We start from the raw sequence: 72,089 nt of genomic DNA on the forward strand, positions 1-72,089 counted from the left end.
GGATCGGGACGCCATCTCCACCTTCATCGCCGACCTCCACTCGATGGCCGTCCGCCTATCGCCGCCGCTTCCTCCGCCACCCCCAGAGCCTGATTAGACGCCGTCGTGTCCGTCGTCGCCGGCTGCGGCCGCCTTTGTTTTGTTGTTTTGGGGCTTGTTGAGCTGTGCCCTCAGCAGAACCTTTGTACTTCGTGTTGTGTGAACTGGGTGTGTGTGTTCTAAACTAGTCTTTGTATGCGTGCTCTTGGCGGTTTGCTTTATTTATGAAGCGGGGCGAAAGCCTTTTTCGGTAATCATCAAGATAACTTTCTTGGTCCGTTGGAAGAAGCACAGGGCACAAAGCTAATTTTGGACGTAGACAATGGTACAAAGAAGATCAATAGGAGTAACCTTTATTAGTATCATAGGTACTAGAAAGGTCAGAATGACCTATTTTATTCTCCATGGCATACTTATTGCGTATTCCAGTTGCTCCAATTGCACAATCGGAGTGGAAACAAATACGTACTACTAAAATACCACAAGAAGAGATTATTTTTTCCCCAACAGAGCCTTAAAGGTAACTGGAAATGTAAACTGGGGTGGACCATAGTAGAACGCAGCGGCTGTCAGCTTGGCGGCCCTATCCGTCATGAACTCCGGATCCCAGAACCAGTAACCGTCTGGGTTGTAGCAGTACGTCCAGTCTGGGTAGCCCCGCTGGCTGCACGAGTCCTTGGTATTCACTAGCCCTGCATGCCATACAACAAAACAATTATACTCCCTTCGTCACGGTTTAGAAGACGCGCTTGAAAATTCTCTGCGACCTAGGCGGTTATCTATTGGTTGTGGGATGGACTAAAAAATAGCATTCACACTATGCATGAATATAGAAATAGTATATCGAAGTACTAATTAGCTACTAGAAATAAATGCAATGCGCCTTAAACCTTGTCTATTGTGGAAACGCACGCAAATTTAACTGTGCCTTCTAAACTGTGACGGAGGAAGTACAATGAAACAAACCACAATTAAATGAGCATTGGACACACATGTGCTTTATGGTAAATAGAGCATCGGTGCTTGGTTAATTTTCAACAAAAAAGAGTTTTTTTTTATGTGCTATGTACCATAATTTGCTGGGTGGGCGAAGACGGCCGTGGTGAAGCCATAGAAGTCGCCGATAGAGTAGGAGAGCCCCGGTTTCTTGGACGAGAGGCTGGCCATGAGGGGCTTGAGGGCAGAGTCAAACGCGGTGGCGTTTTCGTTCAAGCTCTTGTCGCAGACATAGTTGTAGTTGTAGGGCTGCGGCTTGCAGCCGATGAGTCCAACATTGACCATGGCCATCTTCCTGGCGCCCATGTCATAGAGGGACGATATGGCTCCCCCGTAAAGGGTGATGAGCTCCTGGAGCTCGGTCTGTGACCTTGGATATCCAGACTCAACGTTCCATCTTGGATCAAGGTCCTGGCCACCGGTGCCAAGGAGGAAGAAGGACTTGAAGAGGAGCTCGCGCACTTTGGCGTCGCCACCCAGCTTGGCCTCCATCTGGGACCGCGTCGCCTTGAAGTGCTCAAGCTGCTTCGGCAACGAGATGGACCGTTCTCCATTCTGCATGTATCTCTCATTTCAAATGTTGGTAATTTCCCACAAGTGCAAATTTAGTGCAATGGGTTTACTTACAGTGGAGATTTTGATACCGGAACCCGCTGAGGCGTAGTTGGCGCCCCACATGTTGAGCCCACCGTTCAACGACATGTAAGCTGGAGGGCTCTGTTGGAAGCCGATGGATGTTGCTGGACACCATAAAACCAACCAGCCAATCAATGATCCATGAGTAGGCGTATGATGTGTTAATGCAGAGGCCGGGGATATCCTCTTTTTTCTGAAAAAAAAGGATGTATCATGGGTTTGGCGTGCACATACCGACGGTGTCAGCCAAGTTGGCTCCGTTGCTGAACCTGCCGCTGCTAGATTGGGAGACTTGAGGGGGGTACCCCTCCTCCGTTTCGGTCTTGGGCAAATATGCATTGTTGCCGACGTCCAACACCCCGTCTCCAAACACGAACATGGCCGGTGGAGGCACCGGCTTCGCCGGCTTTACCTCGTCATCTATTCTCACCAGAACATGCATTATACTCCGTATATCATACTATTTCAGAGCAAAAGCAAACCCAACACCCAACCAACAAATTCAAAATTAAAGATTACGTGTACTCTCGAAAAATTAAAGAGTACGTACGGCAGAATGTCTTGCAGTCGGGGCAAAGGACGATGCATTGCTGGGGGCAGCGGCCGGGGCAGGTGCTCGTGCACCCCGGCCGCTTCCCATCGGTGTCCTTGCAGGTGACGTTCCTGGGAGGGACGACCTCCCCCTCCCCCTCGTAGCCGCCCGGGGAGCCCGGAGATGGGTATGAGCCCGGGGACGGATACGAGTCCGGGGAGCTTGGGGACGGCCGGTATTGCATCGACGCCGACGCAGGGGACGGATACATCGCCAGCAAGCAGAAGAGGCCCACCCTGAGCACACTGACGCGCGCCGCCATTGCTGCTGCCAACTGATCCAAGCTAATCGATGGAAAGACAACGTAAGCTGCTGCTGCTGGCCGTTGAGATTGACGGCCTCAAGGATATCTATATATACTATGGTTAGCCAGCAAGCTGGGTGAATGGCGAGCGTTGACCCAGATTGCCGGAGTAGCAATGTGAGTAGTCGATCTGTCTTACGAACGACGACAAGTATGGAGCAAGATTTAATCAAGATACTCTTCGAATACAAGTATAGAACAGATCAAGTCGGCAACTCATAAGATTCTCCGGTGCAGTCGAGGCCAGTGCCTCGGGGTGAGGATATATATATACTAGCAAGATGCCTGTGCTACGCTACGGAGGGAGTCACAAAAGATCGGGTGGACAATGTTTACTCAATAAGTGGAGCCTACTGAACAATAAAAGATGCACCAAGATATCAATCAAAGTGATGCCATATTGTACTAACCACCCCGTCACCAAAGTCCCCTGGCGGCGTACGTCTAGGTTTTTAGTTTTCCTCCGGTGGCGACACCGTGAGGCCGATCGGGACTCTACCACCAAGCCCAATCCTTCCCGTCGTGGTTCTCGGGCTGACTAAGGGGATAGCCTCGCTATCTACCCGGCCTTGGTTCCTGCTTCGGGTTGTTAGGACGTGGCGGCGGAAGCACGAAGCTTGTTAGGGTTTGGCCATGGCGGCAAGTGGATCGCAATCATCAGCGGGGAGTGCGACGCCGGGAGGAAAACCGATCGGAGTCAAGGAGATGATCGGGAAACTGAATCTGCAGGAGAGAGAGGAGGATGATCTGGATTTCGACGAGGAGTTTGCGGATGAGATTGAGGAGGCGGAGTTCATGGCGCTGGCAACGGTGCATACAGATAAGCCCTTCAGTAGGAGTTCTTTCTATGAGACGATGAGACTTGCATGGAGCTTAGCACAGGGAGTTAACTTTAAACCTCTGGGCGAAAACCTATTCTCCTTAACAGCTAATTGCATGGGAGATTGGAAGAGGGTCACAGAGGAGGGGCCTTGGTTGTTTCGTGACCATGGTGTGCTCATTGAGAAGTACGACGGATATTCTCGATATGATGAGTGGTGTTGGATAAACTTGCAGTATGGATACAGATCATGGATCTTCCTCCACTCTACAGGAGGGAAAACGTTGTGTGATCACTGGCAAAGAAAGTAGGGATTGTGGAGAAGGTAATGTTAAACCCTAGATGGGGCGAGGGAAGGATTGTGAGGATAAAAGTGAAGCTTGACATCCATGAGCCTCTGATGCGTTATGTCTCTATCACAAAAGATAAGAAGAAGGTTTACTACTCAGTCCTCTATGAGAAGATGCCGGTATTCTGCTATGCGTGCGGTCATATGGGCCACACCTATCTTGAGCATGGTAATGGGAAGCATGATCCGAGGACTATGGAGTGGGGCGAGTTCATACTTGCACCACGACCAGGAGAGAGAAGGCAAACATGCCAAGGGTCGCAGGGATGGAAGAAGGACAGGGGATCTATGGGTGGTAGGGGGAGAACCAATGTCTCGGATGATGATGATCTGCACGACACCGGTACCAGCCCTATAAAACCTATTAGCGGGGGGAGGGGTGCTGAGGTCAAACCTCCTGGCAGGAAAAGGCTTGCTTTCGATGACAAGAGCACAGATCCGGCTGCAGCAAAGGAGGGGCTTTCAGCACAGCAGCCCCCGGTTGATATGTTAACTGCTATGGTAGTTCACTCGCAGGCGGGGTTGATCACAGGGAAAGTAGATGAGGAGGAGGGGGACACGTCCTCGCACGATTCGAAGAGGTCGAAGAAGGAGAACTCGGCTGTGATGGATACCAGCCACAACTTATCGGCAAGCTCCGAGAAGGGGCTCGACCGGTCACAATGAAACTCCTCGTGTGGAACTGCCGCGGGATGCGTAAACCTGCGGCAGTTCGAGCGCTCTTGGGGGTCCAAGAGCGAATAAAACCGGATGTGTTGTTCCTGTCTGAAACACATCTAGATAAGGCTAAGGCAGGAAAACTGAAGAGGAGATTAGGGTTCGATGGGATGGAAGTTTCGGAAAGCGATGGTAGAAGTGGAGGTCTGATCATGTTTTGGCACACCAACCTGGGAGTCTCTTCCTGGGAAACTCATGCAAATTCCATTGATATTCGAATAAAGGAGACAACACCGGAGGGCTGGCGGTTCACAGGGTTCTACGGTGAACCAAGCAGCGACCGGAAACACATGTCCTGGGAGTACATGCGTGCTCTTCGCACAATGGCAGATCTGCCATGGCTAGTAGCAGGTGACTTCAATGAAATACTACATGCTCATGAGAAAGAAGGAGGGGCTGCACGCCCCCAACGCTGTATGCAGGCCTTTAGCAGTGCATTAAGTGATTGCGGGCTTGATGATCTTGGTTACTCTGGGGATATTTTCACTTGGCGAAGAGGACGCATAAGAGAACGCTTGGACAGGGCTGTCTCAAGTGGTACATGGGCAGACTTGTTTCCATCTTATGGTGTGTCCAACGAGCTTTTTAACAAGTCGGATCACCGACCAATTTTGATTGACACTGAGTTCCAGCAAGGCCTGCAACCAAGGGGTCCGACAGGGCCAAGAAAATTCGAAGCAAGATGGCTTGCCGAGGAGGACGTTGAGGTTATTGTTCAAACTGCTTGGGACCGAGCCAAAGCGAGTGGAGCTGGGCCATACTCGCAGGTTACAGATGACATACATGCTGCGTTGCATACATGGGATAAAGAAACACTCAAGGGTCCCATGACTAGGTTGAGGAAACTACAGAAAGAGCTAAATGATGTTCTGACGGGACCGTTAACGGATGATGCAGTTGCGCGACAGCATGAGTTACACTTGCAGATTGAAAACCTACTCGAGCAGGAGGAGATATATTGGATGCAGAGAGGCCACGCTGATTGGCTATGCCGTGGTGATCAAAACACGGATTTCTTCCATAGAGCTGCTACTGGAAGACGTAAGAAAAACTTTATTAAGAAGCTGAAGGGAGAGTCAGGAGATTGGATCGAGGAGGAGGACCTCCTAATTAAAGAGTCATGTGGCAAGTTATTTTGAGGGACTTTTTTCTTCGGAAGTACATGACCCAGACCAAGCTGTATTGGACAAGGTCAAGGCGAGAGTCTCGCCAGAGATGAATGTTGAGTTGATGAAACCCTACACTAGAGAGGAAGTGAAAAGGGCTATGAATAATATAAGGGACTTGAAGGCACCGGGACCTGATGGTCTTCATGCGGTTTTTTATAAGAGATTCTGGCATATCATTGGTGAGGACTTAATCGATGAGGTGTTGATGGCAGTGAACAATAGAAAGATACCAGAGGGATGGAATAATACCACAATCGTTCTTATTCCAAAGGTGGAAAATCCGGAAGTCATTACACAATTCCGTCCAATTAGTCTGTGTAATGTGGTCTATAAGGTGATCTCAAAACTGCTTTCTAATAGACTCAAATATATGCTACCAGAGATTATTTCACTAAATCAAAGTGCCTTTGTCCCCGGGCGCTTGATTACTGACAACTTCTTAGTTGCTTTTGAGTCTTACCATGCTATTAAGAGGAAGAGGACGGGGAAGTTTGGAACATGTGCGGTGAAGCTAGACATGCACAAGGCCTATGATAGGGTCGAGTGGGTGTTCCTTGAGAGGATTATGCTGAAGATGGGCTTTGCATCAGACTGGGTTGCACTCATCATGGAGTGCGTTCGGTCAGTGAAGTACCAAGTCCGACTCAATAACTCTCTGACAGAATTTTTCGTTCCTTCTAGAGGCCTTCGACAAGGAGACCCGTTATCGTCTTACTTATTTTTACTCTGTGCGGAAGGCCTCTCAAGTTTGCTCATTCATGAGGAGGAGGTTGGGAACTTAATGGGGGTGCGAGTCTGTAAAGACGCCCCGGCAGTCTCGCATCTCTTTTTCGCAGATGACCCCCTTATTCTGATGCGTGCAGATGCCACTAATGCTACAAGCCTTCGCCGGGCTCTTGACGATTACTGTACTGCCTCTGGCCAACTTGTGAGCGAGGCAAAATCGAGTATTTTCTTCAGCCCCTGTACCCCTGCGGAGGTCCGAGCAGAGGTGTGCTCTATTCTGAATATAATGGTGGAGGCCATATCAGATAAGTACTTGGGACTGCCACCAATCGTTGGTTTGGACCGAACTGATTGTTTTCAACATATTGTGGATCGGATTTTGGCCAGGATGAGAGGCTGGAAGGAGAGGATGCTTTCTTTTGGGGGGAAAGAAGTGTTGTTGAAGGCTGTTATTCAAGCCATCCCATCGTATGCCATGCTTGTGTTCAAACTCCCAAAACAGATTTGCAACGCAATAACTTCTGCTATGTCTCAGTTTTGGTGGGGAGATGAGGATGTGAAGAAGCACATGCACTGGTTTGCATGGTGGAAGATGTGTGTACCTAAGAGCATGGGTGGAATGGGTTTCAGAGATGTGCATTGTTTTAACCTGGCCCTCCTAGCGAAACAATGCTGGCGACTGCTCGCAGAACCAGAATCACTATGTGCGAGAGTCTTGAGAGCAAAATATTTCCCAGATGGTGATCTACTTAACTGCACTCTTAAAAAAGGTAGTTCTTTCACTTGGCAGAGTCTATGGAGTGGTATTCAGAATTTCAAGAAGGGTCACATTTGGAGAGTTTTAGATGGTACGCAAATAAATATTTGGGATGATCCTTGGGTCCCTAGCAGCCCAAGCAGGAAAGTGATGACCCGAAGAGGTAATATTGTTCTCACAAAAGTTTCTGAACTTATTGATATGGAGAATAGATGTTGGGATGTGAAGAACTGATCCGACAGGTGTTATGGCCTATTGATGCCAATAGGATCTTTAATATTCCTCTTGCTATAGGAATGATGGAGGATTTTGTTTCATGGCACTACAACAAAACGGGGTTTTTCTCGGTTAAGACGGCATACCACATGGAGTGGGATCACCAACATGGACGAAAGTTGAGACAAACAAATACCATATTGTCTTCAAGTACTAGTCCAGTTTGGCGCACTCTTTGGAAACTTCAAATACCGGCAAAGATCAAGGTGCATGTTTGGAGAGCTTTGTATGGTGCAATCCCTTGTCGGGGAGTCCTGGCCAATCGACATATGATAACAATCTCCGACTGCCCGATATGTGCCACGGATTGTGAGAGTATTCGTCATTCTTTCTTTAGATGCAACAGAGTGCAAGAGATTTGGGCAAAATTGGGCTTGCTTCCCACCGTAAGTGAGCTGTGCGAAACTGAGATGGAGGGATCTTTGGTCCTTGGTGACCTGTTGTTAATGCCAAGCGTTGATGTTCCGTCGCTCCCGGGTGTGCCCATGAAGGAGCTGGTGGCTGTGGCGGTTTGGTATATATGGTGGGAACGACGAAGATTCACCCATGGTGAGCCCATCCAAGAACCTGGAAGATCGGCCCAAGCCATTGTTACTTTGACCAAAAATTTCTTGAGGGCAAGGAAGCATGGTGCGGGCAGGATACGAAGACATGGATGGACGAGACCAACAGAGGGATTTGTTAGCCTCAATATCGACGCCTCTTTTGATGCTGACAGTGGCACCGACGGGACCGGGGCCATCATACGGGACTCTACAGGTTCTTTCGTTGCAGCATCCACGAGCAACATCCCGTTTGTCCAAGACGCAGCGACAGCCGAGGCACGGGGCCTCAAGGATGGGCTGGTTCTGGCAAACACCATCGGCTGCAACAAGGTGGAGATCAGGGCGGATTGTATGGAGGTCATCCAGATAATGCAAGACGGAGGCAATTCCTTAGGACCAGCTGCAGCCATCTATGAGGAGTGTACTTTCTTGTGTCGTAATTTTATCTCTGTTAGTTTCTGTCATTGCCCTAGGGAAGCTAATATGGCGGCTGATCTTTTGGCTACTAAGTCGGAGCCCTCGCGAACTATTGTGTGGCAGAACGAGGCTCCAGACTTTCTGCTCGATGTAATAACAAATGATGTAGCCCTATTTTCACATGAAATATAAACCGCCATGATGGCATTTCCCTCAAAAAGTGATGCCATATTGTTGCTAAGTACATATCGAGCAAAATCAAACATATGGAAACCGACCGATGAACCCTGTCGTCCAAGCCAAATATTTTCTTCTCAATTTTCACCTTGCAGAAGACTTGTTGTTCTCCCTACCTAGCTTTACATTGCTCTCGACAGAGAACATGCGGAACATGAAAAATATGTCCACACACATTTGGCAATTGCGACGACGCCAACCAGCTTTTATTTAACACATGCTTCTGTAGTATATTTATTAGACGAAGGAAAAAAAATAGACATCACTTGCATACATTTTGTATGGAGCAATGAAACAAAATGCTAGTGAAAGATGCTCCTGAATCATATGTATATAGAAGGGGTGAGTGCGCATATACGTACGTACAAAACTATTAGTACTGGATTAATTGTAACTTTCTTACATCTGGATGTAGCTTGAAAGATTGGATGTGGAGCTACCAAGCAAAGAAAGGCGCTGATGACAAAGAGACTTGCTGTAGGCAGCCTCCGATTTTTTTTCAATCAGAGAGAGTAATAAAGACAGCTACTAAAAACAATTCAAACACACGTATGAATATTTTTACAAAAATAGTAATCATGAATGCTAAAGCAAGTGTCTAAGTTGTCTTTCTGAAAGTCCTCTCCACTGGGAGCAAACATGCTTCTCCACATATGCACAATCTGAAGTCCATACAAGCAACGGACATAGAGAACCATAACATATAACTAACGCAGAAGTAACACTTTTCTCATAAAGGAAGGAATGCAGAATTAACAAAACAAACGCTGCAACCACAACATTTTTCAGTGACAATTTACTCGCTGCATCTATCAAGGATGAAAATGATACAATAGGCATATGGTACAACTACAGTCCGGCACACAGAGGTAAATGCTAATTATTTTCTCTCTAGGGCATAAGCCAACAATAATGAACTACAATAGTGCTGCTGTACTTGGGTGCTTGCGATGAAATTACATCTATTGGCAGCAAGGACACAAATAAATAGAACTTGCCGGAGTGCATTACTTGTATTAGTAATTTAAACAGAGATCATCCACCTAAATACTGAAAGTAAAGTGGCATCTCTGAACTATTGGAAACGCTAGTTTACAGAATTTTGAAGCTCACCTTGCAGATAAAAAGAATAACCTGACGATATAATTACTCATGCATGAGCTTTTACATGGTCAAGCATGTCAAGCATACAAGCTTCCTCTAAAGGTATTTATAAATTTGTACTTTGATTATCCGGAACTTTAATTATGTGCATGAAACTTATCTCCGTGCAACAATGAGCTGCTCGTATGTGTTGGAGCACAGAACAACAACAACCAACAATTATAGAAGAGAACCTAATGATCTATTTACTACTGTGATCCAAATTCTGAGCATAGGCTAGAAAAAATATAGAAGTATAAGCAGAGATCCATGCTGTGTTCGACATATAGCTATAGACGAGTATCCGCTCATTGCATTCACTGAAGTAAGCAAGGAGGCGGAAAACATTGTCGTGCCAGAACCTAGCCATCACCTCCATTTCTCTTGCGAAATCACTATTGCATTTCCTTGTCAGCAGACTGCCTAAGCCTCTTCAACCATCGTTCTCCCTGTCTCCCATCAGCTAATTGGCCGTAGTGATTACAAGTTATTAAGCTACTTGATTAGTCTATATCTCTAAAAAGAGCTGATTAAACTATTGCAGACCCGAAGTTGATCAAATAAGCAATATTGGGGATGAAATATATGTGCGTACACACCAGCACTGACATTGGGCACGGTGCACCAATGGAGGCCAGTGCAGCTCCACGTCCTTGGCAACGACAGCCCGGACATCCTGCAGGGTGGCCGGGAGCGCAGGCCAGGACGACGCGGCCATCTTTCTTGGTGCGATAATTTGGGATATCACTGAGGAAGAAACCTATTAGATTTAAGAAAAAAAGTGTATATGACCCTATAAGTATTACATTTTGGCCACATAGCCCCCTGAGGCCCTGACCTCTAAAACCGGGATCTTAATCCCCTCTACTTTCTAATACCAAACAAATCAACCCTGATGCTCTGGTAGGTGGTTTTGCTCACGTGGTGGCAAGGTGAGATGGGAAAGCACCAATGTGATAGCCATTCCGTCGTACACTTTATGTGCCCCCATTAGCGTGCTCCCAGCGTACATGTCAACCGCATATGCTCCAAGACCTGCCACAGGATGAACCTGGTGAGCACCGACGCACGACTAACTCTACAGACTACAACCCATACACATGCCTCCACAAAGCCTACCTCAATGGAAGCCATTGGAGGACACAAGGAGCCGACGGGCAGCACACGTTCGAAACCGGCGGCACGAGCGTCTACCTCACTTTCAACCCACTGTCGCCTCGGGGCAAATAGCTCCCATGCGACGTTGTTGGTGTGAATTGTCTATCATGTGACGTTGTTGGCTGTAATAACTTTCATGCGACATCTGCGTTGGGAAAAATAGCTCCCATGCGACACTGCTGCCTAATCCAAAGACACATGTTTAAAACTCGAATCAGGTGAGCGGGACCCACAGCATGGGACCCACTAACTTATCCAACTCAGCATTGGTCAGGTGAGCAGGACCCACTGCGTGGGACCCACTAACTTATCCAGGTCAGCATTGGTACAAGAGGACACCGAGCCGTGGCCCGAGCCGTGCAGCACCCGAGCCCATCCTCCCCCCCTCCCCCCCCTCCCCGACCGTTGTTGTTCTTCTTCTCCGGCGACGACGCGCAGCAACGCCGTTCCGGGCCGCGGCCTAGCAATGTCGAGCTCCGCTTCAGCCTCCCGCCGCTCATGGCCGCGCTATGGCGCAGTGCCCATGACAAGGTGCCCTGCATGCCCATGTATCGCACCCCTGAAGCGGCTAGTCACAACGACCGACAAGAATGGCAACCTTGGGCGGGAATTCGTGAAATGCGAGAGCAAACCAGAGCAGGGAAATGTGAGATTTTACTTCTCAATATGCCAATTTTGGTTTTTGTCTCCCAATTTCATATTTGCCCAATTTTTCCCCATTTTTCATCGGATTTGGGATTTAGGGTTCATCTTTCCAATTTCAGAAATTGAAGCAATGCACCCATTTTGAGTGGCTAGATGAGTACATAGAGCGGATTCAACTGGAGGGTGCATCAGGGGAGCTCGATTTACCGTTGGAGGCGGAGAAGTTGGGCAAGTTTGGATCGGGCGCGTCTGGATCTGGGGCCCCTGGATCTGCCCATTCCATTGGGGCTACTGTGGGGGATGCAGTAGTGACGGCAGAGCTGAAGAAGCTGAACAAGCAGATGAAGAAACTCATCGAATTGCAGAAGCAGGGCAATTTGATGGGGCTGATGGCCGGACTTTTTTATGTTTGTGTAATTGCTCTCGCATTTGTTTATGTGATGATAATTAGTCATAAGTGAATAGATTGGGCGTCATTTGTAATCGTAATGATATGTATATTTGAATAAAAAGTGTTGGCTGTACGAATTCAGCATGTCCTCTCCACTCTGTTTCGGCCCCGTATTTTTAGTTCTTCAGTTCGTCATCAGTTTCAGTTTCAGTGATAGAGGGAGAAAAGGAAAAAAAAAGATTCGTCCACAGCCCGTTGCCCAAAAAGGCCAGGCCCATATCGAAGTTAGGCAGGGCCGAATAGAACATATCTAGGCCCATTGATAAAAGAAGTGTAGCCAGTGCAAAAAAAGTGCACACGGTCATTGACATCGATATATCTTTTCGGCTTTAGGTTATTTCACAAATTTTAAGTTTCCTGCAGTCACCTTTTTTGAGATAACTCATCTGATAATTATTTGAGCTATTTTTATGCATAAGCTATCGTGTCCGATGGTAGGGTCCCGTGTTGTTTCGGCTAAAACAAAAGGTTGGTTCTAGTTAGCAGTCCAACTTGCAGTCTTTGTGAACCAAAAAAGTTGCAATTGTTTGGTTCTAGTTTATTTCAACCAAGCACCATTTTTTAATATTTTTTCTGACTTGTGCTATGGTGTTTTTAAAGTTTTTACTCGTGTGTTTCAACCGAAAAAGGTTGTGCCCCTCTCAAAAAAAGAAGACATCTAGTGTGCCCCTAGTAGCATCTCCTTACAACATAGAGGGGCATCCCCTTACAACATATAGTGCATAAAACATAAAAGGAAGATAATTAACTAGACACGTGCTAACAACAACTTATATGATTGGATCATGTTTTAGTGCATTTTTTAGTACACATGGCCACATAAATAAAATGCAATGGAGAAACTTTAGGACCGAAAAAACATATAGATAGATAGAGGGGCATCGGGTACCCTAGTAGCATAGATAGATAGAACATATAGAGGGGCATCCCCCTACTACATATAGTTTATAAAACATGAAAGTAAAATAATTAAAACTAGATATATAGAAGACACGGGCACACACGCCCAAACCAACACAAACACAAACTAGATAGATAGAAGACTCGCACTTGAACAACCCCTTGAACAACTCCTTGGCCCCTCCTCCTTGCCACTCCTTGGCCCCTCCTCCTTGGGCCCCTCACTCGTCATTCTCCGGCATCTGGTAGGGGAGGGTGTGCATGCCGTTGGGGTGAGGGAAGATGTGGTGGAAGTTGGTGAAGATGTTGTAGGTCGTGAACGCGATAAACTCGCATCCACACTAGAACACCTCCCCGAGGAGGTGGTGAGCGTCGTAGGGGTTGGTGAAGGTGACGTAGAGGCCGATGACGAAGCCATTGGCGTTGCCATCGTACTGCTCGTGGAGGTGGAACATGGGCGGAGTGCCCGGAGGGAGGTGGCGGTACCCGGCTTGGAGGAAGAAGCGAGCCAACTCTCTAGGGCCCCTCTACCTAGAGATGGCCCACACCCTCAGGCTATTCTCGACGACGACTCCGGCCGGGTACTGCCTCTCCGGCACGGTGCGAGGGCGACGGTAGGTAGAGCCGTTGAACTGCATGGTGGCTTGAGTGGTGGATTTGGCTCGAAAAGAAGAAGGGGAGGAGGCTTGAGAGATGAGTGTGAGGGGATGAGGAAATAGTGCCCTTTTATAGCCGCGTTGCAGCCGTGGTCAATGTGTACACGGTGCCTTCTCGATCGTTTTCTCTTCTCCGTTCGCACTGGCATAAGTAATTGCGGGCATTAATTCAAAAAACGGCGGGCAGAGCATCCAAAGAGGCACGGGCGGCACAGGCGTGGGAAACAGGCCCGTTCATCCGCGCGTGACACTGAAAAAGGAGCTGCACCACCGACGCGTCCGTCTCGTTCAAACATGCATTTGTTAAAATAGCTTAGATGCGACGTACCTATACGCTGCGCCCCTGCCGTGCTTTACTGCGTCGATGCGTGCATGCAAGCCCGCATGCAAATGGCTAGGCGTTCACGAGCAAAGAATAGCTAGGCTGCGACGTTGCATGCATGGCATGCATGGGATAGGGATGGCCCACATGTCATTGACCCTCTCGCATGCAGCCCATCCCCCCTCTCGACGGCCGTGCACACGCACGCCAGGCTCTGCCGGGCCCGATCCGCTCGGCCCAACGGTCACTTAGATGCTCCCCCGCTCAACGTTATCTGTTCGTCAGAGAAAAAACGGTGGCCAATCAGATTGGAGCCCACGGATCGCCCCTGCGGAATCCTTCTAGAAGGCCTATCCGACGGCCGCAGTTTGGCGTTAGGGTTAGATCGACGGTGGCCGTTTGGCGCTAGGGTTACAAGGTTTTGAGGCAGTCAACGGGGTTTTGAAAGGTTTGACCGAACATTCAAATGTGTATAACTAATTCAAAAAAATCTAAAAAATGAAAAACCTGCGCATATAGCCTTTTTATGTTACATAGTTATGATATAAAATGATAAACTTGATCTAATGATCTTTGCATGAAAAAACCTTCACAAATTGGACTATCTCGACTGAGGTTGCATAGAGTTCAAAGGAGTGAGAAGAGGGTTTGAGGTTTTGAAAATGCAAAAAAATCAAAAACATCACCTTACCTTCATGTTAGAGTGACTAAGGAGGATCTGAAGTTATTTTTGCATTTAAAATTTTTAAACTTGTTTTATTGCTGACTTTGTATTAAAGGGTGTTTTTTCAAAAATAAATTAAATAATATGAATACTTATTCAAAAAAAGGTGAGACTTCGTATTGATCCTATATAGGTATAATATAAGCTAAGAAAATCTTTTTTGGGTGATTTTGAGAAGGTCGAAAAAAACTTGCTTAGAAATGGGGCAGTTTTCCCTTACTTTGGAGCCTGTTTGGACAACATTTTCAGTGACTATGAGTTGGACTTCACAAAAAGGGTTGGATTTATGAACTAAAGTGCATAGTAGTACATAAAACGATGCAACATCACAGAACAAACAAATGAACTCAAAAAATATTGGAGATAGGTTCAAATTTGAATGTCGGTTCAAATTTGAATTTTATTTCAAGTCAAATCAACATCATAGCACATAAGTTTTCACATGAAAGAACATAAGTTTTCACATCAAATGACAACAAACTTAAGTTTTCACATCAAATTTGAATGATTTCGACTCTATTTCTTTTGCTTCTTTCTACCACTCGATTTCTTCTGCTTTTTTCCACCGTTTGGTTCCACGGCGCATAGTTTGTTGATGCTGATGCTCTTGCTTTTTGGCCCCTTGCAAACTCCACTAGGCCCCCTCAACTTTTGCACCTGACCATGTCCCACTTCTTCAGTTTGCACTTCTGCAGATTGAGTAGATGGCACACATTGTTCAACTACTTCAGTTTGCAACTCAACACTTGGCAGCATAACCTCCAAACATGGCAACACAGTTGTCAAAGCAGATTCGCATGGCAGCACAACAGTTGCTTCATCTGCAACAGTTTCAGATTGCCCTAGCATCTGCAAAACAGATTCAGTATGCATAACATCGTCAAAAACAGAAACACTTAGCTCATGTTCAGTAGTAACAGTTTCAGTTAGCTCCATATCTTTGTCACCAAACATTATCTGCTTAGTGCTCTTCCGTCTATAGCCATTGAGTCTTGCTTTTTTCACTGGCCAGCATTGTTCAACAACAAGAGGTGGGGCTTTTTCTGCACGCTTCCTCCTAAAAAAATAAAGCATTTGACTTGGTTAGATACTAGAACAAGTAGCAAAATCAAAAACTTGCAAAAACAGTAACATAAACATACTTTGGCCTCTGAGGAGTGTAGATGCACTTGGATGAACCAATTCTGTGCCCAAGTACCTCACACAACTTGCACCTATTTTTGTTACCTTTTTGAGCCATTTTGGGCTTATCATTCTTTTCCTTTTCCTTTTTCCCCTTCTTACTACAACCACCTTTCTCAAACCAAGCTTTGAATCTGCTCTGTTTAGGCAACCAACCTTTCTTCTAGTGACAGGGGGACACAAGGTAAATTCTATTTCCACCTCAGGCCACTGAGATTGGCCAGTCAGTGCAGGAATTGGACTTGCATGTGCAGCTTTGAATTTTTGTACTGAATAATACTCATGAAAATATGGGTGCATATTTAACCTGGGTTTAGATGCCAAAAAAAGTATGGAATGCTCACATGGTTTTCCAGTGTGTTGCCACTCTTGGCAAGTGCACTCATGCAACTCAGTATTTACCACATGCCTCTTGCCACTCTTTGTATCTCTAACTTCAGCACCCCACAAGGAAGATTTCTCAACAGATAGATGTGAAAGATTTCTACTCCTGTTGACCACTTGTTGTACCACTGCTGGAAGCTTGTCCCCTTCCAAAATATTAGCAATTTTTCCTCTCAACTCCCACAAACGCATGATCATGATCCTTATTTGGTCCACCATGTCATGCACATGCAAGTCTTTCAAATCCTTCACTTTGTTGTTAAAACTTTCTGCCAAGTTGTTATTGATATGATCACATTTTATGGCAGTATTAAAACCTGATCTATACCACAACAGAGAATGGTGGGTGTTCAACCATGAAGCAAATTCATTATCACTACATGATGCCAATATCTTACCAAGGTGATAGGAATGTGTCTGTCTGGTGTAGGATCTTGCTGCTGGCCACATGCGCCCAAATTCATCTCCTCTGAATTTTTTTATCAGATTCATCCACATATGTCCAAAGCACTCTCTCTGCTCAGCATGGGGGAAAACATTTTTTACTGCATTTTCCAACCCTTTACATGCATCTGTGTGGATGGCTAAAGGAGAAACTGGCCCTATGCATCTTTTCAATTGCATCATGAACCATATCCATGATGCCTCTGTCTCTGATTGAAACATTCCTATTGCAATTGGGAACATCCAGTTGTGTCCATCTAGAGCATTGCATGCAGCCAACTGACCATTCCACTTTCCAGTCAAAAAAGATGAGTCTATGCTCAAATATGGACGACAACCTGCTTTGAATCCATCTATGCAAGGCTTCAAACACATAAAAAACTTGCTGAATAAAACCTTGCCATCCTCTGTTACCTCTGTATCTATCTCCACCACACTCCCAGGTGACCTCTTCTCCACCTCTGCTTTAAAACTATACAACATCCTAAATGTATTTTCCCAGTCACCATACAATGATTTCATGGCCCTGTGTTTTGCTTTCCACACTATGGTATATTGCAGCTGGATGGGGTACATCTTCTCCAAGTCAACTTTAAGCCTCTTTGCAGTAGTGTTTGGAGTCTTGGCTAAAATAGGAGTAATCTTCTCTGTAACCCAAAGCTGTGATGTCATCTTTGAAACTCTCTGTGAAGTGGTCATACATGTATGCTGGTGTGGTATTTGATTTACCCTTACTGTACTTCCATCAGGTTGTAGTCTGGCAGACAAGTACCATTTGCAAGGATTGCCACCACCATCATAACCTTTGCACCGAGCATAAAATTTCTTTCGATCAGTCCACATAGTCTTGGCATCAAACTCTTTTTTCACTACATAGGTCCTGAAAGACATCCTAAACTCCTTCATGCTTGGCCACAACTTTCCCACCTGAATAACTGGGTTCTCTTTGTCATACAAACAAACCAGCTCATTATCATCTGCATCATCCACATCATCTGCAGCCTCTCTCATCAGCTGTTCTTAATTCTCATTTGCATTTCTAGGGCCTGTGTTACCTTCAGCAGGCAAAGAACTGTCATCCTTCTCCTTATCTTTGTCATCAACTTGAATGCCAAACATTTCGGCCATATCAATGTCAGATATTGGTGTAATGACCAAATCTATTTTTTCATTCAACTCTACTACATTCCAGTCAACAACAATCTTCCTAGCACCATGGGTTCCCTCCTCTCCATCTGCATCAATCCCTGTATCTTCAGCTACTACAGTCGGTTCAGTCAACAATGCCAACATCTTCTTTTGTGAAACCCACTCATCATCTTCCATCTGTGCAGCCCTCTTTGATTGCACATAACCAACTCTGGAATGAGTTTGCAGATCAATTAGCTCTGCATAAAATGTTACTTGTTTGCTTGCCTACCCTTCTTGCTGATCAATTTCAGCAACCATGGATTCTCCATCTTCAATTCTCACATATTCACCATTATAGTTATCGAAACGTTGCAGAGATACCTCTTGTTCTGGACCCCAAACAATAGTCTCCCCAATTCTCTTCACCAAATTGCCCACGGCCTTCTCCTTCATGCTCTCCAATTCCGGGGGATCAACATCTGCAAATTCGACATCCAACCTCACGGTGGTATCTCTATCAATGTCTTGGACACTGCCATCACTGAGCTTGGCTTTACAGGGAAAAAATTCCACTATAATTGCGAATGTGGTGGCAGAACCTGAACCTCCCCTGTTTTGTCAATGGCAGGCAGCGGCGACAGTCACTACCAAATCGAGTTCGATTCTAAATTGCCAAGAAAAGAGGGTGGCATTACCGATTTGAAGCACTGTCTCCTCGCTCCATCTCATCCAGCCCTCGCTCCATCTCCTATCCAATCGAGATTCTAAAACGCCAAGAAACAGGGGCAGCATGAGGCCACAGATTTATCCAAAATTCAGTGGAATGGGAGTAGTGTTTGGAAAATACTCACTCGCAATAGCCGCTGCAGAGATAGGCGCTCCACCACCGGGCCGCGGAGAAGAAACAACCCCCGGATCCAATGGAGCCCGATTCTAAATCGCCAAGAAACAGAGGGCAGCATGAGGCCACATATCCCCCAAAATTCTGGGGAGTGGGACTAGGGTTTCGGGCTCACCTCGCAATAGCTCTGCCGCTGCCGAAAAATGCGCTCCACCACCGCGGAGAAGAAACCGCTGCCGGAGAAGATGCTTATGGCGGCGCTGCTCGCCCAGTCCAGCACGGGCGAGTCGAGCACGGTCACACAGTCCCAGGTCGAGTCGTGGACGGTTGACTCTTGTCTACGTGGCCATAGGTGGACCCTACCAGTCAAAGCACATAACCCCCAGTGTCCTAACCAAACCTCAGCCTAACTAACAGCCAACTAGCCGCGTAAATGGTGTGTCGCATGGGAGCTATTTTTTCCAACGCAGATGTCGCATGAGAGCTATTACAGCCAACGACGTCGCATAAGAGACAGTTCACACCAACGACGTCGCATGGGAGCTATTTGCCCGTCGCCTCGAGGGATTTCGGCTCTCATGAGCAGGGCCGGTCAAGAAATTTCGGGGGCCCGGGGCAAGGTAACACAGAGGGGCCCTGACACCACATAAACATATGAGTATTCATATTACTGTTTTTTGCAAAAAAAAAACTCAGTACACTATAATCTATGTTGCATTGAGTATTCATATTACTATTTTTTGCAAAAAAAAACTCAGTACACTATAATCTAAATGTTGCATTCTGATCTAGAGTATGAAAAAACGAGATCATAAACATTGAAGGTAAAAGTTGTTCGCTCTTGTCCATCGAAACTTATATTTGGAATATTAGGTAAATGCGGTACACTTTCGTATCCACTCAAATTATTATCATCCTTAATTTTTCACAGGTTGTTTTTAACAGTAACTAAAGCTAATTATTCAGAATTACAAGCAGTTGCATCTGTTCTAAAAAAGTGGCAATAGCTCATTTCTATGACTCCATCAAGTCATTAGCAGATGGATACATTCTAGATGACATCTTGGTAAATTAAGAGCAGTCTTGTTAGTTACTGGAGCAAGGCATGGAATTAGTCTCTCATTTTGCACCTATTTCAGCTCTGCTTTACAGCTATGTTTAAAACCCTATCAGGCCATGTTGGTTTAACTAGGTTTAGTAATTTTCCCTGTCAATAAAACAAGAAAGATATATTACATGGGAGATGGAATTGTCAGTGTAAGGTTCAAACTATTACTTACTTGCTGAGTCAAGGATGCCAAACTGCTAGTTCTCTGACTCCAAAACTAATAACCAAACGACAAGTGCTCTTTATAAGAGATTGAATCACAGTTTCGTCGTCAAGGGAAGCACATAACAAAGTAGCACGATATCTACTGCCGAATCGAACATACAAATATCCCAGCACCTTGAACTCTTAAATGTGTGCTTGGAATAGGCTCGACATTTTATAATTCAGGGCACATACCGGAGTATGTCGGAACTGCGTGCTAGTAATTACTATGGAGTTTTTATTCAGATGGATGTGGGCTCAACCGACTCGATCGAGCGGCCTAAATCTTCATTCACGCCTCCGCTTTCTTTACGCCAGCATCAGTTCTTATCTTCGTTGGCAGCAAGGGCCACCGCAGTGTGCTAGATCGGCAGTGAGAGGAAATGGCAGCCCTGCTTGAGGCAGAACAACAGGCAGGCTGCCAAAATAGAAAATAAAGTTAGTCTCCCTGTTTTGCTTCTTTGGTCTTAGCTGTTTAAGCTTTTGAGACATGCTCACATATTGCTGGTTGTTCGGTTTCATTATGATTAATGGAGCCGGGGGTGACTCCCTGTTTGTCTAAAAATATATTATCATTTGGGCAAAAAAGAAGAATTATGAGGAAAGGACATGAAAAGGACGTTTCTCAAAAAAGAAAACTCATCAACAAAGTGAAGAGCAGAAAAATATGTGGTACTACCAATGGCAGAATATGTTGCAAACGCAAAATTAATAGGAATAATTATATAACATATATAATTATATATATGGCAGGGCACATGCCTTTTGTACTATGTGAGCAAGCTTCGTCTTGTCCTCTTCTGCTTATAACCACGGCTTCAGGTAAAGGCAGGCCGGAATTTTTAATTCTTGGAGATTTGTGAGCTGCTCTATGCTACTCCCTCCGTCCGGAATTAATACGTCTAGATACATCCATTTTCATGACAAGTAATTCGGGGCGGAGGGAGTATTTGGCAAAGTTGTGATAGCAGAGTAGTTTGAAATTACAGTTGGACGAAGGGAGTACAGCGGCTGTGTCGGCCTGGGATGGAGCCGATATAAAGCAAGGGGACGGGACAGAGTGAGAAAGACGCGGGCTGCGGGTGGGGTTTTGCATCTAGTTCTACGTGGCAGAGGTCCGAACTACCACAAACCTCCACTAGCTTTGCATCCGGTTTGCGGCAGACGCGCGGAGTCAAGGAAGCCAAACAACTAGCTCTCTCACTCCAGGACTAACCAAAAAATAAGCGCTCTTTGTGAGAGATTGAATCTTTTTTTATTGTCAGGGGAAGGAGATAACAAAATGGCTTGCATTAAATCAGACACACCAAATGTCAACGGAGATGCTTGAACGAACCTGTTCGTGGACGACAGTAGAGATGCCGCCCGTCCAAATCGGTGCTCCAAATGTTCGCCCTAGGTCGGATTTACTTCATTTGACATGCGTATGTAGATCAATAGCAATCTAGCATATATATAAATAGATGCAATCACAACCAAAAAAGCATCGGATGTTCAATAAGTTTCTACATCCGACCGATCCCAAAAGATGGCTGTCCAATTGTCTATCCAAAATATATCAATATTTTTCCTCCCACACCATTTGTTAGTGCCAAAGTATTCACTCCTCGGCTAGATAATCTGAAGCGCCCCCGTAGTGCTTCAAGATGCTAGCACGATACACTTGCAATGTGATCTTAAATTCATAAATGTAAAATCTAATTCCTTGGCTTGGTCAAACACTTGTCTTCATGCAATTTTTTGGGGTTCACCTTTCAATCCCTTTGTTGCAACCTGCTGGAACTTCTCTTGAGATAAGCTAGTTAATGCATTAGTTCATTGAGATATGCTGATATTAATTATCAAAATCCACCAAGAGGATTAGATGCACTTCCAATTTTCATTACCCGGTTTTGAGAAAGACAACGAGTGTTATACAATTGCAAGAAAAGTAAAATTGGGATCATTGGTATATGACAGACAGAACAAACATCAACATCACATTCCACCACACCAAGGATAAACTACATTATAAAACTAGAAGATAGTAGGCGATTGGTTTTTGAGCCAATTTGAGCTTCTCACCCCACAAATGTTGATGGGCATATTAATCAAGAGTCGGGGACATGAACTGAAATAACGGATATTAAACAAAACAAAAATTTGTTACCTGATGGTCATTATTTTTTGAGAACATAAAATAATTTTGAAATTCCGTTCGTGCCCTCGGGGCTTGTATTAACGAATGAAACCAAAATAACTTAGGGCCTCTTTGGTTGTAGGACTTTTATAAGAATATTGGAGGATTTTTTTTCTTGAAATGCCTTTGAATTATGGGATGTGACTACTAAATTCCTACAAAATCCATTGGTATGCCCCCGATTCTATGTGAGACTCGACATGAGCTCAAAAGCTCATTTTATTTTGATGTAGAGAAGTGCAATATACTTACATTTTCTCCCTGTACTCTCTCTCCCCGGTCCTCCAATATTCATGTGTTTATTTCTTATGCACCGTCCAAAGGCCACAAATTAATGTGTTTTGAAATCACATTAAAATTTATAGTGCATCACATCTCAATTTACTTTTTCCATATTCCTATGTTTTTCAAATTCCTGCAATCCAAACAAGTCGTTGAAGGGTCTCTAATCAATGTGATGGCATGATAATGATATTCTTACTACTGTTATAATTATTATTAATTTCTTGAGAGGAGTTCATATGATGGTACTACTATTCTTTTGCTTCTATTGCTTGTGAAAAACAGATGGAAAAAAGGAATTGCTGGCAGACAAAATTTCAAAATATAATTGCCAATCGTGATGTGAACCAACGTTAGTTATGTTCACTTATGCAAAGAAATGAACCAAAATGTTGGTTCTACGAAATTTGGTCCTTGATGTGTCATAAGTTGATTGTTAAGAAACTTGGAATGATCGAGTTTCTTTAAAAATCGAAGAACCAACCCGGCCGGTTCAGTCTAGTTTGAGCTTCACCCTCTAACTTGCTTTACATAGTATATATTTGCATGTTAAAATAGTTATTGACCTAAAACATTTTATTACTCATCGTCTCACTTAGTATTTGCATCGTGTATTTATTTCCTGTTTCTAGATTTGTGGCTTCAGTTTGTTTCTGCAGCTATTTCTGGTAACCTTATTGAAGGGCGATAGTAGTAAGCTATTTTGATGTGATCACTCGGGTGCAAATGGTGCTAAGTCATGCTTAACCATGGCCCCCATGGTTCGAACCGTGTGTTTGCGGTCATCAAGATAATTTTCTTGGTCCGTTGCGGGAGGCACCGGGCACAAAACTAATTTTGGTTGTAGAAAATGGTACAGAGAAGATTAATAGGAGTAATCCTTATTAGTATCATAGATAGAAAGGGACGAGATGGCTTCCCCGTAGAGAGTGATGAGCTCCTGGAGCTCGGTCTGTGACCGTGGATATCCGGACTCAACGTTCCATCTTGGATCGAGGTCCTGGCCACCGGTGCCAATTAGGAAGAAGGACTTGGAGAGGAGCTCGCGGACTTTGGCGTCGCCACCCAGCTTGGCCTCCATCTGGGACCTTGTCGCCTTGAAGTGCTCAAGCTGCTTCGGCAACGAGATGGACCGCTCTCCATTCTGCATGCATCTCTCATTTCAAATGTTGGTAATTTCGCACAAGTGCAGATTTAGTGTGCAATGAGTTGACTTACAGTGGATATTTTGAAACCGGAACCCGCTGAGGCGTAGTTGGCTCCCCACATGTTGAGCCCACCGTTCAACGACATGTAAGCTGGAGGGCTCTGCTGGAAGCCGATAGATGTTGCTGGACACCATGAAACGAAACAGCCCATCAATCATGGATGATCGACGAGTAGCCGTATGATATGTTAATGCAGAGGCCTGTGATATCCTCCTTTTTCTAGAAAAAGGGTGTATCATGGGTTTGTCACGCACGTACCGACGGTGTCAGCTGAACCTGCCGCTGCTAGATTGGGAGACTTGAGGGGGGTGCCCCTCATTCGTTTCGACATTGGGCAAGTATGCGTTGTTGCCGACGTCCAACACCCCGTCTCCGAACACGAACATGGCCGGTGGAGGCACAGGCTTCGCCGGCTTTACCTCATCGTCTGTTTTCACCAGCACATGCATTATATTATACTATTTCATCGCAAACCCGATACCCAACAAACAAATCCAAAATTAAAGAGAACTTCAAAAAGATCAAATTAAACAATACGTACGGCAGAATGTCTTGCAGTCAGGGCAGAGGACGATGCACTGCTGGGGGCAGCGGCCGGGACAGGTGCTCGTGCACCCCGGCCGCTTCCCATCGGTATCCTTGCTGGTCACGTTCCTAGGGGGGACGGCCTCCCCATCCCCCTCGTTGCCGTCCGGGGAGCCCGGAGACGGGTATATGAGCCCGGGGATGGATACGAATCCGGGGAGCTTGGGGACGACGGGTATTGCGCCGACGTCGACATCGCCAGCAGGCAGAGGATGCCCACCACGAGCACACTGACACGCACCGTCATTGCTGCTGCCAACTGGTTCAAGCTAATCGATGGAAAGACTACGTAAGTTGTTGTTGCTGGCCGTTGTGATCGAGGGCCTCAAGGATATCCTTATATGGTATGGTTAGTCACCACAGCAAGTTGGGTTAATGGCGAGCGTTGACCCTGATTGCCATACTAGCAACGTAAGTAGCCGAACTGTCATATGAAGGGCGACAAGTATCAAGCAAGATTTAGTCAAGATGCTCTTGGAATACAAGTATAGAACAGATCAAGTCGGCAACTCATAAGATTCTCCGGTGCAGTCGGGGCCGGTGCCTCGGGGTCAGGATTATATACTTCAATAGGTATAATGCAACTGCAGCTGGGGAGATAGACAGTAGGCTGTGCGCGTGATCGGGCTGACGGCAGACCTACGCGTGCATGCTTCATATTAGAAACTACGGAATGCAGGAGACTAAGTCAAGGCCTTACAAGTCAAATCTTGAGATGATATGCCTCCTCACGTGCTCATGCTTGAAAATCTGAAATCTTCAAAACTAAGTGGGTCGCCACAAAAGTCAGAGCGCGCAATTTTTGTATTTTTTTTAACACGTCAGAGCTCACAACAATGACTTACCTAGTAGCCATGGAGGGCGTCTTAGCGATTGGATTTCAATGGAATCCAATTTTGTTGATGATCTCGATTTGTGGCTGGGTGCATATCTCGTTTATATTTGCATAGGTTTTGGTTTTGCTGCCTCAGTAAAAATCGATAAATCTTATTTGAGAAAAAAAACTACACCCACCTTCGGTCCTGGAAATACAAGGGCATGTGCAACGGTAGAGAAATGCTTCCGACTAGCCGACATAAGGAATACTCAGCAAACCATTTGTCGAGATGATATTGGCCTTCGCCGAGTTCTCATTGCACTCGGCGAAGAAGCTGTTTCCAGCATCGGGGAAGCGGGCGACGTGCATGGCCATTTGCACGCAAGTGTGCCCATTGGCGCTGCCGATCTGCCACCGATGGACCAGAGGGCGGAGCGCGTGGGGGCCTCCACCCATGTGGCGGCACCCACTCGGCAAGATGGAGATGCGGCGACTGCGGAGGTGGTGGCGTTTGGGCCGCACTCGCCGCGCACGAGCCCGGCTTGTGAGGGCCTGGCCCTTATCGAGGGGGCGCTAGACCGTGGCGGTGCGAGGAGCGAAGCCCACCACAGCCCGGGGCCTTGGCCATGGCCGGTCAACCAGATGCGGCCCAGGATGAGGGTCGTGATCTTGTGGTGCGGGGCGAGCCAGTGGACGGACCGACGGATCCACTTCTCTCGTTCCTCATAAGCTGCTCCTCCCCCCCGGCGGCGGCCCTGCTGGCAAACCCGGTGGCCGCCTGCGAGCTGGAAGGACGGCCGGCAGTGAAGCCCTCCAAGAGAAGTAGCGGCCGGCTGGCGGCTAAACCAACTGCGGGGTGGTCTACTATGGACAAGGTCCAAATGGTGCTGCTGAAGAAGAGTGACATCTGGGCGGGGGACGCGCCACAGGTGGCAGCGTTGAAGGCTGAGCTCCAGAGGTACATGGAGATGTACAAGAAGCCACTGCCTGGGAAATTTATCGCCGCGGTTGAAGCCCTGCTCGATGCTTCTAGCGGCCAGAGAGCGGCGTGGAAGTCAGGGCCGGTTGTCTGTACCTGAATGTTGTCTATCAGAGTTCTGCTCATTGCGTGCCCTGGTTAGTTTCCTATGTTAGAGCTGCTAATGTGCTTGGCTGTTAGGTGTTGGGAGGGGTGTTGGAGTCAAGGATCTGTTTCCTTTGGGATGACTAGTCATCGATTGTACTCTGTGCGTTGGATTGCTTGTTCTGTACCCGAGTTGGCCCAGTTTGTTTTATGGATTGTTCTTTCTTGATTGGAATGTGAGGGGCCTAAGCAACCCAGCGAAGAGAAGGGCGATTTAGATTTTTGATGCTGAGCTTAAGTGTAGTGTTGTCTGTCTTCAAGAGACGAAGATCAGTGTCATGGCTCGAAGCATTGTGGTGGACACACTGGGGCTGCGCTTCGCCGATAACTTCATCTCACTACCGGCTGTTGGCTCAAGGGGGGGGGGGTATTCTCATTGCATGCTCCGACGACTACGAGATTGCGGCAGAGCCCCTAGCGGCCGGTGAATTCTCGATCTCTAGGACAATTAGGAGAAGGGCTGATGGAGTTTGCTGGTCGATTACCGGCGTTTATGGGCCACAATTGGAGGCGGACAAGGTCTGCTTCATTGATGAGCTGAAGAGAATCAAGCATCATATGCTGCCGCAATGAATGATGATGGGAGACTTCAATATGATCACCCGAGCAAGTGACAAAAGCAACAACAACATCAACAGGTGGATGATGGGCAGGTTTAGAGCAGCCATTGATGACTTGGAATTGATTGAGTTTCCGCTGTTTGGGAGAAGATTTACTTGGTCCAGCGAGCGCGAGAATGTAACCCTCACCAAGATCGACCGGGTCATAGTGTCCGGCGAGTGGGAAGCGGCGTATCCCCACTATCAACTGTCTCCTGCCTCAACAAATATATGAGACCATTACCCGCTTGTGCTCAAACGAATGGATGCAGCCCCTCACAAAGCATTCCGTTTTGAGAACCACTAGCTAAATTGCCCAGACTTTGAAGACATTGTGGCTCATGCATGGGCAAAAGAGGTCAAGTCCAGAGACCCAATCACGGCACTACACACCAAAATGTCAAGGACAACAAAGTGTTGGGGAACGTAGCAGAATTTTAAAATTTTCTACACATCACCAAGATCAATCTATGGAGTCATCTAGCAACGAGGGAGAGAGGAGTGCATCTACATACCCTTGTAGATCACGAGCGGAAGCGTTCAAGAGAACGGGGTTGATGGAGTCGTACTCGACGTGATTCAAATCACCGATGACCTAGTGCCGAACGGACGGCACCTCCGCGTTTTCAACACACGTACGGTTGGGAGACGTCTCCTCCTTCTTGATCCAGCAAGGGGGAAGGAGAGGTTGATGAAGATCCAGCAGCACGACGGCGTGGTGGTGGAAGCAACGGTGATCTCGGCAGGGCTTCGCCAAGCGCTGGGAGATGGAGGAGTGTCACAGGAGGGAGAGGGAGAGGCCAGGGGCTTGGGTGCGCAGCCCTCCCTCCCCCACTATATATAGGTTGCCTAGGGGGGGGGCGCCGTCCCTAGGAGATCCAATCTCCTAGGGGGGGCGGCGGCCAAGGGGGTGCCTTGCCCCCCAAGGGAAGGGTGGCGCCCCCACCCCTAGGGTTCCTAACCCTAGGCGCAGGGGGAGGCCCAAGGGGGGCCACACCAGCCCACTAGGGGCTGGTTCCCCACCCACTTCAGCCCATGGGTCCCTCCGGGATAGGTGGCCCCACCCGGTGGACCCCCGGGACCCTTCCGGTGGTCCCGGTACAATACCGGTGACCCCGAAACCTTCCTGATGGCCGAAACTGGACTTCATATATATAAATCTTTACCTCCGGACCATTCCGGAACTCCTCGTGGCGTCCGGGATCTCATCCGGGACTCCGAACAACTTTCGGGTTACCGTGTGCTAATATCTCTACAACCCTAGCGTCATCGAACCTTAAGTGTGTAGACCCTACGGGTTCGGGAGACATGCAGACATGACCGAGAAGCCTCTCCGGTCAATAACCAACAGCGGGATCTGGATACCATGTTGCCTCCCACAAGCCCCATGATGATCTCATCGGATGAACCATGATGTCGAGGATTCAATCAATCCGTATACAATTCCCTTTGTCAATCGGTACGTTACTTGCCCAAGACTCGATCGTCGGTATCCCAATACCTTGTTCAGTCTCGTTACCGGCAAGTCACTTTACTCATACCGTAATGCATGATCCCGTGATCAATCACTTGATCACTTTGAGATCATTATGATGATGCATTACTGAGTGGGCCTAGAGATACCTCTCCGTCATACGGAGTGACAAATCCCAGTCTCGATTCGTGCCAACCCAACAGACACTTTCGGAGATACCTGTGATGTACCTTTATAGTCACCCAGTTACATTGTGACGTTTGGCACACCCAAGGCACTCCTACGGTATCCGAGACTTGCACAATCTCATGGTCTAAGGAAATGATACTTGACATTCAGAAAAGCTACAGCAAACGAACTACACGATCTTTGAGCTAAGCTTAGGATTGGGTCTTGTCCATCACATCATTCTCCTAATGATGTGATCCCATTATCAATGACATCTAATGTCCATAGTCAGGAAACCATGACTATCCTTTGATCAACGAGCTAGTCAACTAGAGGCTCACTAGGGACGTGTTGTGGTCTATGTATTCACACATGTATTACGATTTCCGGATAACACAATTATAGCATGAACAATAGACAATTATCAGGACAAAGAAATATAATAATAACCATTTTATTATTGCCTCTAGGGCATATTTCCAACAGTCTCCCACTTGCACTAGAGTCAATATTCTAGTTACATTGTGATGAATCGAACACCCATGCAGTTCTGGTGTTGATCATGTTTTTCTCTAGGGAGAGGTTTAGTCAACGGATCTGCTACATTCAGGTCCGTATGTACTTTACAAATCTCTATGTCTCCATTTTGAACACTTTCACGAATGGAGTTGAAGCGACGCTTGATATGCCTGGTCTTCCTGTGAAACCTGAGCTCCTTGGCAAGGGCAATAGCTCCAGTGTTGTCACAGAAGAGAGTCATTGGACCCGACGCATTGGGTATGACTCCTAGGTCGGTAATGAACTCCTTCACCCAGACTGCTTCTTGTGCTGCCTTCGAGGCTGCCATGTACTCCGCTTCACATGTAGATCCCGCCACAACGCTTTGCTTGCAACTGCACCAGCTTACTGCCCCACCATTCAAAATATACACGTATCCGGTTTGTGACTTAGAGTCATCCAGATCTGTGTCGAAGCTAGCATCGACGTAACCCTTGACGACGAGCTCTTCGTCACCTCCATAAACGAGAAACATTTCCTTAGTCCTTTTCAGGTACTTCAGGATATTCTTGACCGCTGTCCAGTGTTCCATGCCGGGATTACTTTGGTACCTTCCTACCAAACTTACAGCAAGGTTTACATCAGGTCTGGTACACAGCATAGCATACATGATAGACCCTATGGCCGAGGCATAGGGGACGACACTCATCTTTTCTCTATCTTCTGCCGTGGTCGGGCATTGAGCCGTGCTCAATCTCGTACCTTGCAATACAGGCAAGAACCCGTTCTTTGACTGATCCATTTTGAACTTCTTCAATATCTTGTCAAGGTACGTACTCTGTGAAAGACCAATGAGGCATCTCAATCTATCTCTATAGATCTTGATGCCTAATATATAAGCAGCTTCTCCAAGGTCCTTCATTGAAAAACACTTGTTCAAGTAGGCCTTTATGCTTTCCAAGAATTCTATATCATTTCCCATCAACAGTATGTCATCCACATACAATATGAGAAATGCTACAGAGCTCCCACTCACTTTTTTGTAAATGCAGGCTTCTCCATAAGTCTGCATAAACCCAAACGCTTTGATCATCTCATCAAAGCGAATGTTCCAACTCCGAGATGCTTGCACCAGCCCATAAATCGAGCGTTGGAGCTTGCACACCTTGTCAGCATTCTTAGGATCGACAAAACCTTCCGGCTGCATCATATACAATTTTTCCTTAAGGAAACCATTAAGGAAGGCCGTTTTGATGTCCATTTGCCATATCTCATAATCATAGAATGCGGCAATTGCTAACATGATTCAGACGGACTTCAGCTTCGCTACGGGTGAGAAAGTCTCATCGTAGTCAACCCCTTGAACTTGTCGATTACCCTTAGCGACAAGCCGAGCTTTATAGATGGTCACATTACCATCCGCGTCTGTCTTCTTCTTAAAGATCCATTTATTTTCTATGGCTCGCCAATCAACAGGCAAGTCAGTCAAAGTCCATACTTCGTTTTCATACATGGATCCTATCTCGGATTTCATGGCTTCCAGCCATTTGTCGGAATCTGGGCCCGCCATCGCTTCTTCATAGTTCGAAGGTTCACCGTTGTCTAACAACATGATTTCCAAGACAGGGTTGCCGTACCACTCTGGTGCGGAACGTGTCCTTGTGGACCTACGAAGTTCAGTAGCAACTTGATCTGAAGTTTCATGATCATCATCATAAACTTCCTCTCTAGTCGGTGCAGGCACCTCAGGAACATTTTCTTGAGTTGCGCCACTTACCGGTTCAAGAGGTAATACTTCATCAAGTTCTACCTTCCTCCCACTTATTTCTTTCGAGAGAAACTCTTTCTCTAGAAAGGACCCATTCTTGGCAACAAAGATCTTGCCTTCGGATCTGAGGTAGAAGGTATACCCAACAGTTTCTTTAGGGTATCCTATGAAGACGCATTTTTCCGACTTGGGTTTGAGCTTTTCAGATTGAAGTTTCTTGACATAAGCATCGCATCCCCAAACTTTTAGAAACGACAACTTAGGTTTCTTCCCAAACCATAATTCATACGGTGTCGTCTCAACGGATTTTGACGGAGCCCTATTTAAAGTGAATGCGGCAGTCTCTAAAGCATAGCCCCAAAATGATAGCGGTAAATCGGTAAGAGACATCATAGATCGCACCATATCTAATAGAGTGCGATTATGACGTTCGGACACACCATTATGCTGAGGTGTTCCAGGCGGCGTTAGTTGTGAAACTATTCCACATTTTCTTAAGTGTGTGCCAAATTCGTGACTCAAGTATTCTCCCCCACGATCTGATCGCAAGAACTTGATTTTCCTGTCACGTTGATTCTCAACCTCACTCTGAAATTCCTTGAACTTTTCAAAGGTCTCAGACTTGTGTTTCATTAAGTAGACATACCCATATCTACTCAAGTCATCAGTGAGGGTGAGAACATAACGATAGCCACCGCGAGCCTCAACACTCATTGGACCGCACACATCAGTATGTATGATTTCCAATAAGTTGGTTGGTCGCTCCATTGTTCCTGAGAACGGAGTCTTGGTCATTTTACCCATGAGGCATGGTTCGCATGTGTCAAATGATTCGTAATCAAGAGACTCTAAAAGTCCATCTGCATGGAGCTTCTTCATGCGTTTGACACCTATGTGACCAAGGCGGCAGTGCCACAAGTATGTGGGACTATCATTATCAACCTTACATCTTTTGGTATTCACACTATGAATATGGGTAGCATTACGCTCGAGATTCATTAAGAATAAACCATTCACCATCGGAGCATGAGCATAAACATATCTCTCATATAAATAGAACAACCATTATTCTCGGATTTAAATGAGTAGCCATCTCGAATTATACGAGATCCTAATACAATGTTCATGCTCAAAGCTGGCACTAAATAACAATTATTGAGGTTTAAAACTAATCCCGTAGGTAAATGTAGAGGTAGCGTGCCGACGGTGATCACATCGACCTTGGAACCATTCCCGACGTGCATCGTCACCTCGTCCTTCGCCAGTCTCCGCTTATTCCGCAGCTCCCGCTTTGAGTTACAAATGTGAGCAACGACACCGGTATCAAATACCCAGGAGCTACTACGAGTACTGGTAAGGTACACATCAATTACATGTATATCACATATACCTTTCGTGATGCCGGCCTTCTTGTCCGCTAAGTATTTGGGGCAGTTCCGCTTCCAGTGACCACTTCCCTTGCAATAAAAACACTCAGTCTTGGGCTTGGGTCCATTCTTTGGATTCTTCCCGGCATCTTGCTTACCGGGCGCGGCAACTCCCTTGCCGTCTTTCTTGAAGTTCTTCTTACCCTTGCCTTTCTTGAACTTAGTGGTTTTATTCACCATCAACACTTGATGTTCCTTTTTGACTTCTACCTCCGCTGATTTCAGCATTGCAAATACTTCAGGAATGGTCTTTTCCATCCCCTGCATATTGAAGTTCATCACAGAGCTCTTGTAGCTCGGTGGAAGCGACTGAAGGATTCTGTCAATGACCGTGTCATCCGAGAGATTAACTCCCAGCTGAGTCAAGCGGTTATGCAACCCAGACATTTTGAGTATGTGCTCGCCGACAGAACTAATTTCCTCCATCTTACAGCTGAAGAACTTGTCGGAGACTTCATATCTCTCGACGCGGGCATGAGATTGAAAAACCATTTTCAGCTCTTCAAACATCTCATATGCTCCGTGTCTCTCAAAACGCTTTTGGAGCCCCGGTTCTAAGCTGTAAAGCATACCGCACTAAACGAGGGTGTAATCATCAGCACGTGTCTGCCAAGCGTTCATAACGTCTTGGTTCTATGGGACGGGTGCGTCACCTAGCGGTGCTTCTAGGACATAATCTTTTTTGGCAGCTATGAGGATGATCCTCAGGTTCCGGACCCAGTCCTTATAGTTGCTGCGATCGTCTTTCAGCTTGGTTTTCTCTAGGAACGCGTTGAAGTTGAGGACAACGTGGGCCATTTGATATACAAGACATATTGTAAAGATTTTAGACTAAGTTCATGATAATTAAGTTCATCTAATCAAATTATTCAATGAACTCCCACTTAGATAGACGTCCCTCTTCTAGTCATCTAAGTATAACATGATCCGAGTGAACTAGGCCGTGTCCGATCATCACGTGAGACGGACTAGTCAACGTCGGTGAACATCTTCATGTTGATCGTATCTTCTATACGACTCATGCTCGACCTTTCGGTCTTCTGTGTTCTGAGGCCATGTCTATACACATGCTAGGCTCGTCAAGTCAACCTAAGTGTTTGCATGTGTAAATCTGTCTTACACCCGTTGTATGTGAACGTTTGAATCAAACACCCGATCATCACGTGGTGCATTGAAACAACGAACTGTCGCAACGGTGCACAGTTAGGGGGAACACTTTCTTGAAATTATTACGAGGGATCATCTTATTTAAGCTACCGTCGTTCTAAGCAAATAAGATGTAAAACATGATAAACATCACATGCAATAAAATAGTGACATGATATGGCCAATATCATTTGCTCCTTTGATCTCCATCTTCGGGGCTCCATGATCATCGTTGTCACCGGCATGACACCATGATCTCCATCATCATGATCTCCATCATCGTGTCTTCTTGAAGTTGTCTTGTCATCTATTACTTCTACTACTATGGCTAACGCTTTAGCAATAAAGTAAAGTAATTACATGACGTTTATGTTGACACGCAGGTCATAAATAAATAAAGACAACTCCTATGGCTCCTGCCGGTTGTCATACTCATCGACATGCAAGTCGTGATTCCTATTACAAGAACATGATCAATCTCATACATCACATATATCATTCATCATTGAACACAACCTTTGGCCATATCACATCACAAAACACTTGCTGCAAAAACAAGTTAGACGCCCTCTAATTGTTGTTGCAAGTTTTTACGTGGCTGCTATAGGTTTCTAGCAAGAACGTTTCTTACCTACGCCAAAACCACAACGTGAATTGCCAATTTCTATTTACCCTTCATAAGGACCCTGTTCATCGAATCCGATCCGACTAAAGTGGGAGAGACAGACACCCGCCAGCCACCTTATGCAACTAGTGCATGTCAGTCGGTGGAACCGGTCTCACGTAAGCGTACGTGTAAGGTTGGTCCGGGCCGCTTCTGATGGGGAACGTTGCAGAAAACAAAAATTTTCCTACGGTTTCACCAAGATCCATCTATGAGTTCATCTAGCAACGAGTGATCGGATGCATCTACATACCTTTGTAGATCGCGAGCGGAAGCGTTCAAAGAACAGGGATGAGGTAGTCGAACACGACGTGATCCAAATCACCGGAGATCCTAGCACCGAACGGACGGCACCTCCGCGTTCAACACACGTACGGTCAGCGTAACGTCTCCTTCTTCTTGATCCAGCAAGAGGGAAGGAGAGGTTGAGGAAGATGGCTCCAGCAGCAGCACGACGGCGTGGTGGTGATGGAGCTGCAGTACTCCGTCAGGGCTTCGCCAAGCGCTATGGAGGAGGAGGAGGTGTTGGAGAGGGAGAGGGAGGCACCAAAGGCATCGATGAAAAGCCCTCCTTCCCCACTATATATAGGAGGGCCAAGGGGGGGGCGCCGGCCCTAGGAGATCCAATCTCCTAGGGGGGCCGGCGGCCAAGGGAGGTTTCCCTCCCCCCAAGGCACCTAGGAGGTGCCTTCCACTAGTGGGACTCTTCCCTTTTGTGAACCCTAGGCGCATGGGCCTCTTGGGGCTGGTGCCCTTGGCCCATGTAGGCCAAGGCGCACCCCCTACAGCCAGTGTGGCCCCTCAGGGCAGGTGGACCCACCCGGTGGACCCCCGGGACCCTTCCGGTGGTCCCGGTACAATACCGATGACCCCGAAACTTGTCCCGATGGCCGAAACAGGACTTCCCATATATAAATCTTTACCTCCGGACCATTCTGGAACTCCTCGTGACGTCCGGGATCTCATCCGGGACTCCGAACAACATTCGGGTTACTGCATATACATATCCCTACAACCCTAGCGTCACCGAACCTTAAGTGTGTAGACCCTACGGGTTCGGGAGACATGTAGACATGACCGAGATCGCTCTCCGGTCAATAACCAACAGCGGTATCTGGATACCCATGTTGGCTCCCACATGCTCCTCGATGATCTCATCGGATGAACCACGATGTCGAGGATTCAAGCAACCCCGTATACAATTCCCTTTGTCAATCGGTATGTTACTTGCCCGAGATTCGATCGTCGGTATCCCAATACCTCGTTCAATCTCGTTACCGGCAAGTCACTTTACTCGTACCGTAATGCATGATCCCGTGACCAGACACTTGGTCACTTTGAGCTCATTATGATGATGTATTACCGAGTGGGCCCAGTGATACCTCTCCGTCATACGGAGTGACAAATCCCAGTCTTGATCCGTGTCAACCCAACAGACACTTTCGGAGATACCCGTAGTATACCTTTATAGTCACCCAGTTACGTTGTGACGTTTGGCACACCCAAAGCACTCCTACGGTATCCGGGATTTACACGATCTCATGGTCTAAGGAAAAGATACTTGACATTGGAAAACTCTAGCAAACGAACTATACGATCTTATGCTATGTTTAGGATTGGGTCTTGTCCATCACATCATTCTCCTAATGACGTGATCCCGTTATCAATGACATCCAATGTCCATAGTCAGGAAACCATGACTATCTGTTGATCAACGAGCTAGTCAAGTAGAGGCTTACTGGGGACATGTTGGTGTCTATTATTCACACATGTATTACGATTTCTGGATAATACAATTATATCATGAATAAAGACAATTATCATGAACAATGAAATATAATAATAATGCTTTTATTATTGCCTCTAGGGCATATTTCCAACAGTCTCCCACTTGCACTAGAGTCAATAATCTAGTTACATTGTGATGAATTGAACACCCATGGAATTCTGGTGTTGATCATGTTTTGCCCTAGGGAGAGGTTTAGTCAACGGATCTGCTACATTCAGGTCCGTATGCACTTTACAAATATCTATGTCTCCATCTTGAACATTTTCATGAATGGAGTTGAAGCGACGCTTGATGTGCCTTGTCTTCTTGTGAAACCTGGGCTCCTTGGCAAGTGCAATAGCTCCATTGTTGTCACAAAAGAGCTTGATTGGCCCCGACGCATTGGGTATGACTACTAGGTCGGTGATGAACTCCTTCACCCATATTGCTTCATGTGCTGCCTCCAAGGCTGCCATGTACTCCGCTTCACATGTAGATCCCGCCACGACGCTCTGCTTGCAACTGCACCAGCTTACTGCCCCACCATTCAAAATATACACGTATCCGGTTTGAGACTTAGAGTCATCCAGATCTGTGTCGAAGCTAGCGTCGACGTAACCCCTTATGACGAGCTCTTCGTCACCTCCATAAACGAGAAACATTTCCTTAGTCCTTTTCAGGTACTTCAGGATATTCTTGACCGCTGTCCAGTATTCCTTGCCGGGATTACTTTGGTACCTTCCTACCAAACTTACGGCAAGGTTTACATCAGGTCTGGTACACATCATGGCATACATAATAGAACCTATGGCTGAGGCATAGGGGATGACACTCATCTCTTCTATATCTTCTGCCGTGGTCGGACATTGAGCTGAGCTCAATTTCATACCTTGTAACACAGGCAAGAACCCCTTCTTAGATTGATCCATATTGAACTTCTTCAATATCTTATCAAGGTATGTGCTTTGTGAAAGACCTATGAGGCGTCTTGATCTATCTCTATAGATCTTGATGCCTAATATATAAGCAGCTTCACCAAGGTCCTTCATTGAAAAACTCTTATTCAAGTAGGCCTTGATGCTGTCCAAGAGTTCTATATCATTTCCCATCAAAAGTATGTCATCTACATATAATATGATAAATGCTACAGAGCTCCCACTCACTTTCTTGTAAACGCAGGCTTCTCCATAAGTCTGCGTAAACCCAAACGCTTTGATCATCTCATCAAAGCGAATGTTCCAACTCCGAGATGCTTGCACCAGCCCATAAATCGAGCGTTGGAGCTTGCACACCTTGTCAGCATTCTTAGGATCGACAAAACCTTCCGGCTGCATCATATACAATTCTTCCTTAAGGAAACCATTAAGGAATGCCGTTTTGACGTCCATTTGCCATATCTCATAATCGTAGAATGCGGCAATTGCTAACATGATTCGGACGGACTTTAGCTTCGCTACCAGTGAGAAAGTCTCATCGTAGTCAACCCCTTGAACTTGTCGATAACCCTTAGCGACAAGCCGAGCTTTATAGATGGTCACATTATCATCCGCGTCTGTCTTCTTCTTAAAGATCCATTTATTTTCTATGGCTCGCCGTTCAACGGGCAAGTCAGTCAAAGTCCATACTTCGTTTTCATACATGGATCCTATCTCGGATTTGATGGCTTCTAGCCATTTGTCGGAATCCGGGCCCGCCATCGCATCTTCATAGTTCGAAGGTTCACCGTTGTCTAACAACATGATTTCCAAGACAGGGTTGCCGTACCACTCTGGTGCGGAACGTGTCCTTGTGGACCTTCGAATTTCAGTAGGAGCTTGATCAGAAGTATCTTGATCATCATCAATAACTTCCTCTCTAGTTGGTGCAGGCACCTCAGGAACATTTTCTTGAGTTGTGCCATTTTCCGGTTCAAGAGGTAACACTTCATCAAGTTCTACTTTCCTCCGACTTACTTCTTTCGAGAGAAACTCTTTCTCTAGAAAGAATCCATTCTTGGCAAAAAAGATCTTGCCTTCGGATCTGAGGTAGAAGGTACACCCAACAGTTTCTTTAGGGTATCCTATGAAGACGCATTTTTCCGACTTGGGTTCGAGCTTTTCAGGTTGAAGCTTCTTGACATAAGCATCGCATCCCCAAACTTTTGGAAATGACAAATTAGGTTTCTTACCAAACCATAATTCAAACGGTGTCGTCTCAATGGATTTCGACGAAGCCCTATTTAAAGTGAATGCGGCAGTCTCTAAAGCATAGCCCCAAAAAGATAGCGGTAAATCGGTAAGAGACATCATAGATCGTACCACATCTAATAGAGTGCGATTACGACGTTCGGACACACCATTACGCTGAGGTGTTCCAGGCGGCGTGAGTTGTGAAACTATTCCATATTTTCTTAAGTGTGTGCCAAATTCGTGACTCAAGTATTCTCCTCCATGATCTGATCGTAGAAACTTGATTTTCCTGTCACGTTGATTCTCAACCTCACTCTGAAATTCCTTGAACTTTTCAAAGGTTTCATACTTGTGTTTCATTAAGTAGATGTACCCATATCTACTCAAATCATCAGTGAGGGTGAGAACATAACGATAGCCACCGCGAGCCTCAACACTCATTGGACCGCACACATCAGTATGTATGATTTCCAATAAGTTGGTTGCTCGCTCCATTGTTCCTGAGAATGGAGTCTTGGTCATCTTACCCATGAGGCATGGTTCGCACGTGTCAAATGATTCGTAATCAAGAGACTCTAAAAGTCCATCAGCATGGACCTTCTTCATGCGTTTGACACCTATGTGACCAAGGCGGCAGTGCCACAAGTATGTGGGACTGTCATTATCAACTTTACATCTTTTGGTACTCACATTATGAATATGTGTAGCATTACGCTCGAGATTCATAAAGAATAAACCATTCACCATAGGAGCATGACCATAAAACATATCTCTCTTATAAATAGAACAACCATTATTCTCGGATTTAAATGAGTAGCCATCTCGAATTAAACGAGATCCCGATACAATGTTCATGCTCAAAGCTGGCACTAAATAAAAATTATTAAGGTTTAATACTAATCCCGAAGGTAAATGTAGAGGTAGCGTGCCGACGGCGATCACATTGACCTTGGAACCATTCCCGACGCGCATCGTCACCTCGTCCTTTGCCAGTCTCCGCTTATTCCGCAGCCCCTGCTTTGAGTTACAAATGTGAGCAACTGCACCGGTATCAAATACCCAGGAGCTACTACGGGTACTAGTAAGGTACACATCAATTACATGTATATCATATATACCTTTTGTTTTGCCGGCCTTCTTGTCTGCTAAGTATTTGGGGCAGTTCCGCTTCCAGTGACCACTTCCCTTGCAATAAAAGCACTCAGTCTCGGGCTTGGGTCCATTCTTTGGCTTCTTCCCAGCAGCTTGCTTGCCGGGCGCGGCAACTCCTTTGCCATCCTTCTTGAAGCTCTTTTTACCCTTGCCCTTCTTGAACTTAGTGGTTTTATTCACCATCAACACTTGATGTTCCTTCTTGACTTCTACTTCTGCTGATTTCAGCATTGAAAATACCTCAGGAATGGTCTTTTCCATCCCCTGCATATTGAAGTTCATCACAAAGCTCTTGTAGCTTGGTGGAAGCGACTGGAGGATTCTGTCAATGACCGCATCATCCGGGAGATTAACTCCCAGCTGAGTCAAGCGGTTATGTAACCCAGACATAGTGAGTATGTGCTAACTGACAGAACTATTTTCCTCCATCTTACAGCTGAAGAATTTGTCGGAGACTTCATATCTCTCGACCCGGGCATGATCTTGGAAAACCATTTTCAGCTCTTCGAAATCTCATATGCTCCATGTCTCTCAAAACGCTTTTGGAGCCCCGGCTCTAGGCTGTAAAGCATGCCGCACTGAACGAGGGAGTAGTCATCGGCACGTGTCTGCCAAGCGTTCATAACGTCTTGGTTCTGTGGGACGGGTGGATCACCTAGCGGTGCTTGTAGGACATAATCTTTCTTGGCAGCTATGAGGATGATCCTCAGGTTCCGGACCCAGTCCGTATAGTTGCTGCCATCATCTTTCAGCTTGGTTTTCTCTAGGAACGCGTTGAAGTTGAGGACTACGTTGGCCATTTGATCTACAAGACATATTGTAAAGATTTTAGACTAAGTTCATGATAATTAAGTTCATCTAATCAAATTATTCAATGAACTCCCACTTAGATAGACGTCCCTCTTCTAGTCATCTAAGTATAACATGATCCGAGTGAACTAGGCCGTGTCCGATCATCACGTGAGACGGACTAGTCAACGTCGGTGAACATCTTCATGTTGATCGTATCTTCTATACGACTCATGCTCGACCTTTCGGTCTTTTGTGTTCCGAGGCCATGTCTATACACATGCTAGGCTCGTCAAGTCAACCTAAGTATTTGCATGTGTAAATCTGTCTTACACCCGTTGTATGTGAACGTTTGAATCAAACACCCGATCATCACGTGGTGCATTGAAACAACGAACTGTCGCAACGGTGCACAGTTAGGGGGAACACTTTCTTGAAATTATTATGAGGGATCATCTTATTTACTACCGTCGTTCTAAGCAAACAAGATGTAAAACATGATAAACATCAAATGCAATCAAATAATAATAGTGACATGATATGGCCAATATCACATAGCTCCTTTGATCTCCATCTTGGGGCTCCATGATCATCTTGTCACCGGCATGACACCATGATCTCCATCATCATGATCTCCATCATTGTGTCTCCATGAAGTTGCTCGCCAACTATTACTTCTACTACTATGGCTAACGCGTTTAGCAATAAAGTAAAGTAATTTACATGGCGTTCCTCAATGACATGCAGGTCATATAAAAAATAAAGACAACTCCTATGGCTCCTGCCGGTTGTCATACTCATCGACATGCAAGTCGTGATTCCTATTACAATAGCATGAACATCTCATACATCACATATAGATCATTCATCATTCATCACAACTTTGGCCATATCATATGACAAAGCACTTGCTGCAAAAACAAGTTAGACGTCCTCTAATTGTTGTTGCAAGTTTTACGTGGCTGCAATAGGGTTCTAGAAAGAACGTTTTCTTACCTACGTGAAAGCCACAACGTGATTTGTCAACTTCTATTTACCCTTCATAAGGACCCTTTTCATCGAATCCGCTCCAACTAAAGTAGGAGAGACAGACACCCGCCAGCCACCTTATGCAACTAGTGCATGTTAGTCGGTGGAACCGGTCTCACGTAAGCGTACGTGTAAGGTTGGTCCGGGCCGCTTCATCCCACAATACCGTTGAAGCAAGATAAGACTAGTAACGGCAAGAAAGTTGACAACATCTACGCCCACAACAAATTGTGTTCTACTCGCGCAAGAAGAACTACGCATAAACCTGGCTCTGATACCACTGATGGGGAACGTTGCAGAAAACAAAAATTTTCCTACAGTTTCACCAAGATCCATCTATGAGTTCATCTAGCAACGAGTGATCGGATGCATCTACATACCTTTGTAGATCGCGAGCGGAAGGATTCAAAGAACGGGGATGAGGTAGTCGAACACGACGTGATCCAAATCACCGGAGATCCTAGCACCAAACGGACGGCACCTCCGCGTTCAACACACGTACGGTCAGCGTAACGTCTCCTTCTTCTTGATCCAGCAAGAGGGAAGGAGAGGTTGAGGAAGATGGCTCCAGCAGCAGCATGACGGCGTGGTGGTGATGGAGCTGCAGTACTCCGTCAGGGCTTCGCCAAGCGCTATGGAGGAGGAGGAGGTGTTGGAGAGGGAGAGGGAGGCACCAAAGGCATCGATGAAAAGCCCTCCTTCCCCACTATATATAGGAGGGCCAAGGGGGGGGGGCGCCGGCCCTAGGAGATCCAATCTCCTAGGGGGGGCGGTGGCCAAGGGAGGTTTCCCTCCCCCCCAAGGCACCTAGGAGGTGCCTTCCACTAGTGGGACTCTTCCCTTTTGTGAACCCTAGGCGCATGGGCCTCTTGGGGCTGGTGCCCTTGGCCCATGTAGGCCAAGGAGCACCCCCTACAGCCCATGTGCCCCCCCGGGGTAGGTGGACCCACCCGGTGGACCCCCGGGACCCTTCCGGTGGTCCCGGTACAATACCGATGACCCCGAAACTTGTCCCGATGGCCGAAACAGGACTTCCCATATATAAATCTTTACCTCCGGACCATTCCGAAACTCCTCGTGACGTCCGGGATCTCATCCGGGACTCCGAAAAACATTCGGGTTACTGCATATACATATCCCTACAACCCTAGCGTCACCGAACCTTAAGTGTGTAGACCCTACGGGTTCGGGAGACATGTAGACATGACCGAGATCGCTCTCCGGTCAATAACCAACAGTGGGATCTAGATACCCATGTTGGCTCCCACATGCTCCTCGATGATCTCATCGGATGAGCCACGATGTCGAGGATTCAAGCAACCCCGTATACAATTCCCTTTGTCAATCGGTATGTTACTTGCCCGAGATTCGATCGTCGGTATCCCAATACCTCGTTCAATATCCTTACCGGCAATTCACTTTACTCGTACCGTAATGCATGATCCCGTGACCAGACACTTGGTCACTTTGAGCTCATTATGATGATGCATCACCGAGTGGGCCCAGTGATACCTCTCCGTCATACGGAGTGACAAATCCCAGTCTTGATCCGTGTCAACCCAACAAACACTTTCGGAGATACCCGTAGTATACCTTTATAGTCACCCAGTTACGTTGTGACGTTTGGCACACCCAAAGCACTCCTACGGTATCCGGGAGTTACACGATCTCATGATCTAAGGAAAAGATACTTGACATTGGAAAACTCCAGCAAACAAACTATACGATCTTATGCTATGTTTAGGATTGGGTCTTGTCCATCACATCATTCTCCTAATGATGTGATCCCGTTATCAATGACATCCAATGTCCATAGTCAGGAAACCATGACTATCTGTTGATCAACGAGCTAGTCAAATAGAGGCTTACTGGGGACTGTTGGTGTCTATTATTCACACATGTATTACGATTTCCGGATAATACAATTATAGCATGAATAAAGACAATTATCATGAACAAAGAAATATAATAATAATGCTTTTATTATTGCCTCTAGGGCATATTTCCAACAGCTTCATCTCACGATGCCGCCGAATCAAGATAAGACTAGTAACGGCAAGCAAATTGACAATATCGACGCCCACAACTACTTTGTGTTCTACTCGTGCATAGTAACTACGCATACACCTAGCTCATGATGCCACTGTTGGGGAACGTAGCAGAATTTTAAAATTTCTACGCATCACCAAGATCAATCTATGGAGTCATCTAGCAACGAGGGAGAGAGGAGTGCATCTACATACCCTTGTAGATCACGAGCGGAAGCGTTCAAGAGAACGGGGTTGATGGAGTCGTACTCGACGTGATTCAAATCACCGATGACCTAGTGCCGAACGGACGGCACCTCCGCGTTCAACACACGTACGGTTGGGAGACGTCTCCTCCTTCTTGATCCAGCAAGGGGGAAGGAGAGGTTGATGAAGATCCAGCAGCACGACGGCGTGGTGGTGGAAGCAACGGTGATCTCGGCAGGGCTTCGCCAAGCGCTGGGAGATGGAGGAGTGTCACGGGAGGGAGAGGGAGAGGCCAGGGGCTTGGGTGTGCAGCTCTCCCCCCACTATATATAGTGTGCCTAGGGGGGGGGGCACCGGCCCTAGGAGATCCAATCTCCTAGGGGGGGCGGCGGTCAAGGGGGTGCCTTGCCCCCCAAGGCAAGGGTGGCGCCCCCACCCCTAGGGTTTCTAACCCTAGGCGCAGGGGGAGGCCCAAGGGGGGCGCACCAGCCCACTAGGGGCTGGTTCCCCTCCCACTTCAGGCCATGGGGCCCTCCGGGATAGGTGGCCCCACACGGTGGACCCCCGGGACCCTTCCGGTGGTCCCAGTACAATACCGGTGACCCCGAAACCTTCCCGATGGCCGAAACTGGACTTCCTATATATAAATCTTTACCTCCGGACCATTGCGGAACTCCTCGTGACGTCCGGGATCTCATACGGGACTCCGAACAACTTTCGGGTTACCGTGTGCTAATATCTCTACAACCCTAGTGTCATCGAACCTTAAGTGTGTAGACCCTACGGGTTCGGGAGACATGCAGACATGACCGAGAAGCCTCTCCGGTCAATAACCAACAGCGGGATCTGGATACCCATGTTGGCTCCCACAAGCTCCACGATGATCTCATCGGATGAACCACGATGTCGAGGATTCAATCAATCCGTATACAATTCCCTTTGTCTATCGGTACGTTACTTGCCCGAGACTCGATCGTTGGTATCCCAATACCTTGTTCAGTCTCGTTACCGGCAAGTCACTTTACTCGTACCGTAATGCATGATCCCGTGATCAATCACTTGATCACTTTGAGCTCATTATAATGATGCATTACCGAGTGGGCCCAGAGATACCTCTCCGTCATACGGAGTGACAAATCCCAGTCTCGATTCGTGCCAACCCAATAGACACTTTCGGAGATACCTGTAATGTACCTTTATAGTCATCCAGTTATGTTGTGACGTTTGGCACACCCAAGGCACTCCTACGGTATCTGGGAGTTGCACAATCTCATGGTCTAAGGAAATGATACTTGACATTCAGAAAAGCTACAGCAAACGAACTACACGATCTTTGAGCTAAGCTTAGGATTGGGTCTTGTCCATCACATCATTCTCCTAATGATGTGATCCCGTTATCATTGACATCTAATGTCCATAGTCAGGAAACCATGAATATCCTTTGATCAACGAGCTAGTCAACTAGAGGCTCACAAGGGACGTGTTGTGGTCTATGTATTCACACATGTATTACGATTTCCGGATAACACAATTATAGCATGAACAATAGACAATTATCATGAACAAAGAAATATAATAATATTCATTTTATTATTGCCTCTAGGGCATATTTCCAACACAAAGGCTCTCAGAATTTGGAGCAAGCACAAGAGGAGATGAGTCGTCTTCATGTCCGGGTTAGCTAACGAGGTCAACTTCCGACTTGATCTGGCTCAAGAGGAGAGGGCTCTTTCCGAGGAGGAGAGACACCTGAGAGGTTTGCTCAAAGCTAAGCTGCTGGGTATTGCGGCTGTCGACAGGGCAAGGTGGCGGCAAAAATCCAGAATTACTGAGATAAAAGAGGGAGACGCTAGTACCCGATTTTCCACCTAAGAGTGAGTGGCCGCCGACGGAAGAATCACATCCCGGTCCTTCTGGGAAGAGATGGGCCGGTTTCCGACCATGTTGGGAAGGCTGACATCCTCAGAGATCGGTTCAAAAACCTGATGGGTACGCCTTTCGTGTGATCTACAACACTGAATTGGGAGGAGCTGGGGATGCCGCGAAGACAGCTAGAGCACCTGGACGGGGCGTTCACAGAGACTGAGCTTTTATCGGCGATCAAAGAAATGCATGGCGAGAAAGCACCGGGGCCTGATGGATTCACTGGGGCTTTCTTCAAGCGATGTTGGATGATCATAAAAACGGATCTCCTTGCTGCTGTTAACTGTGTTCACAATCTGCGCGGAAGGAATTGGGATCTGTTTAATACTGTGAATGTTGTTTTGATTCCTAAACGTGCGGAGGCGCAGGATCCAGGAGATTTCAGGCCAATAAGCCTAATGCAGAGCATTCCGAAGCTGGTCAGTAAGATGCTCGCTTCCCGGCTGGCTCCAGAAATCCACAACCTGATCACGCACAATCAGAGTGCCTTCATTCGAGGACAGTCCATCCAAGACAATTTTCTATATATCAAGAATGTGATCAAAGCGGCTCACTTGGCGAAATCCCCCTGGTCTTCCTAAAGCTTGATATAGCCAAGGCTTTCGATTCCGTGTCATGGGGATATCTATTTGAAGTCATGGAGGCCATGGGATTTGGGCAAAGATGGAGGGACATGATTGCTCTGATCTTGGCATCCTCCTCCTCTAGAATTCTGTTGAATGGAACGCCCGGCACACCTTTTACCCACATGCGTGGCTTGAGACAGGGAGACCCTCTGTCCCCCCTGTTGTTTATCATTGCTATGGAACCGCTGCAGAGACTGCTTGAGATGGCCACCGAGAAGAATATTTTGAAGCCTTTGCGAACGCGCGTGGCCAGATTCCGGGCGAGTTTCTATGCCGATGATGCTGCACTCTTCATCAACCCGGCGCGAGAAGAGATCACTGTTGTCCAGGCCATTCTGGAAATGTTTGGGAATGCCTCTGGACTCAAAACAAACATGGCAAAATCAATGGCGTACCCTGTTGCTTTCCAGGACAGGGATTTGCAACAGTTGTTGATCGATGCTAGGATTGTGCAAGGCTCTCTTCCTTGCCAATACTTGGGATTTCCCCTTGGGATTCGAAAACCAAAGAGAGTTGAGATTCAACCACTGATTGATAAAATGGCCGGAAAAATTTCTTTGAGGAAAGGCAGAATGCTTAATAGGAGAGGAAGATTAGTGTACATAAACTCGGTGGTCACAACAACGGAAGCTTACTTCTTGACAACCTTTGCCCCGGATAAGTGGTTTATTAAGAATGTGGATAAGTTGAGAAGAAACTTTCTTTGGGAGGCCGCAGATGCAAACATTGGAGGGAAAAGCCTTGTCAAGTGGAAGCAAGTTTTCTCCCCAATAAGATGTGGTGGACTAGGGGTCAAAAACATTGACTGCTTCAGCCGTGCTCTCTGTCTAAGGTGGGAATGGTTTCGACGGGAAGATGAGGATAGGCCATGGATGGGATCGCCGACGCCTTGTGATGAGATGGATAAGCAGTTGCTTACGAGCTGCACGTTGATTCAGCTGGGAGACGGCAGCATTGCGGCATTCTGGAGGGACTGATGGCTAAACGGGGAGGCCCCATGTTTTATGTATCCTGAACTATACCAACTGGCCAAATTCAAGAAGATGTCGGTTAGAGAGGCGCTCCACAGAAGATGGATCCTTGGGTTACAGAGAATGACAACAGAAGGGCAGCTCAACCAGTTCGTCCGACTTTGGGAGGAACTTCAATTGATCCAGCTCACGGACAGCAAAGACAAGATCCTTTGGAACCTGACTGCTAATTGAAAATACTCTGCCGTCTCTGCTTATGACGCCCACTTTATGGCAAGGACCAACAAGCCTGGGCTGGCCCAAGTGTGGAGGGGCAAGATGGAAGGAAAAGTTAAATTCTACTTATGGTTGTTGCTGCAAAACAGAAATTGGACGGCGGATCGTCTGCAAGCGATGGGATTGCCACACAATGACGTATGTTGCCTTTGTGATCAAGAAAAGGAGATGGCCGAACACATCACCCTGGCCTGTTGCTTTGTGAAAGAGGTTTGGCTCCAGTTCCAGCAAGCTGACGACAGGATGGGCATGATGGACTCCTCGGCAACCTCCATTGGAGAGTGGTGGTCTCGGCTATGCACATGCGATGGAACCAAGGACAAGAAGAGAGATGAAATCACACTAGCTGCTTACATAGTGTGGAACCTGTGGAAAGAAAGAAACCGTAGGGTCTTTGAGCAGAAGGAGCTGACGCCGACTGCACTTGCTGGACTGATAAGAGAAGACGTCAAGATTTTCTACGAGGCCACAAAAGAGGCGGGCGCTGGGGACACATAGAAACCCATGGCGTCTTTTCATATTATTTGTCTTTGTCTTTCTCCTGTCAATACTCTCTGATGAAAGGCCGGGCTCTTGGTCTGGATTTGTCCGAACTATGTAAAAACTCTATTCTTCTTTAATGCAAAAGCAGAGCTCCTGCTCTTCACGTCAAAAAGTCTTTCCTTCGCATTCCACATGTTTATACATGGTAGTAAAAACATGTTATACTATAGATTATCTCTTATCACTTCGCGTTATCTCCAATAACTTGTGCATGTATGCCTATAGAAAGGGAAAATCTAATAGAAAATATGTGGTGAAATAAAGGCATGCTGGCACAATAGAAAAAAAATTCCTTCTTCACTATCTCTCATCCAACTTATCAAACATTTCATTTATTATCTCTAAGGAGCTGACATCACCCCATTGTAGGATAGGTGTTGGATAAAGGTTTATCCCTATGAAACGATATATGCTCATACTTTGAGATGGGAGGAGTATTAATTAGTTTATCCATAGTTAGCATAGAGGGAAATGTATAATGTAACAGGAAACTACACTATCATAACAGTAAGAATACACTTAAGAAATATAAATGAACAACAAGAATGGTCCTACCATCAAAGCACCAATCTGATTCAGAATCATGATTCTGACTAGCTTGAGAGCCGCCTCCTCCTACCACTCTATCCCCCTTCCTCTCGCCACTGCTAGAGAGCAGTGGCTAGGCTAAGTCCCGGCACTAGCCGGTGAAGGCGGAAATGAGGTCTCTTCCCCTTAACCTTTACTGGCGGATGCGATCTACAAGCAACGACTTGACCTCGAGGGTGTGGTTGTGCAGCGGTGGTGGTGATGTTTCCGGTGGGGCAAGCGATCTACAAGCAATGACTTGAGCTAGAGGGCATGGTTGTGTAGCAGTGGTGATGATGTTTCCGGTCGGGCAGGCGATCTCTCGTGGTGAGGTGTTGGTGGCCACAATCCCATCTGCAGGTATGCGGATGGTAGCGGCAACCTTTTGCATCCCAGCGAGGTGGGCTCCACTCAGAAGTGTGGATGGCACAGTGGTCCTGCACTTCGAGGCGGTGTTGTCGCTCCAGGCCGAAGGGTCTTGGACCTTCCTATCCAATAGCAACGGTGAGTATGGTTTGCCGACCTATTCCGTTCGACGGAAGAGGAAGTCGAAGCATGAGGACTCTGCTACACTGTATAGTTTCCCCAATTGGCATTTTGGCGGTGCCAGTGACCTTCCTCACTCACAAATTTTCCTCGTATGTGCATCGGTGAGATCTTCATCATTCCGAGCCATTGGTGGACATCAATACTTGTTGCGCTTGACTGTATGCTTGTGCGGGTATGGTCTTCACTGGTGTGGCATCTCACATCAAGACTGTGCAATACACGTAGCTGTTGGGATCATGGAAAATGGTGGTGCAACATGATGACTTTGATTTGGTGGTGCTTCTCGAGTACTCGGCTTCGAGCTTGAGTGAAAACCCAAGGTTTGAACCTAATTGGTTATACCTAGCAATGGCGGGATTTTGCGTTGTTACATTGTTGAAAGCACTGCTCGGATTTGCTCGACCTTATCTTCAGGGTGAAAACCTAGGATTTGATCTTTCATGCTCAGATCCGAAGACATCGGCGCTTGACTGCCATTTCCTTGCTGGAGGCGTTCTGTTGGAGAACATTTCTCAATGTCTTTGTGATCTGAGGAGATGGTTAGTGTGGATGGTCGTTGTTGTAGTTCGTCGATCACTGTTTTGATCTCTTCTTAGATTTTTCCTTTTCACGTTCGTCCACCTAGGTAGAGTTTCGGTCTTGTATGACTTTGCTCTTTGCTGGCGCAATTCTTTATGTGTGTGTGTGTGAGTGTGCGCGCACGCGCGCACACGTTAGTGTTGGTTGTGTGCATCCTCATGCAAAGACTGGATTCATACTCATTATGTTTGTATCCTTTAGAATAAAAACAACCTTTATGAAGAATGACTAATCAGATACCCTGATCTTGTTGTTTCCATCCTTTTATCTCAACTAGCAAAGATGCCCGTGCGTTACAACGGGAGAGAAAAAAAGTCACACACCATAACTCAATAAGCATGACTCAAGAACCCCTCTCTCACATGACATCTTCTATTTTGGCACGGAACCCATACATGTTGTCGCTTTTCCTCTTGCCCCGCATTGTGAACCCCCATGCTTCGCTACAGAGCAAACGCCAGTTGCTACCCCTAGAAAGACAAAAATAATAATATATGATCATTTACATATATGTCCTTATATATTGTACATCAGGAAAATATTATGGGATTTGTCAACACAACAACAATAAATTTGAGAGGGAAAAACATATAGGCAAGCACTGCCTACATGATACATCATCACGACTGCCTACATCATGGACATCGACGAATCATTATTACATTAGTTGGTAGCTAGAGAGTGAATTCTTGTGACGATGACGACGTGCATGCCGTTGCCATCTGGTGGAACGCGTGAAGATCTTTGCATGGCTCCTGTTTCATGGTCGACTCAACTCAAAAAGCAACCTTTAGCGCAAGAATATCGTCACCGACTCACTATGCCCGCGCTGCGGACATGATGGTGAAACCAGTTCACACATATTCCTAGACTGTCCTCTTTCACAACGTATTTGGCAACGGATCGGCCTCTCTCCTTCAAGTACCATTGATGGACTCTGGGACTGCCGCCTCCCTACACAGGTGGATGCGGTAATCTGGCACTCCGTCCTCCTCCTCATCCTATGGAAGGTTTGGGATTCCAGAAACGCTATGACCTTCAAGCAACAAAATCACCACAGTATTCTCACCCTCAGGCGCATCATGGATGATCTCATGCTCTGGACGCACCGGACGAAGAAACCGGTGCACAAGCAGGCCGCCTCCTCCTGGCGTTCCTACCTGTTATCACGACTTCACGTGCTTATGTAATTCCCCTTTGTAATCAGTCTGACGATGGGTTATGAACTTGAGAAATGTATTTAGGTGGGGAGCTCCCCCCCCCCCCCCCCCCCCCCCCCCGGTGATTTTTCAAAAAAATAATTCTTGTGAGAAGTTCGAGTACAAAGTTTCACATCTCAAACTTTTACACTCTTCCGTCCATCCATCATCCATGGCAGATCCACCACATGCGTGGCTTCACGTTGAGGTGGTATACAACCTTCATCTCACACTGTGCGTCACATTGAACTCACGAATCATTCGAGTTAATGTTCCATGATGCATTACCTGGATGCAGATGGATTGATGAGAGAAGATCGATCAATTGTTCAATCAGATGGATTACTTGTGAGATGTTGACACAGATGGCGCACCGGGGACAGCTCGTGGCTCCTTTCAACCACTTTCTTCCCTGACAAAAAAAATAATAACCTACAATCAGAAAACCACTCCGTAGTTTCTCCTCACAACATGGAGTGACCTTTGATGTCTAATGGGTCAACGGATGGTAGACGATGGTGCAGCACACTTGGAGGGTGCTCAGGTGAGGTGCGTGCTATGCTAGTTGGCATGACGTGACGTCGTGCAGTATGAGGTCTAGCGGGCATCCTAGTTATGCAAAGACTGGATTCATACTCATTATATTTGTATCCTTTAGAATAAAAACAACCTTTATCAAGAATGACTAATCAGATATCCTGATCTTGTTGTTTCCGCCCTTTTGTCTCTATGGAACAACTGTTGTCGTCGTCTTCATTCTGTTGCCGTCTTCCTTTTTTAGCAAAAGCGTAGGGCTAAACGAGTTCGTCAGCAAAGTTGTCAATTTATGTGTTCTTCGGAGAATGCAAGGTGGATGTGATGCGGCTGGGGGCGCCCTCGTAATCATATTCCACGGGACATTCGTCCAGCTGTATAGTACATGGCAAAAATCACTACGTTCTATATATGGCAAACATGAAGCACTTGGTTTTCCAGAGGAATTTTTTTGCCAGAGACTACTACTACAATGTGCACGACCTGGCCTGCGAGGAGGCACGCGTGCAGCTCCCTCTTCTTCCACCTCCATGGCGCCGGGAGCGCCATGCTGTACCGCCTCCTGGACGCGGTGACGTCGGTGAAATGCGAGACGCGGCGGGCTCGCAAGCAGGTCAAGGTGCTCGAGGCCCTGGACGTCGCCGGGACGCAGCTGTACCACTTCACCACCATCGTCATCGCTGGCATGGGCTTCTTTACGGACGCCTACGACCTGTTCTCGGTCTCCCTCATCGCCGACCTCCTGGGCCGCATCTACTACCACTCGGCGGATGGCAGGCTCCCCGGCAACGTTGCCGGTGCCGTCAGCGGCGTGGCGCTCTGCGGCACGGTCCTGGGGCAGCTCTTCTTCGGCTGGCTCGGCGACAGGATGGGGCGGAAGCTGATCTACGGCGTCACGCTCAAGCTCATGGTGGTGTGCTCGCTCGCGTCCGGCCTCTCCTTCCACAACAAGCCCAAGTGCGTCGTGGCCACGTTGTGCTTCTTCCGCTTCTGGCTCGGCTTCGGCATCGGCGGCGACTACCCGCTCTCGGCGACCATCATGTCTGAGTATGCCAACAAGAGGACTCGCGGAGCCTTCATAGCAGCGGTCTTCGCTATGCAGGTGTGTAAGTAAAACCATCACAATATTTTTTGGAGCCTGTGCTGCATCTCATTCTTAATCTACAACCTCCATTTCTTTTTTCTCGTCTAACTCAGTCAAAGATAATATTTTAATCCTTATCGTATTATGCTTGCCCTGCATAAAGGGTCTTGGGAACCTGGCTGCTGGGGCTGTTGTTCTGGTGCTCTCTGCGAGCTTCAAGAACACGGCCGCGTACGATACTGACCAGCTCGGGCAAGCAGACTACGTGTGGCGCATAGTACTCATGCTCGGCGCCGTTCCTGCCCTGCTCACCTACTACTGGCGCATGAAGATGCCCGAGACGGCGCGCTACACCGCGCTCATCGCCAAGAACCTCAAGCTAGCGGCGTCTGACATGGCCGCGGTCCTCGACATCGACTTCGTGTCGGACATGGACGCGGAGGCCGTCGTTAAGCAGGACGAGTTTGGCCTCTTCTCCATGGAGTTCCTTCACAAGCATGGCCGCCAGCTCCTCGGAACCACCGTGTGCTGGTTCGTCCTCGACGTCGTCTTCTACTCCCTCAACCTCTTCATGAAGGACATCTTCAGCGGCATCGGCTGGTTTGGAGACGCGGCCGAGATGAGCCCTCTCGAGCAGACCTACAAGATAGCCCGCACGCAGGCCATCATCGTGGTCGGCGGTTCCCTGCCAGGGTACTTCCTCACTGTCCTCTTCGTTGACCGCATCGGCCGCATCAAGATCCAGCTCATGGGGTTCACCATGATGACCATCTTCATGATCGGGCTCGCCGCGCCCTACAAGTTCTGGTCCAAACCCAGCATGCACGCAGGCTTCGCCATCATGTATGCATTGATCCTCTTCTTCGCAAACTTCGGCCCCAACTCCACCACTTTCATCCTGCCTACCGAGATATTCCCGACGCGGCTGCGGTCGACGTGCAACGGCATATCGGCTGCCGGGGGTAAGTGTGGTGCCATCATCGGTGTTCTCTGGTTCCAGTATTCTCATACGAGCATCCGGAGCTCTCTCCTACTTCTCGCAGGGTGCAACCTGGTTGGAGTCATGTTCACTCTTGCCTTGCCGGAATCCAAAGGGATGTCACTCGAGGATATCACCGGGGAAATGGAGGAAGAAAGCGAACCATCTCAAGAATCTACAGTTGCTGAAGTTGAGTTCATCCACAGCGTGGAAATTTTGTAGCCAGTACCATTCATCCCGGTTGCTGATTTTAGTGTCTTCTCAAAATTACTCAAACATTGGAAACTTGTATCTTTGAGATGTTTGGATTATATATAGTGTTCAATGTGACATGAGATGGGATAGACTCCAAACGAAGTGGAAATAACACAAGTAAATCTAGGCATAGCAAATAATAGAGCAAATTTCAGTTTTACTTCCTTTACTCCTCCTATCCATATTACCTGTCGCTGGTTTAGTACAACTTTAGTACAGAATTGTATTAAAGCAGCGACAAGTAATCCCTCTGTCCCAAAATATAAGGCATTTCTGCTTTATAACCTTTAAACACATCAACAAAGGAGATCTCTTCATACCCTTCATAATAATGAGTATAATGGTCTTTCTTAAAAATACATTGTCCGCACTCTAAAAATAGAGACCTGACTTGTTCCGAGTCCACTATGGGCAGGCCTAGTAGTAACTAGTAAGTGTGTACTGTAGCCCGGGATTGAAAATCAGAAGAAAAAACACTAGAACCAACCAGATTTGCTGATATATTAGCAGAGTTTCTTATCAACAAGAATTGATTTACTGTAGCAGACCAAACCAGCACTGTACTACCGGGCAGGAAACTGTAGCGAACCGACCGAGGGGGTATTGTAGCTAATGTGTTTTTCAAATTTTAAAATGTTTTCTGAAACACAAACATTTTAAAAAATCCGAATTTTTTTTCAAACTTTGAACTTCTTTTTGAAACGCAAACATTTTTTATTTTGTGAAATTTTTTCAAATTCATGAACACTTTTTCAGAATTGTGAACATTTTTCTTAAAGTGCGAACAATTTTTCAAATTTGCGAACATTTTCTTTGAAACTTGAATTTTTTTTAAACTTCATAGTATTTTTTGAAAATGCAAACACTTCTCAAATTTGTGAGCATCACTTGAAAACACAAACATTTTTAAAAATTTAAGAATATTTTTAAACTTTATAAACATATTTTGAAAACAATTTTTATTTTCTAGGGAATAAGCATTTTTTATTTTCTATTTTTCGTTTTTCTTCGGTTTTCTCGTTAATTCATTTTCCTCCTTTTTGAACTTTATTACAATTCTTGAAACCTTTTCAAAAACTTGAAAAATCTTTGGAATACCAGAAAATGTTCTTATTTTCAAATATTGTTTATATTTTTTTTTCAAATTCTAGAATTTGATTAAAAATAATCCCTTTCTTGACTTTTTTATTCACACAGTTTAAAAATATTTGTGCTTCAATAAATTTGATAAATTTTTAAAAAAGCATATGAACTGAAATTTTTCTTCAAAATTTTCATCAATTGTGAATTTGTTACCACTTTTGGAAAATGTGTTTTAACTATGTAAAATTTTCACACACAATTTGTTATTCCAAAATTGTTGAAATTTTTTAAGAAATGTTTACAACATAAGAAAACGTTCATGTGAATTGATAATGATGGAAATTGCAAATAGCAGAAGCATTAAAATTAGGTAAAACTACATGCTCATGGATGCACCCGTCTGGCATAGTCTGGCACACTTTTCTCAACTGCTGTTTTTTGAACTACTAGTAAGCGTACACGTCAAAATTCACATGTATAGAGAAGATAGTCTGGTAGTAGTAGTCAAAAATATTGCAAACGGACCTAGCATGTTTTTGTACAATCAAGGAAGGTCATTATCACTGTTTGACAAAAGGTACTCCCCGCAAGTGATATAAAATGTCTTAGAGGGAGTATAATTTAGAAAATCTACTTTGCAATGCACCTAAGAGCATCTCTAATAGATTCCTAAGTTTTGGGCGAAAGAAAAGGCCATTCCAGATCTCGCAAAACAGCTGGTCCTGTAAAAATTTATACAGCTCCCCTTAAGAAAAACCTCGTCCTGAAGATATGGAGTTTTGGAGACAAACTTTTTAGCTCCCCCTTTACCAGAATACCGTTGGCGAGAGGGAAGTTTCACGTCAACCGCCACCGCCAGCTCTTGATTCTAGCCTTCCCCACTGTCGCCGACTGGCCGACCGACGTCCCCCGCCCTTCCTCACCTCACTCTTGAAGGCCATCGAATCGTTGGGGAAGAAGACGACAATGAAAAAAAAGAGAGAAAAAGCATCGATAGATGGAATATTAGTTTTTACAATAGAAAATTGCGGTATCTGTTCAGTGCCAGCCCTCGTGTTACTGAAAATCCTTTTTAGGAGGAACCGTAAGCTGGTTTTTTAGACGCCAGGCGCGGGGACCATGTTGTCCGGGAGTCCCATGGTGAAGTCCACGTTGGAGCCGGCGAACGCGCTGAGCACGCGCGCATCCTCATCGTATAGCTTGACCTTGGTGGCGTTCAGCGCACGGAGGAGCACGACCGCCGCAGGTTGTCGGCCACCTGGCCGTAGTTCACCCCGAGCGCCGTGGAACCTCCCCCTACCGCCGCCAAGTCCGATGCAAGCGTGGTGACGGCCACGACAAGCACGTGCCGGAGCAGCGAGCCGAAGTAGAAATGTGGTGGAGCTATCTGACAAGGCCGGGAGTGAACTGACAGCACCATAGGAGGATGCGAATCACACGCTTTATATCGAAGTTGTTTTTGTGTCGGCTCTGACAAGGTGCCGTTGGTAGAATGCTTGCTTAGATCAGGACTGTCCAAGGCCAAAGATCGGTTGAGATTTCGTGTGGGGTCTCTGTTGGGGAACACAGTATTTCAAAAAAATTGCCTACGATCACGCAAGATCAATCTAGAAGATGCATAGCAATGAGCGGGGAGAGTGTGTCCATGTACCCTCATAGACCGTAAGAGGAAGTGTTTAGTAACGCGGTTGATGTAGTTGAATGTCTTCGCGGTCCAACCGATTCAAGTACCGAATGTACAGCACCTCCGCGATCAGCACATGTTCAGCTCGGTGACGTGCCTTGAACTCTTGATCCATTTGAGGCCGAGGGAGAGTTCCGTCAGCACGACGGCGTGGCGACGGTGTTGATGAAGTTACCAGCATAGGGCTTCGCCTAAGCACTACGACGATATGACTGAGGTGTGTAACTGTGGAGAGGGGCACCGCACCTGGCTAAGAGAAGACTTGGTGTGCCTTTGGGGCGCCCCCCTCCCACGTATATAAAGGGGGGAGGAGGAGAAGGCCGGCCCTAGAGCAGGCGCGCTAAGGGGGGAGTCCTACTTGGACTCCTAGTCCAAGTAGGATTCGCCCCCCTCCTTCCTTGCACCGGAGAGGGAAAAGGGGAAGGGAGAGAGAGGGAGAAGGAAAGGGCAGGCGCACCCCCTCCCTAGTCCAATTCGGACTCCCTATAGGGAGGGGGCACGGCTGCCCCTTGTGGGCTGCCTCCCCTCTTCCCTATGGCCATGTAGGCCCAATCTTTCCCCGGGATGTCCGAATGCAACCTTCCAACATATGAATCTTTACCTCTCGACCATTTCAAAACTCCTCTCATGTCCATGATCTCATCTGGGACTTCGAACAAACTTCGTTCATCAAAACATGAAACTCATAATACAAATCGTCATCGAACGTTAAGCATGCGGACCCTACGGGTTCGAGAACTATGTAGACATGACCGAGACACATCTCCGGTCAATAACCAACAGCGGAACCTGGATGCTCATATGGGTTCCTACATATTATACGAAGATCTTTATCGGTCAAACCGCATAACAACATACGTTGTTCCCTTTGTCATCGGTATGTTACTTTCCCGAGATTCGATCATCGATATCATCATACCTAGTTCAATCTTGTCACCAGAAAGTCTCTTTACTCGTTCTGTAATGCATTATCCTGCAACTAACTCATTAGTCACATTGCTGGCAAGGCTTATAATGATGAGTATTACCGAGAGGTCTCAGAGATACCTCTCCGATACACACGGAGTGACAAATCCTAATCCCGATCTATGCCAACTCAACAAACACCATCGGAGACACCTATAGAGAATCTTTATAATAACCCAGTTACGTTGTGATGTTTGATAGCACACAAGGTGTTCCTCCAGTATTCGGGAGTTGCATAATCTCATAGTCAGAGGAACATGTATAAGTTATGATGAAAGCAATAGCAATAAAACTAAACGATCATTATGCTAAGCTAACGGATGGGTCTTGTCCATCACATCATTCTCTAACGATTTGATCCCATTGATCAAATGACAACACATGTCTATGGTCAGGAAACTTAACCATCTTTGATTAATGAGCTAGTCTAGTAGAGGCATACTAGGGACACTCTGTTTGTCTATGTATTCACACATGTACTAAGTTTCCGGTTAATACAATTCTAGCATGAATAATAAGCATTTATCATGATATAAGGAAATATAAATAACAACTTTATTATTGCCTTCAAGGCATATTTCCTTCAGTCTCCCACTTGCACTAGGGTCAATACTCTAGTTCACATCGTCGTGTGATTTAATACCAATAGTTCACATCGCCATGTGACTAATACCCAAAAGGTTTTACTAGAGTCAATAATCCAGGTCACATCACTATGTGATTAACACCCAAAGAGTACTAAGTGTAGGAGGTATGCCCTAGAGGCAATAATAAATGATATTATTTAGCTCCAAGTTCATAATTATGTTTATGTTCCATGCTATAACTGCTATGGTTCTCGAGTCTGCAATAACACGAGGTTTGGAGGAAGACTCATATGCACGTGTGGAATAATAAACGGTAAGAAGTATTCTTAGTCTGGCCTCTAAGATTAGCTCAATTGTTGCATGATGGTTCTGTTTTCCAGATCATGGGCATTTCAATGCCAACAACTTTGAGGGCACAATGTTAAGAGAACATTTGTGTTGAATCGACCCGGATTGATGTTATGTCGTGAGATTCATTCGTCACAAGTTTATGGTTGATAACACGGAGATGGTAAATGTTTGCATAATTCCTTAGACCATGAGAGTATCGAGTTTCTTCATACTTGCTTCATGAACTTTGGGGTTTGTTAAACGTCATCCGTAAATGGGTGGCTATTACGGCGGCTTATGGGTTCATGGAAAAGTGTGTCAAGTAACTTGATAGCTCAAGATTGGGATTTGCTCCTCCGACGATGGAGAGATATTCTCGGGACCTCTCGGTGTTACGGTATCCATCATCGTCTGGCCAGACATAGTGTGATTTGATCACAGGGATGCCGGAACACGGAAATGAGAAAGGAGAACAAAATCGGTAACGAGGTAACTTGCATGGTGGACAAATTGTTCGTCCACGGGGATGCAATAAATCCCACCTCGGGTGTTTGTGACATATCGCGAAGCAACAGGAATAGCTCACTGCAACTGGAGGTTCACTCGAATATTCATTCGTGTGGGTATAGGGGTCAATATGGGTGTCCACGGCTCCGGTGTTGATCATTGATCGGAAGGGGTTCCGGGTCATGTCTATACTTCACAGAACCTATAGAGTCACAGGCTTAAGGTTCATCTATCTGCTGAATACTAGACAGGGAGTCTGAGAGAAAGTTTCTGGGAAAAGTTTCCGGAGACAGCGAAAAAGTTTCGATAAGAGAGGTCACCGGATGAGTTTCGGTGAAACCAAAAAAGTTGTTTTGGGGTATGCCATTAAGTAAAAATGTTTTCGGCACATGCCTGATAGTTCTTGGAGGGTGAGGGAATCCTGGATTAGGGGGTGTTCAGATAGCCAGACTATACCTTCAGCCGAACTCCTGGACTATGAAGATACAGGATTGAAGACTTCGTCCCGTGTCCGGGAGGGACTTTTCTTGGCGTGGAAGGCAAGCTTGGCGATACGGATATGTAGATCTCCTACCATTGTAACCGACTCTATGTAACCCTAACCCTATCCGGTGTCTATATAAACCGGAGGGTTTTAGTCCGTAGGACAACGTACACATCAACAATCATACCATAGGCTAGCTTCTAGGGTTTAGCCTCCTCGATCTCGTGGTAGGTCTACTCTTGTACTACCCATATCATCAATATTAATCAAGCAGGACGTAGGGTTTTACCTCCATCGAGAGGGCCCGAACCTGGGTAAACCTTCTTGTCCCTTGTCTCCTGTTACCATCCGGCCTAGACGCACAGTTCGGGACCCCCTACCCGAGATCCGCCAGTTTTGACACCGACATTGGTGCTTTCATTGAGAGTTCCTCTGTGTCGTCGCCGTCAGGCTCGATGGCTCCTACAATCATCGATAGCGATACAGTCCAGGGTGAGACCTTCCTCCTCGGACAGATCTTCGTCTTCGGCGGCTTCGCACTGCGGGCCAATTCGCTTGACCCTCTGGAGCAGATCGAAAGCTACGCCCCTGGCCGTCAGGTCAGATTTGGAAGTTTTAACTACATGGCTGACATCCGCGGGGACTTGATCTTTGATGGATTCGAGCCACGGCCGAGCGTGCCGCACTGTCACGACGAGCATGATCTAGCTCTGCCGCCGAACAGTGCCCTGTAGGCCGCACCCGCATCGGCTACGACCCTTAATTCGGAGCCGACTGCGCCGATCGAGGACGGGCGGTTGGACGCCACCTCGGGTGTTGTGACCCCAACGGTGATTGAGCCAAGCACTAGCCCCGTACTCTGCGAGACTCGTGACTCCAAGGATCCGGACTCCTCTCTGGACTCCGAACCCTCCGTGCCCATGCCGACCGAATCCGATTGGACGCCGATCATGGAGTTCACTGCCGCGGACATCTTTCAGCACTCGCCTTTCGGCGATATCCTGAAGTCACTGAAGTCTCTCTCTTTATCAGGAGAGCCCTGGCCGGACTAGGGTCAGCAAGGTTGGGGTACGGACGATGAAGAAATTCAAATCCCACCCACCACCCACTTTGTAGCCACTGTCGACGACTTAACCGACATGCTCGACTTCGACTCCGAAGATATCAACGGTATGGACGCCGATGAAGGAGATGATGAAGAACCAGCGCCTACTAGGCCCTGGAAAGCCACCTCGTCATATGACATATACATGGTGGACACCCCAAAAGAGGGAGATGGCGATGGAACAGCGGAGGATGACCCCTGCAAGAAACAGCCTAAGCGCTGGCGTCAGCGGCGCCGCTCAAAATCCCGCCAAAACAAACAAGGTGATTCCAGCACGGGAGATAATAATACTCCGGAAAGGGCCGAAGAAAACCCCCTCCAGCAAGATTTAGCACAGGAGGATGGAGAAACCAGCCCTCATGAGAGAGCGGCAGACAGAGAGGTCGAGGACGATAATTATATGCCTCCCTCCGAAGACGAGGCAAGCCACGACGACGACGAATTCGTCATGCCAGAGGATCCCGTCGAGCAAAAGCGTTTTCAACGTAGGCTTATGGCCACAGCAAGAAGCCTCAAGAAAAAACAGCAACAACTTAGAGCTGATCAAAATTTGCTAGTCGACAGATGGACTGAAGTCCTTGCGGCCGAAGAGCATAAACTCGAACGCCCCTCCAAGAGCTACCCAAAGCGCAGGTTGCTACCCCGATTAGAGGAGGAAGCACTTGATGCGACCGACCGGCCACCTCGTGGTCGCGACAGAGAGGCCTCTCGGCCCTCCACTCAAGCCGCACCCTGTACCAAGGCACGGGAATATGCGCCGAACTTACGAGACATGTTGGAGGACAAGGCAAGGCAAACAAGATCAATCTACGGATCGCATGGGCGCCCCACGGCTCGAGACGGTAACCGTCACGCCGGCCACAAATTCGGCGGGGCAGAACACAGTAGACAAGGCTCATTGGAGCTACGTCATGATATAGCCCAGTAAAGAGGCGCCGAACACCCACTCTGCTTTATAGACGAAATAATAGATCATCAAATCCCCAAGGGTTTCAAACCCGTAAACATTGAATCATATGATGGCACAATAGATCCTGCGGTATGGATCGAGGATTATCTCCTTCATATCCACATGGCCCGCGGCAATGATTTCCACGCCATCAAATACCTACCACTCAAGCTTAAAGGACCAGCTCGGCATTGGCTTAACAGCTTGCCAACAGGATCAATCAGTTGTTGGGAGGACCTAGAAGCCGCATTCCTCAACAATTTCCAGGGCACTTATGTTCGACCCCTAGACGCCGATGACCTAAGTCACGTAATTCGGCAGCCAGAGGAATCGGCCCGGCAATTCTGGACCCGGTTCCTAACAAAGAAAAATCAAATAGTCGACTGTCCGGACGCTGAGGCCCTAGCAGCCTTCAAGCACAATATCCGTGACGAGTGGCTGGCCCGGTACCTTGGAAAGGAAAAGCAGAAATCTATTGCAGCACTCACGACACTCATGACCCGCTTTTGCGCGGGAGAAGACAGCTGGCTTGCTCGTAGCAACAATATGACCAAAAACCCTGGTAATTCGGACACTAGGGACAGTAGTGGCAGGTCGCGTTGCAACAAGCAGAAGCGCCGCATTAACGGCGACAATGCTGAGGATACGGCAGTTAATGCCGGATTCAGAGGCTCTAAATCCGGTCAGCGGAAAAAGCCATTCAAAAGGAATCCTAGGGGCCCGTCCAGTTTGGACCGAATACTCGACCGCTTGTGCCAGATACATGGCACCCCCGAAAAGCAGGCAGGCAAGTTAAACGCCGAAAATGAAGACAAGGGGCTGCATAGCGATGACGACGAGGAGCCCCGGCTGCCGAACAACAGTGGACAGAAGGGTTTTCCCCCACAAGTGCGGACGGTGAACAAGATATACGCAACCCACGTCCCCAAAAGGGAGCGGAAGCGCGCGTTAAGGGACGTATACGCGGTAGAGCCAGTCGCCCCAAAGTTCAACCCATGGTGCTCCTGCCCGATCACCTTTGATCGAAGGACCATCCCACTAGCATCCGTCATGGCGGATTCGCCACATTGGTCCTAGACCCAATCATTGACGGATTTCATCTCACTAGAGTCCTTATGGACGGCGGCAGCAGCCTGAACCTGCTTTACCAGGACACAGTGCAGAAAATGGGCATAGATCCCTCGTGGATTAAACCCACCAAAACGACCTTTAAAGGCGTAATACCAGGTGTAGAGGCCAACTGTACAGGCTAAGTTACACTTGAAGTGCTCTTCGGATCTCCGGATAATTTCCGAAGCGAGGAGTTAATCTTCGACATAGTCCCGTTTCGCAGTGGTTATCACGCACTGCTCGGGCGAACTGCATTCGCTAAGTTCAATGCGGTACCGCACTACGCATACCTTAAGCTCAAGATGCCGGGCCCTCGAGGAGTAATTACGGTCAATGGAAACACCGAACGCTCCCTCCGAACGGAGGAGCACACGGCGGCCCTTGCAGCGGAAGTACAAAGCAGCCTCTCCAGGCAGTTCTCCAGTCCGGCCACTAAACGACCGGACACCATCAAGCGCGCCCGGCGTAACCTACAACAAGACCACCTGGCATGATCCGAGCAGGCGTAGCAATGCGGCCCCAACTCCAACCCTCACAAAAAGGTGACGCCAGTACTTCGCGTCCATAACTACGCCCTAGAGATACCATGGGTACAGGGGAGGGGCACCATCACGGCACGCCCAAAAATACGGCTTAAACCGTACCAGGGGCTGCCGATTTCTTTTTATTTTTCTCTTACTTTCAGGACTCCATCCTTCAGAAGGCCTCCTAGACCCAATTATTGACGGATTTCATCTCACTAGAGTCCTTATGGACGGCGGCAGGCAGCCTGAACCTGCTTTACCAGGATACAGTGCGGAAAATGGGCATAGATCCCTCGAGGATTAAGCCCACCAAAACGACCTTTAAAGGCGTAATACCAGGTGTAGAGGCCAACTATACAGGCTCAGTCACACTTGAAGTGGTCTTCGGATCTCCGGATAATTTCCGAAGCGAGGAGTTAATCTTCGACATAGTCCCGTTCGCAGTGGTTATCACGCACTGCTCGGGCGAACCGCATCGCTAAGTTCAATGCGGTACCGCACTACGCATACCTTAAGCTCAAGATGCCAGGCCCTCGAGGAGTAATTACGGTCAATGGAAACACCGAACGCTCCCTCCGAACGGAGGAGCACACGGCGGCCCTTGCAGCGGAAGTACAAAGCAGCCTCTCCAGGCAGTTCTCCAGTCCGGCCACTAAACGACCGGACACCGTCAAGCGCGCCCGGAGTAACCTACAACAAGACCGCCTGGCACGATCCGAGCAGGCGTAGCAATGCGGCCCCAACCCCAACCCTCGCAAAAAGGCGACGCCAGTACTTCGCGTACATAACTACGCTCTAGAGATACCATGGGTACAGGGGGAGGGGCACCATCACGGCACGCCCAAAAATACGGCTTAAACCGTACCAGGGGCTGCCGATTTTTTTATTTTTCTCTTACTTTCAGGACTCCATCCTTCGGAAGGCCTGTTCGGCAGTTCAATTGCCGCACAAACGATGCAAGAACCAGGGAAGCAGACAAGCCACGCCGCAGTACGGAACTCCCAGGTGGTCTCTATCACGAGCAGTATACCTGTTCCGCATACTATTCCGCAGCTTGCCCCTGGAACGGACATGTTAACTAGTCCAACCTTCCACTTATCGCATTATTTGTATCGTTCTGCTTTGATCGCAGCCCTTTTTATTAAACAATGCATAGCTTTCGTCTATTTTTGCATTACCTTTTTCTTTATATATGTTCATTAACGACATGTCGCACCCGTACGGCCAAAATACGCCAGGGGCTTTAGTACCCCTCAATATGGTGTAAGAAGTCCGAACACTTTAACAAGTGCGGCACCCCGAACTTATAGCATTATATGCATCGGCTCCGAATCATGTCTTGGGTCAATAGTTGGGTTTGCCCGGCTCCTATGTTTTGGTGCCTTACGTTCCGCTATATCGGCTGGGTCGAGCACCTCAGTGGAGAAAGCTAAAACTGACTGTCATGATGAAGCGAGAGCTGGTCGCTGTTCGAGAGGTTTTTCGAGTCCCTAAAGACTTATGCCGCTTAGGGCGAGGAGCCGGCTCTGTCCGGCCAAGGCGTGGATAGCGCCCCGAACTCGGTCTTCCGAATACCAGGGGCTTCGCCGAAATTTAAAATTATAGAATTCTATGGCTAAGTGAGAGTGTTCACGCATTATAGTCCGATTGCCTTGTTCGTTTGGGCTGAGCGCCTCCCCTCGAAGGACCCAAACATGGGAAAAAAGAGCGCTCAGGTTTATCCCCGAACACCCCAGCACTAGCGGCACGGGGGCAGAAGCCGACGACTCGCCATCTCTCAGAATTGATAAACAGCCGCAACAGAAGGTAATATTTTAAATTCCAAACAGCATTGCTTAGCGCATATAAACAAGTTTTCAGCGACAGGACAAAACGAGCAAGTTTTACTCAAAAATTACATCCCTAGAACATTCATCCGCCACAAGGCGGGCACCCTTCAAACATCCTATAGTAATTCTCGGGCTTGCGATGCTCTTTCCCCGGCGGTGGCCCGTCCTTCACCAGCTTCTCAGCATCAATCTTGCCCCAGTGCACCTTAGCACGGGCAAGGGCCCTACGGGCACCTTCAATGCAGACGGAGCGCTTGATGACTTCGAGCCTTGGACAGGCCTCCCAGCCGCCGCACCCAGGCCAAAATAATGAGCCCTTCATGGCCTGTTCGGCCGCCTTGTGGAGCTCGACCAGTTGCTTCAGCTGGTCGCTCAGGGGCACGGGGTGTCCGGCCTCAGCGTACTGAGACCAAGAACACCTTCTCTGTCGAGCTGCCCTCCTTGGCTCGATAGAATGCGGCGGCATCGGATACACTCCGGGGAAGATCTGCGAACGCTCCTGGAGAGCTCCGGATTCGGGTAAGTAACAAGTAACTCACGTTTATGTGTTTGCTTTGCATAAAGAATGCCTTACCCGCCGCTATCTTCTTCACCTCATCCAACTCCTGGAGGGTCTTCTGGGATTCGGCCTTGGCAGACTTGGCATTTTCAATAGCCACCGCGAGCTCGGACGCTCGCGTCTTTGAGTCAAGCTCCAAACTCTCATGTTTTTCCATGAGAGCCTGGAGCTCTTGCCGCACCTTGCCAACCTCGGCCTCATACTTCTCCCGCTCGGTGCGCTCCGAGGCCGCCCTCTTCTCGGCCTCGACCAGCGCTTGCTTAAGGGTCGCCACTTCAGACGTGGCCCCTAAAATAGCCACGATAATCCTGTCATTCTTTGCAATTGCACCTTTTTATATATATTTAAAAACAAGGTATTTCTTACCTTCATTGTCCTCGAGCTGCTTCTTGGCACGCCGAGCTCTTGCTCGGACCGCTCGAGGTTCTGCTTTAGCGTGTCCACTTCCGCAGTCAGTGCGGCGGACGCAAGCAGGGAAGCCTGCATATGCATATTGACTCATTTTTGTTAGACTCCTGCGAATTCTATTTGATCCTCTATTCGGCTTTTCTTCCCGAACGCCAAACAGAGCATCAGGGGCTACTGTCTATGCGGTACTATTATTTACACATTCTTTACTTACCTCAAAGCCTGTCAAAAGGCTAGTACAAGCTTCAGTCAGTCCGCTCTTGGCGGACTGAACCTTCTGGACCACCGCACTCATAATAGGCGGTGCTCCTCGTCGATGGAGGCGCCTTGGAGCGCCTCCAACATATTGTCCGGCGCCTCCGGTTGGACGGGGGCCGCCGGCACGGTGGACTTGCTCCTCTTGGAAGGAGGTCCCCCGCCGGACTCTGGAACCTTTGAAGGTTCCGGAGCGGTGTCCGGCCTAGAGCCGGACTTGGAGCCCTGGGGGGTTTCATCCCCTTTACTCCTGGAGTCCGGGAGGTCACCTTGCGGCGCCTCCAGGACCACCTCCTCCCGGCTTGGAACCTGTTGGGACAACACTTCGGTGTCGTCCGTAGGGCGGGGGGAGGAAGCGTCGGAAGCGAGTTCACATCCGACGAGTCCAGTGAGCCGCTCGACGACGCGTCGAGACGGTCTTTGGGTGGGCTGCATAAACATATTCGACGTAAGGGAAAGTTGTGCAATAAATGAATACTATGAATTACTCTGGTATCCGGATACTTACGATTTTGCCAGGGGCTTGGCCCTGGGCTGCCACTCCTCTCCGCCGTCGTGTCGGTGGAGTAGTCCGGAGGAAGGGTTTTCCCCTTCTTGGACCCTCCGGCCTCCCCAGAGAGGGCGGCCTTCCTTTTCTTCTCTCCTCTCGCCGGAGGGGGAGAGCTCTCCTCTTCTTCCTCCTCGTCTTCACGGGAGGAATGCGCCTCCGAACCATAGGATGATGGATCCGACACTTCCTGGCGCCGGGCACTCTTTCGAGTCCCCACGGCCTTTTTCACGGCCTTCTTCTCCGGCACCACGTAGGGTGCCGGAACCAGCAGCTTCGCCAAGCGAGCGTCCGCTGGGCCTTCAGGCAAAGGAGCCAGACAGTTGATCTGTCCGGACGTCACCTGCCAATCCTGTCAAAGGCAAGGGAGCATAGATCCCGCATGGAGTCAAACTATGAAAAACCGATACCCTATAAAAGGAAGAAAACAGCTTACCGCGAGAGCGTGACGCTGCACACTGAATCCGCGATCCTCGGTAGCTGATGCGGGAGCCTCGGCGCCTTTGAAAAGCACCTTCCAGGCATCTTCGTACGTTGTGTCAAAGAGCCTGCTCAGAGTTTGGTGCCGCGCCGGGTCGAACTCCCACAGGTTGAAAGCCCGTTGTTGACACGGGAGGATCAGGCGGATGAGCATAACCTGGACTACGTTGACAAGTTTGAGCTTCTTGTCCGCCAGGGTTTGGATGCATGTTTGGAGTCCGGTCAGCTCTCCTTTTTTACCCCAGGATAGACCAATCTCCTTCCAGGAGGTGAGCCGCATAGGGGGTCCGGATCGGAACTCGGGGGAACGACCCATTCTGTGTCGCGCGGCTCGGTGATGTAAAACCACCCCGATTGCCACCCTTCAGGGTCTCCACAAAGGAGCCCTCGAGCCATAGGACGTTGGCCATCTTGCCCACCATGGCGCCTCCGCACTCCGCCTGGTTGCCGCGCACCACCTTCGGCTTGACGTTGAAAGTCTTGAGCCATAGGCCGAAATGGGGGCGGATGCGGAGGAAGGCCTCGCACACGACGATAAACGCCGAGATGTTGAGGACGAAGTTCGGGGCCAGATCGTGGAAATCCAGGCCGTAGTAGAACATGAGCCCCCGGACAAATGGGTGGAGAGGGAAGCCCAGTCCGCGGAGGAAATGGGGGAGGAACACCACCCTCTCATGGGGCCTAGGGGTGGGGATGAGCTGCCCCTTTTCGGGGAGCCGGTACGCGATGTCGTTAGACAGGTATCCGGCCTTCCTCAGCTTTTTGATATGTCCCTCCGTGACGGAGGAGACCATCCACTTGCCTCCCGCTCCGGACATGGCTGGAGAAGGTTGAGGTGGGGAGTGCGGACTTGGGCGCTGGAGCTCGAGTGCGCAAGAATGGATAGGCGAAGGAGGAAGAAGGCGTAGGTGAAAAGGTGGATCCTTATCCCCTTATATGGGAGGACGCAACTACATGTCCCCACCAGCCTGGTAAAACTCGCTTATCTCCAAGCGCCGTAATCAATGGCGCGGTTGGGTTACCCACGCCCTATTGATGAGAATCCCGGGATAAGGGGACACGATCTCTGCTTTAACAAGACGTGCCAAGGAAACCGCCTCGCATAACGCACTGAGGTGGGATAATGAAACGACTCGGATAAAGGCTTGGCCATGGTGTGTCACGCTACGGAATACGTCATCAGATTAGATTGGTGTAAATATTATTCTCTCTACGGCAATATGTGGAAACTTATTTTGCAGAGTCGGACACTATCTTTGTGTTCAAAATCTTCTACGAAGTACTTGGAGGAGGAACCTGCCTTGCAATGCCGAAGACAATCCGCGCGCCAGACTCGTCGTCATTGAAGCCTGGTTCAGGGGCTACTGAGGGAGTCCTGGATTAGGGGTTCGGATAGCCGGACTATACCTTCAGCCGGACTCCTGGACTATGAAGATACAAGATTGAAGACTTCGTCCCGTGTCCGGGAAGGGACTTTCCGTGTCCGGGAGGGACTATTACCTCCATCGAGAGGGCCCAAACCTGGGTAAAACTTCGTGTCCCTTGTCTCCTGTTACCATCCGGCCTAGACGCACAGTTCGGGACCCCCTACCCGAGATCCGCCGGTTTTGACACTGACAGAGGGTCCCAGAATCATTCTGGAAACTTTTTGGAATTTTCATAAATAAAAACCGGAAATGTTTCGGAGCTGCTGGAACCGGTTCAGATGCTTTTCGCAGATGAAAAACACTAAACTGGAATTGTTCTAGAACACGTTGAAAATCATTATGGTGGGTACTGGAAATGTTCTAAGCCCACATAAATATTTTCAGTTCGAACAGACGCTGAAAAATGTCGTCGTGAATAGTGAAAGTGCTTTTTGGGATATTTTATGGTGAGTCACCTTTTGGGATATTTCCAAAAGGCTTCTAGAAGGGCTTGGGGGCCAAGCATGCTCCTCATGGGGGCCCCCCAAGGGGGTTGGCCGGCCACATGTGTGGGGCTCCATGGAGCTCCACTTCCCTCCCCATTATGCCCTTCATGTGTGACATTTGCATGGGCATTTTGGGTTTTTGTGAGCCATCCCTACCCCTTGGCTTTCCTATAAATAGAGGAGGAGTGGGCAGCACAAACCTATCCCTTCTCACATACACAAGTGCCATGCAATGACCTGGCTTCTCTCTCCCTCCCCGCAAAATAGTTTCGTAGAGCCGAAAGGCTGTCTGGGTGCTGGCAGGAACTAGTTCTGGACGGTGAAGCCCTGCCGGATAGATGACACCGTATGTGTGCAACTCTGTAGAGAGATCGTAGTTTTGGTATTAGTTCGAGAGTGCTTCCTGAAGGGCTGTCCGTCCGAGTTTCAAAGGTCCTCCCGAAGGGCTGTTCACAACACCGTCCGGGGGACTGTCCGATCACTTCCCGGAGGGCTGTCCGAGGGGCAGATAAGGGTATACATCCTCGCGGTTGGGAGGTTGTAAATCCTAGTTGCAGGGATCTGCACCGCCGATCGTCATGGACTCTACTTCCCGCTGCGCTACGAGTCGGTAACGAAAAGATCAAACCTTGTATGTAGTCTCCATAGTGGTCATGGCTGGTGCGTAGGTCCAATTTTTTTGTTTTCTGCTGCGTTACCCCTACAGTGGCATCATGAGTCGTGCTATGCGTAGATGCAGGTTGTGATCTAGAATACATAGAGATGTATGGGTGTTGCACAATATAATTTGTAGTATATGAGTTTTATTACTAAAAATTATTTGCGCGGGTAGCAGATGAAATCTGTTACCCGATGTTCTTGTTGCTTCCCTGGAATTTGCATATTTCAGATCTTGATAACGGTATGGTGGATTTTCAATGTTCTGGCAATCTGCGATCCTGATTGATCAATGAAGTGCTAACAGTTCGTTGAAATCCACCATAGTTAGAAAGAAAGATGAAATTTTGCAGACAAAAGGCAATGCAGATATGATCTACACGGGAGTCATGCGTATGACGAAGTTTAGTATGGGGTTAGAGATTTTATTATCTCGTGCTTCATACACCCCGCATTGTTAATCTAGCGACTTGAATTATCATACTTGATGATGGACGATGTAGCTTCGGTTCGTTTCGAAACCTTAGAAGCCATGAAAAACAAGTTTTTGCATGAACCGATTAGAAACGTCTAACTTGGTTTTGCAGGAGGGTTTGCATGTGCATCTGATGTGGTATAGCAGTGCTCATAATAATTTGATTATGTATGAGATGACTATATAATGTAATTAACATGACCTGCGTGTCATGATTCGGCATGATGGCTGGAGCCATATGATTGCACTTTAATGACCTGCGTGTCAACCTTAAGGAATGCATTAATTTTATACGCTATTGAGATAGCAATATTATCTAGTGCATTGACAAGGTGGTGGCAATCTTCGCGAAGGTGAACACCGACGCGAATGCTGAAGATGAAGGAATGAAAGACTTCTCCGTCATAAAGGGCTATACCATATCATGCTATTATGAATTGCCTGAGATGTTTATCCCTTATGATGCACCCTCTTGATTGCGTGGTAGTCGCTTTTTATTAGGGTGATCTCTCACTTAGAATATCAAAGTAGTTAGTGTTCACCCAAGTGTAGCACCGTCTCAAATTCGTATCTTTTCGGGGTGCGCCATGTACACATGAGCACTAACGAATCGAGAGGAATGAGGCGGGTGAGGTCAGACCTCACAGCAAGATCACTTGGTTGTCTTTGACGTTCAGGCAGGAGAGTCCTGAGCAAAGTTTGGGATAGTTATGTGATATTCATGGAACTGAAAATTATTTTCAGATACAAACAAAGCAATGTTTGTTTGCAAGTATTAGTAAAAGTGTTTACTATGCATTTGACTGTTGAGAAGGGGATCCAGATGAACGCCTGTCATATAATGAAAGGTGAATAAAACAACAACTTAAAGAGAAAGGAAGTGTCCAAAGGGTGTTAGTATGACTTACACGCCTAGGAAGTCCGGGGCTAACGCCACTCTTAAGTTGGGTGCTTCTTTTGCGAGTAGGAGAAATACTAAAAGTTAAACTGTTAGAAGTATAAAGGCAGAAAGAAAGATGACTGGAATATCCAGCTCATGTATGAATGTCATACAAGTTTTTGATGTATAGTAGGCTGGTCAAAGATATAGTTCTTGGGAATTATGGTTAAACATGTTAATCACTAATTCTTGGGTATTGTGAGTTAATCACAAAGATACCCACTCGATTGCATTCTGTTGCGAATCAATGTAAGAGCTACTGTGGCCTAAAAGACTAGCCAGGAATGAGGTTTTAATACGTGTTTGGAACATAGTAGAAGTTACTATTTCTTCCATCGGTGTATTACCTATGTATTTTCTTTCATAATTCATTTTCAGCAAGTTTCATCCACTCTAGCTACTTTGCATAGACGGTTGTGCAAGCCATGCACCGGAATATCCATGCAGCCGCCCCGCCGAAGGGTTCGCTTCCATGAAGCGAGAACTTTCCTCGATGTTCCTATTAGTGAAATAACAAAGGCCATACTTTCATTGTGAATGACAGTTCATTTTAGAGTTTCTTACACTCAAGCTCATTGCACAATGTTTATTGCAAAAGGGTTGTTCATAGAAGAACAATTGTTGTTCAGTATTATGAATAACATGAAGGGCCATGCTTCCATCCTAGATCGGATGCATGTTATGAATATTGATGGTAAAATGATACATCCATAACACTGACGCTAAATGTCGCAAGACTATGAGAATACCACACATGTGTGGCACCGCATTTGGTCACATTGGAGAAACCCACATGGAAAAATTCCATTATGATGGATTTTGAAGTCGTTTGATTTTGAATCATCTGGCACTTGAAACTTTTCTCCGAAAAGTGAAGTGATTGAAATACCGTTCACAGGCCACAAGGAACAAGCAACAAACTTATTGGTGATCATACATTTTGATGTGTGTAGTTCAATAAATGTTGTTGCAAGTAGTGGATTTATATATCTTTAGAAATGACTCAAGTATATATATGGATATTTTCTTGATGAGATGTAAGTCTGGATCTTTTGAAATCATTCAAAAGGTTTTCAAAAATGAAGTAGAAGTTATTGTAACAAGGAAATTATGTTTCTGCAATTTTATTGCAGAAACGAATATTTGAGTTACAAGTTTAGCGAATGTCTGACGAGTTGTGAAAAGAGTTCCATAACTTACAACTCCCGGAACACCACTATGAGTGGAATGTCTATGAAGATGTAATCAAACCATTTATGACATGGTAAGATCAAAGATGACATAAATAAATTTGTCATTATCACTTTTGAAGAGTAATTCTTTCGAGACTGCGGCCTTTACACTGAAAAGAGCTACATCGGGTCTGTTGAAATGAAGCCATGGTATGGTATGCCCAACCATGTTATATCTTTTCTTAACATTTGGAATATGGGGCTTGTGTGAAAGGTTACAAACCTATTCCAAATCAGACAAGTGCTACTTTGTAGGTTATACCAAAATGTTGGGTATTCCTCCCTCACTATACCGAGGCAAATAGTTTTGCCGCGAAACAGTGTGCTTTTAAAGAGAATGGTTCTTTCAAAAAGATGAGTGGGAGAATAGTGCAACCCGATGAGATAAACACTATCTTCGTCATCAGATCAAAGGAAAGAGACCTTGGAA

At 47.1% G+C, this 72,089-nt stretch overlaps 2 protein-coding genes and 1 pseudogene across 3 annotated transcripts; 1 reads left to right on the forward strand and 2 right to left on the reverse strand.

The window, feature by feature from the left end:
• Nucleotides 1–382: 382 nt before the first annotated feature.
• Nucleotides 383–2,571, reverse strand: LOC125524484 (GDSL esterase/lipase At1g29660-like). Its single transcript, XM_048689532.1, has 5 exons — nt 2,222–2,571; nt 1,906–2,091; nt 1,663–1,775; nt 1,110–1,590; nt 383–731 (listed from the first exon to the last, which is right to left on the reverse strand). Exons 1-5 carry the CDS (start codon nt 2,523–2,525, stop codon nt 532–534), a joined length of 1,284 nt encoding a protein of 427 aa, XP_048545489.1. The 5' UTR covers nt 2,526–2,571; the 3' UTR covers nt 383–531.
• Nucleotides 2,572–19,856: 17,285 nt separating this feature from the next.
• LOC125523386 lies at nt 19,857–24,421 on the reverse strand (annotated as a pseudogene).
• A 17,587-nt stretch (nt 24,422–42,008) lies between these two features.
• Nucleotides 42,009–53,003, forward strand: LOC125523110 (probable inorganic phosphate transporter 1-4). 2 transcript variants are annotated; one of them, XM_048688163.1, is made up of 3 exons: nt 42,009–42,020; nt 51,332–51,820; nt 51,966–53,003. In XM_048688163.1, exons 1-3 carry the CDS (start codon nt 42,009–42,011, stop codon nt 53,001–53,003), a joined length of 1,539 nt encoding a protein of 512 aa, XP_048544120.1. The 2 variants fall into 2 exon arrangements, with proteins under 2 accessions (XP_048544120.1, XP_048544118.1); XM_048688161.1 differs by lacking the exon at nt 42,009–42,020 and having other exon boundaries at nt 51,140–51,820.
• Nucleotides 53,004–72,089: the final 19,086 nt, after the last annotated feature.

This window comes from Triticum urartu, chromosome 7 (genome assembly GCF_003073215.2).
Source record: "Triticum urartu cultivar G1812 chromosome 7, Tu2.1, whole genome shotgun sequence".
NCBI lineage: Eukaryota > Viridiplantae > Streptophyta > Magnoliopsida > Poales > Poaceae > Triticum > Triticum urartu.

Excerpts from the sequence above, each read along its gene's own strand:
- LOC125524484 (XM_048689532.1), bottom strand. The coding sequence starts at position 2,525 with ATGGCGGCGCGCGTCAGTGTGCTCAGGGTGGGCCTCTTCTGCTTGCTG. Across the intron at positions 1,591-1,662 it reads CCGGTATCAAAATCTCCACT|AATGGAGAACGGTCCATCTC; the intron begins GTAAGTAAACCC and ends AGATACATGCAG. Across the intron at positions 732-1,109 it reads CGCCCACCCAGCAAATTATG|GGCTAGTGAATACCAAGGAC; the intron begins GTACATAGCACA and ends TATGGCATGCAG.
- LOC125523110 (XM_048688161.1), top strand. The coding sequence starts at position 51,191 with ATGTGCACGACCTGGCCTGCGAGGAGGCACGCGTGCAGCTCCCTCTTC. Across the intron at positions 51,821-51,965 it reads CAGCGGTCTTCGCTATGCAG|GGTCTTGGGAACCTGGCTGC; the intron begins GTGTGTAAGTAA and ends CCCTGCATAAAG.